This window comes from Amborella trichopoda, chromosome 3 (assembly GCF_054954075.1).
Source record: "Amborella trichopoda isolate Santa Cruz 75 chromosome 3, AtrichopodaSantaCruz75HAP2 v2.0, whole genome shotgun sequence".
In the NCBI taxonomy this organism is placed as follows: Eukaryota; Viridiplantae; Streptophyta; class Magnoliopsida; order Amborellales; family Amborellaceae; genus Amborella; species Amborella trichopoda.
In genome coordinates, this window is record NC_142338.1 from 5,102,217 (window position 1) to 5,163,164 (window position 60,948).

The 60,948-nt window shown below is 34.7% G+C and overlaps 4 protein-coding genes across 8 annotated transcripts in view; 3 read left to right on the top strand and 1 right to left on the bottom strand.

Annotated features, from left to right (window-relative positions):
- The window catches only part of LOC18439914 (transcription factor bHLH48), a 12,089-nt gene extending 7,464 nt beyond the window's left edge, over positions 1-4,625 (top strand). For 2 of the 4 annotated variants that reach the window (XM_011627160.3, XM_006850069.4), the window contains exons 5-7: positions 1,908-1,982; positions 3,261-3,456; positions 4,339-4,625. In XM_011627160.3, coding sequence (XP_011625462.1) covers positions 1,908-1,982; positions 3,261-3,456; positions 4,339-4,382 — 315 coding nt within the window. In that variant the 3' untranslated portion in view covers positions 4,383-4,625. The remainder of the gene's footprint in view (positions 1-1,907; positions 1,983-3,260; positions 3,457-4,338) is intronic. The other 2 variants (XM_011627161.3, XM_088863016.1) reach the window with 1 other exon arrangement.
- Positions 4,626-31,024: 26,399 nt separating this feature from the next.
- Positions 31,025-41,831, top strand: LOC18439916 (Pectin lyase-like superfamily protein). Of its 2 annotated transcripts, none has more exons than XM_006850071.4 (3): positions 31,025-31,912; positions 40,156-40,487; positions 40,812-41,831. In XM_006850071.4, exons 1-3 carry the CDS (start codon positions 31,305-31,307, stop codon positions 41,294-41,296), a joined length of 1,425 nt encoding a protein of 474 aa, XP_006850134.1. In that variant the 5' UTR covers positions 31,025-31,304; the 3' UTR covers positions 41,297-41,831. The 2 variants fall into 2 exon arrangements, with proteins under 2 accessions (XP_006850134.1, XP_088719143.1); XM_088863017.1 differs by having other exon boundaries at positions 31,085-31,912; positions 40,293-40,487.
- Positions 41,832-43,799: 1,968 nt separating this feature from the next.
- On the bottom strand, positions 43,800-45,010 carry LOC18439917 (ATP synthase subunit delta, chloroplastic). The gene has a single exon (XM_006850072.4). The coding sequence runs from the start codon at positions 44,816-44,818 to the stop codon at positions 44,063-44,065; it is 756 nt and encodes a 251-aa protein (XP_006850135.1). The 5' UTR covers positions 44,819-45,010; the 3' UTR covers positions 43,800-44,062.
- Positions 45,011-55,325: 10,315 nt separating this feature from the next.
- Positions 55,326-58,383, top strand: LOC105421084 (Pentatricopeptide repeat (PPR) superfamily protein). Its single transcript, XM_011627162.3, has one exon. It carries the CDS (start codon positions 55,357-55,359, stop codon positions 57,268-57,270), a length of 1,914 nt encoding a protein of 637 aa, XP_011625464.2. The 5' UTR covers positions 55,326-55,356; the 3' UTR covers positions 57,271-58,383.
- Positions 58,384-60,948: the final 2,565 nt, after the last annotated feature.

Sequence of the window (60,948 nt, forward strand, 5' to 3'; positions counted from 1 at the left end):
TCAATAATTAAATTTCTCGAATTCTTGTGATACACTTTCATTTATTGAATTTCACATCCAATTGTTAAAAATGAATGTGACATTCTTGTACAAAAATAAATAACGCCGTAGTATACAATGCTTTAGATGTTGGATTAGATGGCTTGAGGTACAACACAAAGTTCGATAAATTTTTTTTTTGAAATTTGAGTTTAATCAATAACTCACTTACAACCACCTAATTTAAAAACCCCCATTAGAGATTTTTTTTCATTATTTTTAAAATACCCAAATTGTCGAGGGCATAAGTAATTTAATTCACTTGCATACTTGTTCCATAATCCAAACGTGGAACATGTTATTTTTTTTAAATTAAACTTATTTTGAGTTTGAAACACTGGAGTAAGTGGGGCATTTTTGTAATTTAGCCTCACTTTAGCCATGCAAGTCAAAAGATGCAAATACTTGTGCTTGGGCTAGCCTTGTTCAACATTGACCTAAAATAGAACCGACGTCGACCCAGAATAATAGAAGTTTAGAGGGTAATTTAATTCGAGTGGAAGGCTCTAAAAAGACATGGATGGAATGAGTGAGAAGAGATATGTTGACTTATGATCAAACTAAAGGCAAGGGGCATCAATAGAGCAGAATAGCGAAACATGATTCATATAGCTAATATCAATTACTTGGGATAAAGGTTGATGATGATGATCATATACCTAGTAAGGGGAATTTCAAGGAGTCAATCTACACTAAGATCTATTTAAAAACTGAATTTGATCTTAAAAGTCCCACAGGAATCTTGGCTTGTCCTTTTTAAAGACAAGGAATTTTGAGCTCAAAATCAATACATTTTTGACATTTATGGGATACAAATAGAAATCGTTTTAAGAACGTCTTTAGGTCACAAAACCTCCGGTAGCTTGGTGTTTATGTTGAGGGACACCATTTCAATGATGGAAAGTTGAAGTTACTTTGCGTTAGATTTTTTAATGGGTAAGCTTTCAATATTCTTTAAGGAAAAGTATATAATGAGAACATTTACTTTTGGTATAAGGTAGTCACAATTTATCTTGACTATTGGATGTGAAATTGAATGGTTGCATTTATTCTATTTGACCAACCACAAACTTCAAAATAAATTTTCTCTAACTTTGTGATAAGCCCAAGCTATTAGATTTGAAATCAGATAGTTATAAATAATTGTGATCTCTTTGTATCAAAAGTAAATAGTTTCATTGTATACATTTCCTTTTCAATAAAATAAAATGACCAAAATACCTTTGAAACTTTCAAGGGTATTTTGGTCATTCTATTTTATCAAGAATATTGTTTTTATACTTTTTGCAAGTGCAAGTTTAAGAGATGAATCGATGCCAACTTGGTGTTAAAATATTTTTTAGGAAATTTTTTAAAATAAAATAGTATAATAGCATGACTTTGTAATTAGATTCATCTAACCGCTCATTCAGATCTGACGGCTAGATAAAGAGAAGTATATAACTACCATACATTAAAGGAGGGGATTGTATACGAAAAGTATAAAAACAATATTCCCGATAAAATAGAATAACCAAAATGCCCTTGAAAGTTTTGAAGGGTATTTTGGTCATTTTATTTTATTGAAAATATTTTTTTATTTTTTTTAGGTGCATCCTATTGAGATGATGGCACATATCAAATTTCATATTCATATAATTTGTAGAATAAAAATTAAAAATAAAATACTTCGAAGCATCATATCTAAATCAAATTGTCGATGGCTTATTTGATCTAAATTGGACGGACGGCTAGATGATGGGGATGTATAGTAACTTCTATACAATAGGGGAAGTATAGAAACCTTGCCCTATTTTTTTTTATATATATGTTATTAGATTTTGCTTCAGCCTTTGTTCTTATTCCATTTCAATTATCAACAATTGCAGTTTTTGTCAATGAGGCTCGCTGCTGTTCACCCAAGGGTGGTAGACTTTAACTTCGACAGCTTCCTCTCCTCCGAGGTACAAATGATTCTACCAAGTTTCTTTTTCCCATTTTGCCCAGGCTCTCCAATACTCGAAGACTATGGTAAAAAAACAAAAGATACTTAAACGTTAATTATCTTTTCATGAAATGTTATGTTTGACTGAATTGGAAAAGATATCCAAGAACAATAGTACAATACGAATGTTTCGGAAATTAGCAAAGAAAGAAGAAAAGAGAAGTTTATCAAAATACCTATAAGAGAAGAACTATTCAACATATTTCTTATTTGCTACAATTCCAATTCAAGATCATATGTTTTTAATTAGTATTTTGAAATTATGTCAAATGGTACAATGCTAAACTGCTGATCTTTTACGAGTGTTTTGAAAAATTTTCCGAAAAAAGTTGCTTATGATACACTCACGCACACAACCACGAGGAGGTACTCTTAAATCCTATAAATCCATCTTAACTTTATATTTCATGATAAGTTCTGGTGTAGACAATAATTCCTCTGATATCCTAGTAAAATAAATTCATGTCTTTTCGTTATTGTTGCAATGAAAAACTTCATGAAATAACATGTATGAAATCTACAAGCAAAATTAGCCATTTGAAAATCTCAACAATTTGAAAAAAGTTGATAATGGGTAAGGGCTATTGAGTAAATAATGATTTTTTATCTTTTAAGTTTCTATATATATATATATATATATATATATATATATATATATTCGAAATTATCAACTTTATAATTTCATTTTTTACTCATATTTACTAATGATAATAAAAAATTGTTTTGTTGTTTTGATAAAACAAAGTCCCATTAATTATCTCATAAATTTCTATTAGAAAAAGCCAAACTCTATAACACCCTGATAAAATTCCCCACAAATAACATCCTGATCGCGATAATCATGACTATAGTAAAAGGCTCCTTTTTGTAGAAACATTTATCAAGATACCTGTAAGAGATGAATTATTTAACACTTAGCCATGTAGTTTGATTTAATTTTTAAATACTCATCAAAATACAATTGATCATGAGTTGAAATAATTACAAATGTGTAAAATACTAAGTAATAAATATTTTATAAGTCGTTTAATAGATTCCCCCTTCTTTTTTATTGAAGTTAACTCATATTTTGAAGACATCCTCAACCTTCCATAACAAACTATTGAAATATTTGGCGTGTATTGAATAATAGAAAAAACAAAGTGGGCTTTCAATTCCTTTTAAGATTCCCCTTATTTTGCCATTTCACTCGTAAGGGGCTGTTTGGATTACTCTTAGTAAGGATTGGTCCTTTAAGCCTTTTCAGCCATTTTCTTTGGGTTTAACGGCGAGTAACGGCGTCATGGCGGCGAGGGCGGAAGAACCAGCGTGGTCTCCTGTCCAAGTTAACGGAGTTCAACGGCCATGGCCAACTGCCACGTGTGCAAATCAGTACGAAGGGACCCACTCTTTCTCCGTTCCCCAAAACCCTCCTCCGTCTTTGGCAAATTCAGGTAAGCCACTGCTCTCGATGAATGAAATGCCCAGATGTATGTAGCTTAAGGTCTATTCCAAACATTTAAACCATCGATTCTTCTTTTGGTTATTTTGTGATTCCAATGACTTGCGGGTGGACCATAATTATCAAAACCGGACTACATTGGCAATCGGACCAGGTGGACTGACGATGGTGTCTTTGGTACGAAGTAGAAATCGAATTTGGTAAAAAACTTGTCAAACTTAGTATCTGACTGTTTTGGCGAGTCTGACTTCTCAGACTAGTTTGACCAACCAAATAAAATCGACAATTTTTTTTTAATAGATTACATTTTTTAACTGCATTCATAATTTTTAATGTTTTAAAACTTTTTTGAAACTAGTTGAGCCAGCCAATGAAACGGTTTTAACTGGATTAGATCATTCACCAGTTTCGATGATCGATCCAATCCTAATAACTCTAGGTTGAAACTATGGCCAAGACATTTGGGGGTTCATCGGCCAGGTGCCTAGGGATGATTAAAACAACTACATACTTATTTTCGAAATGCAAAATGCTATAACTATGAAGTTCTAGAATTGCCAATCCCAATTGGAGTCAATGACAACCAATTCGGCTCCTTACTAGAAAAGGGCATCGGTCCGATTTTAGTGTTCGAATCACCTACTCCTCCCTCAATTTACAATTTTATTTTTAAAATTTTTAATTATATTAAAACAAAAATATTTTAATATTCTTCATATCAGCTATCAGCTATGAGAATCACCAATCTAGATCGGTCAATTAGTTAGTTGTTTTACCAGGTGAATCGGGGGGGTTTTAAATACTGACTAAAACTAAAGTTTTTCCTTATAAATGTTGACTTTCCTTTTCTTTTTCCATGTTTTCTGATTTTCAGGCACCCCTTCATTGCGACCCAACCAGTTGAAAATGGAGCTCTGAAGGCTGGCGCACCGAGCTCCAATAATGTATATACATATGTATTATGGAGACATAGGTGCAGTATTAGATGATTAGTCTAATTATTCTAGGGTCTCAGTACGCAGAGTTTTAGAGAGAAAAACCCAGCTTTTATTTTGGGAGAGAAGTTACCAATCTCTAACACTGTCTAATTTATTCTCGTGGCTACTAAATATTCTTATATTTGACTGGTTTTTAATGGAATTTGTCAGGATTTCGGATTTATTAATGTGTGCAGGAGAAGTGAAGTAAAACCGTGACTATGGAATCTTAAACGGATAAATGTGAGGGAATGGTTGAGGCAAACTTTACCAAAGCAAAATTACTTTTTTATTAATTTATTATTATTATTATTATTATTATTTAAAAAAATATCATTAAAAAGATACAGGGATTTATAATCTCACTAGAAGTATGATTTTTGATAGAATAGAGTGACGAATCATGATTTGTATAGCTAACTTCAAATAATTAAAAATAATGGTTATGACCTTGATTTAAAAAATATAAAAAAATAAAATAAATCCAAAGATTGATAATTGTCTATATCAATCAAGTACATATTAAAAAAAAATTGATAATTTTCTATATTGCCCTTGTTCGATAATTTTCATCCTTTGGCATGGACAAGACACTGGGCCAAATGGCGAGATTACCCTGATTTGTTCAGCATTAGGAAGATAGAACGCATTCTTTGAGTAACTAAACCCAAAAAAAATGGGGGGTAACTTTATCATGTCGTGAGAGTCATGTGGCTCAAGCGAAATTACTTTTGCGCTGGAGTTGTACGCTTTTAGAAACGCGGAACAATATCCCTTTCATTAAAATACATGCCCAATTTTTCTAATACTGAATTTTGTGGGACAAGATAATCTTTTTGTTTAATCTAGTTGCCCCGAGTAAAATGACCATTTTAGCATTAATTGTAGAAATGAAATAATGAAAAAAAAAAATTGAAAATAGGAAAAAGTTGGGGTTACCCTACTAGTTTATATGAACATATGAGTTCAACGGTCCAGATTGAATTTAGGCCGATCTGACGATCACAAATGTCCGGTAGTGTTTGAATTTTTTTTTTTTCTACAAATCTAAATCATTTGAAATTTTATCAAAATAGATGAATCGTTGAAAAATATCAAAAAAATATTTTATATGAAATAAATTGATCAAAATACCCTCGAAAAGTTTTGAAGGGTATTTTGGTCATTTTACTTTTTACAAATAATTTTTTTATAGTTTTGTTAGGTGCGCCTTGATGAGAAAAACACATATCTAAAATTTGAAGTGATTTGTATTTATAGAAAAAAAAAAAACTTCAAGCACTATCGGACTTTTATGATGGTTAGATCGGCTCATATTCAATCTAAATCGTTGGATTCGTATCTTTCTATAAACTAATGAGGTAATCCCACCTTTTTTTTTAAAAAAAAAAAATAACGCCATTACCTTACCATTCCAAATTACAAAAATGGCCTCCGTATCCTTGTTACTAAAGGGTGGGTGATAACCTCATCGTGATAAAGTTATCATAAAGTTATCATGATCATGCGGATCATATTGTGTTGTCCCGATTATATGTAGTGGCAGACAACGAAGTCACTGCGCAATCCAGCAATCAGAGCCGCCGCCATTAAATATATATATCTCTCTCTCTACTTGGAAGAAGATAAAAAGGCAACTTGTTTGCACGATACACAACTCCCAAGTTCCAACCAAGATATAGTCAGGCTGCGCCACCTTTGTTTGCGCCTCAAACCATCGCATATGGATTACAATGTTCTCCTGCATGAGCAAACTATGCACTTACTCTATCAGGTAAGTATTAGTTAAGAGTGTTTTCTGTCTGGAATTTTGAAATCCACTTTAAAGAATCACGATGAGTATTTTCATTGTAAGTAAATATAATTCTAGTTTTAAGACACCTTGATCTGGTTAATTTTAGAAAGTTAATTTTTTTAGGCACACAGGAAATGTGTACGGTTTTTCTCTTTTCTCCTTTTCTTTATTGGGATCGTCTGCTGAAACGAGGAGGTGACAACTCCAAACCAAATGGAGTCTTAATCATAAAAGTCCTAGATAGGGTTTGACTCATGGTTAGTAGGATCAAACAGGTCATTAAACCAATGAAGAGTTTGGTCTAGTTAAAATTGGTCCAATCGCTAGTCGAACTAGTTGAATTGAATTTTAAGAAAAAAAAAAAAAATTTGATATAATAGTTTAAAAATATTTTAAAAATTACAAACCCTATTTAGATGGTCAAAACTGATAAAAACTAGCTAGGTTTGACCAGCCAAAATCAATTAAATAATAGTTTGACAATTTTTCGACCAAATCCAATTTTTTTTTAAAAAAAACAAAATTTGATATAATAGTTTAAAAACATTTTAAAAAATTACAAACCCTATTCAGATGGTCAAAACTGATAAAAACTAACTAGGTTTGACCAGCCGAAACCAATTAAATATTAATTTGACCATTTTTTGACCAAAGCCAATTTTTAACTTGAACCATATTTGCTAAAGAACCAGTCCAATGTTGATTGATAACTGTAGTTTTACCACGAGGGAGCACATAATTGTGGGAGCATATAATCATTTGACTATAATATACTAATATGGGTTATCCTACATCATTACTTAGCAACTACATAAACATCACCGCCGCGCATTCTTTCAATTAACGCATCACCGGTGTATAAAAAGCTCCCCTACTCATGTCATTCTCACCATACCCCGGCTGCAATCTCTTTCTCTCTCTCTCAAATGGGTGGACCACAACCAAGTTTCTTCATCATGGCCATGGCCATAGCCACAATTACAACCCTAAACTTTCATCTCTCTAAAGGATATGAGACAAACAACCAAATGATCCAGCAATTCCTGGAGGTCCAAAACCAGGCAAGAAAAGAGGTAGATATCCCACCCTTAAAATGGGATCCAAAGCTGGCCACTTATGCTAGGGCTTACTCCAACCAAAGGAGAGGAGATTGTAACCTGGTCCACTCTAGTGGTCCCTTTGGTGAAAACATATTCTGGGGTCAGGGTAATAAATGGAGTGTGAGAGATGCTGTGGCCCAATGGGTTCAAGAGGGGGTCAATTATCACCATGAGAGTAACTTGTGCTCCAGCCAAGACTGCACCCACTACACCCAAATAGTGTGGAGGACCACCAAAAATGTTGGGTGTGCAAAAGTCATATGCAACAGTGGGGACACCTTCATCACATGCGAGTATTACCCTCATGGAAATTACGTGGGTGCTAGGCCGTACTAAACATGTGCGGCCTCCTTTGCTTTGTTTCTTTTATGCTTTATTTGTGGTCCTTGTTGTTTTCCTTTTCCTTCTTTTTTTATGTTGTAATTGATTGATCGTGTATTCTATTCTTTTAATTTGTAAAACGTTGATTTGATTTTCCTATTTAATAAAACTTTGTTTATTTCTGTAGTGTCTAAGGTCTATATGGTCATCATTGTCATCATAGTCAAAGGTTTTTTTTTCAGTTAATAGGGATCGGCTACATGAATCCTGGTCTTGTATTCTGTTTTAATAAGATCTTTCAACTTTAGTGACGCAATAAGTCCCTATATCTTTTTTCCTTACTTCCAATCATGTCTTTTTGGGCCTACTTTTTGTCCTATTTGAGTCTCTAAACTCCTTATGATACTATTCTTTTTACTACAGAGGCTATTTAATTTCAAGATCATATAGATGAACGAGGCACATCACTTTGGAATAGGCTTAAATTGAATGGTGGTCTAGAATGCCTGATCAAATTATAGAGATGGCCTTTGTTATCATTTAATAAAAATTAATGGTCTGTTGTCCCCATAATTAAATTGTAGATAGTGGTCCAATTGATAAAGATGGCCTCTGGTCCCATAATAAAATTATACGTCTGGTCTTGCAGCCAAAACACCACAGAAGGTGATCTGTTAGACCCTTAAACTGTGAAATCCTTTTTATTAAAATATAAGATAACTACAAAGAAGAAAATGTTCTGTGCTCCGAATATGCTCTAAATCCATTAGCTCTCCGAGATTGACGTAGGATGGTCCAGTTTACGGATGATTGGCTTAAATTTGTTAAGAACTGATAATCACATTTTTTTCATTTGAGATTTGAAATTGATCACAAGTTGATGTTATCTTAGGTCATAAAAATCATACGAACTATGGGCGGCAGGACTCATAGGATTTGGTTATGTGGGACCACCATATGGCTCTCCTAGATTGATTCAACCCAAATGTCCAAAAAGGCCATCAGCTAGCCCACTTGGCTCTGGTAAGACTGAATAGAATAGATATCCAAGATCCATGTTAGCTTTTTTTTTCCCTACTTGACTTAGAAAAATTTTGTTGTTGTTCTCCAACACCTTACCAGCCATTTCGATCTTCATTGACGTTTTGGTATAGCTCCCAATAGGTTGGGCCTGGTCAGGCCAGCCCGGCCCTAATCTCTAAGGGGCCATCCCTGACTTGGCTGAAGAGGCCTTGGCTTTAGCCGATCTCTAGCCCCGTCAGGGCTAGGACAGGCTGGGCTGGGGGCAAATTTAATCCAAGAAGAAGAAAGAATAAGAAAAAAAGGTTTCGGACGGGCTGGCTCCGTAGTGGCCCTACCCCATGCGCTGCCTTTAGGCTATGGTGGCTCGGGCATAGCTTGGCCCTCGCTCCACATCTTGTGTGCACAGACTCTTGTTTCTTAGGGCGGGGGACGGGTCGTCGAGCCCATTGCACCCCCACATTTTTGGGAATGCAGTAGAAGGAAAGAAATGTAATAATATCTTGCTTTTGGCCTCAAAGTCGTGCATAAGGAGGACCTCAAGCGACTTATTTTTCTTGAGACGCAAGAGGACAGCAACTTCTTTCTCCACAACTTTGAAAAGTGGCCTAGCCGAAGAAAATAATGGGGAAAATACTTTAACTCGAACAATGTCGATGGAAATGGAATAAATTCTGACTAACCAAGCCAAATCTAGGGCATGCAACTCATCTCTATTAGAGTTTATCAAAAACAATAATTCAAACCTCCAAAACTAAAGAAGCACCCCTTTAAATATGTATTTATAGTCATCAAGGCCAGTGGAATCGAAGATTTAACCATTGGGGATTGAAATAAGTCCATTTCTCAGATAAAATCCAATCTTGGATTTTTTTTTTTTTTGGGCCCCAATTTTCTCTATGTATGTGCCTAAAAATAAACAAAGATACCAAAGGATTTTTCAAAGGTGAGATCTAAGCATTGAAAATTCAAAAACTAATTTTTGTTGAGATTAGGTGGATCCCAAAATTTTAGTGGGAAAAAATCCTCTTGAGTAGCTTTTTGATCTGGGGAGTAAGTGTACAATGTGGTCCCAAGGTATTGTAGTAATGTGCTATTGAAATAAAAAGAGCTACCAAATTTTTTTTTTAAAATAAAAAGTACAGTACAGAAATATGCCTCTATTACTCTCCATAGGATGCTTGGGAACTCCTAGTTTGTGGAACTTTGAGGCCTCAAATATTGAGATCCCACCTAAGATCGTGTACAAACTAAATGCAAAATAGATACATACAATCACAAAGTGAGTGTAAGAAATTCGGTGAAATAAAAAGTACACCATAATAACACAAATGTTTATGTGACTCACGCTGTAAGGATACATCTGCAGTAGCCTAGGCAAATAAAAATTTATTATTTTAATAAGGAAAAAGTTTATAGAGAGCCGAGGTTCTAAACAATCAAATTTGAGCCTACCTCAAAAATTTTACTAGAAGAGATTGTTTCGATGCCCAAATATCTTCAAATTGATCATCTCAACATCACGATTTATGGACATGAGAAAAAAATAGATTTCAAGTGTAGGAAATAGTGTATTTTGTAACACATTTTTGGACCGTCAATTTTCAAAATTTTCAAGTTTTCATAGATCTGTCGATCTATACTATTTTTGAAGCTTTAAACTTTATAAATAAATATGAAAATATATTTTTTAAGGGTATCATAAAGATTTTTAGTATCGAAACCACATTTCTCGACACCATGCTCTAATTTGATTGTTTAAAGGCTAGGCTCTATACAAACCACACCCTTTTAATAAAGATTACAGTTTTACATTGCAAAAGATGTACCTACCCTTAAACTTTGGCAACAATATAGCTGTTACCTTCTAAACTCGCTCTCTCAACCGAGCAATAATATAATTGTTACCTTCTGAACTCTCTCTCAATCGAATAATATCATCGATTGACCTCATCTTTTCCAAGGCCACATCGTTACCAAAATAGAACATTTAAAGCAAAAGGGTAATCCTTAAAAGGATGACTATTATATTTTCCTTTATTTCCTTATATAAAGATTACTGAGGTTTCTTTCTTGCGTCCAAAGACAACCCCTTTCTCCTTTCACCTAATGACTATAGTAACCCTACAAGTTTTAGAAACATAGAGACATAGTAAATCCTATAATAAGCACTACATTTTATTCACCTCCACCGGACTCAAAGAACCCGTATTATAAAAAGTCCATTCCATCTCTGGCAGAATTCATATCACTAAGTGCCAGTTTGGATGTATCCAAAATTAGAATGTTTTTGGATTGCAATTCAAAAATCTTGTGAAAGTGACTTTGAACTGTTTGGACAACCACCAGATCTTGGTAGATTTTTAGATTGAAAGGAAAAAATGCCGTGTCAAGGCAAAATTTACCGTAACAAAATTTCAAGTTAGACTCGAATTTTTTCAAATAAAAATGCGGTGTTCTTTCACACCGTGCAAACGATCTCGGTGAGGCGAGGGATTTGTGAGTGAGTTTACCAATCCATAGTGGGGGCTTAAATAAAATATTGCTGTAACACTCAAAAACTTCATAAGAATAAAAAAAAAGCTTTGTATTTTTTTCAATTGGTATTTGACAAACTTGCAATACTTTGTAAGTATGCATGGAAATAAGCAGAAAAAAAAATCTGACCACAGTTAAGCGTTAAAAAGAGAAACAGAGAAAGACATAATATATAAAAACAAGGAGAAACATCTCATGAAAAGATATAAAGAAAGACATCCAATTTACAATGATACTAAATTAAATTATTTGAAAATAGAAACCGTATAATAAGGTTCTAAAAAAAGATTTGACCAATATAAGAACTAACTTTACGTTTTCTTTTTCTTTTAGCAACATTATATTATTAACCTATGTTATTTTAATTTTCAGTGAATTATTAATTTTATTTGTTAGTATTTTGAATTATATTATTTTCTAGCCTATTGTAAATTTAATTTTAATATTACTCTTAAATATATTACGTATAAATAAATATTATTATGGAAAATTAGAAAATAAAAAATACAAAAAATGAGGGAAGATACTAAAAGAAGTATTTACGGGTCATAAACAAACGAGGTTGCACCTACCATTTAATCCCTCATCTTCTCCATAAGAGAAAGAGTATAGTTCTTATACTATTATAAGAGGACAGATCACACAGATACATGATTGTGTAAAATGTACTACCCAACAACATTTTCACAAGGAAAAGAGCCCGGATCTAATTGGTTAGTGTTTGACGATTTGCAATGCTACCCCTTAGGTTCAATTTCTATCAAGTGTAGGGGCCCTCTCTCTACTGACTCACCCAAAAAAATACATTTAGGAGAAGAGCCAATTCCTACCTCTCCCCACTGACTCGCCCAAAAAAATATATTTAGGAGAAGACCCGATTCTTACCAAAGGTAAAAGGCCCTTTAAAAAAATATATTTAAGAAAAGAGCCGATTCTTACCAAGAGTAGGGGGCCCTCTCCTCAGTGACTCTCACCCCTTTACCCTTCTCCCGACTGGCTCCCCTCAAAAAAAAAATTTAGGATAAGAGCCAATTCTTACCAAGGGTTAGGGGCCCCCTCTCCGGCCTGACTTCCCCTCAAAAAAATATATTTAGGAGAAGAGCCAATTCTTACCAAAGGTAGGGGCCCTCTCCTCACTGACTTCACCCCTTTACCTCTCTCCCGACTGACTCACCCAAAAAAATATATTCCGACTGACTCACCCAAAAAAATATATTTAGGAGAAGAGCCAATTCTTACTAAGGGTAGGGGCCCTCTCCTCACTAACCCAGCCAAAAACATATATAAAAAATATATTAAGGAGAAAAGCCTCCCCATTGACTCACCCAAAAAAATATATGTAAAACTATATTTAGGAGAGAGCCAGGGCTTAATTGTATTGTTTAGTTACCCATTGACACACACAAAAAAATAGAGCCGGGGCTTAATTGTATTGTTTAGTTACCCACTGGCTCACACAAAAGAATATCATTGTTAGAAAAAACAAGATTTTCCTTTCCACCAAAAAAAAACAAGATTTTAACCTCATGCCCTCAAGATAACATTTCAAGTATTTCTGTTTGGTATATCAGCATCATTGTAAAGAGATAGTAGACTGCCCATTTATGGGATTAGAAACTCCATCTCAAGATCTTGAGTGATTATTATATGTTCAAACTTTAAAGATTTATGGGAAAATAGTCATTATGACCTCCCATTTACCTAAAGTAAATGGTCTTTTTATATACATTTCCCTATATAATACATGTATACTCTTTGTGACAGAAAATATTAATATTGAGAATGGTCGATTTTCACCATTTATTTGCTCTTTGCACCATATTTTTTACTTTACACCCAAAACAAAGTTTAGCAGTCTACAAGGCATATGAACTAGTCACTTTTTGCATGTTTTTAACTCAACTTAAAAATACATGCCTTCAATATGACAAGAATTTTGAATAACATATTTCTAATGGGATAATACTTCATTATTTTTCTCTTTTTTTACCAGAATTTTGAATAACATGCTTCTAATGTGACAATCGTTAACTATTTATGTCTGTTTTATGCAATAAAAGCATTTCAAGGACCTCTTTACATAACTTTCAACCATATTTTCGTATGACTTCCGAACATCTCCATCAGATATTAAAAAATAATCTCTACGCTGTATTCAAAAATAACAAAAGTTTGTTGGGCATTGGAGGAGATTGAAGAGGTACATTAATTTAAGTTATTTCTATTTAAGTCAGTTGTAAACTAAGAGGTACAATAATTTAATAAAAATAAACCTATATCCTAATATTCAGATAAATATTTTATTTAAATAAAAATTAAAATAAAATACAAAATCTCAGCCAGGGTACTTCTTCACCCTTCTAGTATGCGTTACTGTTGGTTTTTTATCCCCATGTCCTCTATTTTCGTTTTTGGTTGCATTATATATTTTTTTCTCTTTCATTTTTTTTCTTTTTCTTTCTTTTTACTTATTTTTCTTTCTTTTCTTCATTCTTTAATTGCACTTTCTTTATTTATATCTATTTCTTTTTCTCATTTCTTTAGTCACATTATCTCTAATTACTGTTTTTTACACTGTTTCAGTTTTCTATTTCTCTCAAATAAATAAACAGTTTTTATTAAAAAGTTAAGAAAATGGATGAAAAGTATATTCCTAAACAGGGCAACAAAAAACGATAAAGACTCAATACTACTAATGGATGTAGCATGTAGCACTCCCAATAAAAACCCACTTATAAAAATATCAACAATGTTTCAATTTATTTTATTCAATTTATATTCCTTGTCTCTCTTTTTACCACTTGATCTTCAGCATCAGGCCATTGCGAACTAGGCACAAACAATAAATCTAAAGGTTTCGAGCTAAAGCGACAATAAATCTAAACGTTTGCCAGACAACAAATCTAAACATTTCTCTTTTAGTCATGAGTAATTAATCTAAAAGTTTCTCTTTAGATCATGCTCTTTTAGTCATGAGTAATTAATCTAAAAGTTCCTCTTTAGATCATGGGTAGTTATGTTTTTCATTTTCTGAGTACAAGCTTGACTTTTTATAACTACAACTCCGTAACCAAATATCACATTAGCTGCCCTTCTACACCATATAAGTATAAAGACATTCAATATATTTGTATTCTTGTCATGCTATTGGATGTATGTTTAACTCCTCTGAAGAGTCAAAATTAGTAGAGAATCCCTTCTATCGTAAGGCAAGAAACTGGTTCATGGATAATAAAGAATCCCTAAGGTAAGAAGCTGGTTCATGGATAATAAAGAATCCCTAAGGTAAGAAGCTGGTTCATGTGCGAGAAAGATTCATTAAATTACTAGCGAATGCCTTCTCCTTTAAGACACGAACCTGGTTCACCAGAAAAATTCATTTTATTTTATGTGTCTCTTATGAGGGCGAATCAAGAAAATTGAGAAAGCCTCTTTTTTTGTTCTCAATATTTGATTTTAATTTTTCTTATTTCCCATCTGGATAAAGGTTCAAGTTTCCTCATATACTTACCCAAAAAAAAAAAAATCCTCATATGACTAAGATATTCTTCTTGGATCTATCATGTGTTGTGTCTTTATTGATTCAACCATGTTTTTTTCAAATGTATATATTGATTCAATTATGTAATTAGATATTTATAATAAAAGTGCCACGAAAAACTCAGCTACTCAGGGTATTACAAATTTTTTTTCAAAAAAATAGCATACAAATATTTCTTTTTACTAGTGCAAGGGAAAAGGGAGCATGAAGCTCCTTGTGAGAAATGTCATGGGAGCCAAGTGTTCTTTGTCCAAGAGGAAGAGAGAGTGGTTGCCTGATTTTGAGGAGAGCCTTGATCAAGAGCTACCTAATACTAGGCTTTTATAATTTAGATGACTTATTCTCTATTTTCTGGAATCTGGAATTAGCAGCAATAGAAAGAGAGATAGTTGTCATTAATATGGAGAGTTGGACAATTCTAAGAAATAGAAAGATAAAATGGAGAAGAAAATAAGAATTAGTAGAATACAGCTCGAAAAAAAGCAACACATGTCAATAAAATAAAGGGGGACCTTCTCAAGTTTATGTATAATTAGAAATGAAAATAAATTTTTAATTCATCACAAAGAATTTGTTTGGATATGGTGATATCCAAAATCACCAACATAAGGAAATCACATTTTATATGAGATTGATATTGATATTAATAAGTTTTCTACAGAAAATAAAAAAACAAAAGAAGGACTCTTGGGGTATATCTCTTGGTTTTGAGATATATGTAACATCTATAGGAAATTTCCTATTTAGTATGGAGTCCTAACATTGTATAGATGAGATGAAAGATGAAATTCCTATTTAGTATGGAGTCCTAACATTATATATATGAGATAATGATGAAAGACTATGTGTATCCTATTTGGGTCACCATATGGGAAAGGTGACTATCGGCCTCATCTGTATCAGATATAAGACCTCTATATCAAAGGTAAGGTCTCCCTTTAAAGAGAAGCGAGCTTTTTATAGATAGAGAGAAACACACCAATGTGCCTCATGTAGATTGAGAGGTTGGTTTATTGTAGAGAAGCGGTTCCCATGAATATTTTGAGTAGTTTCCCTTTTAGAGAGAGAAAGTTTATGTTGCTTTTAAAGGTCTCTTCCTAGCTATGGAATAGAGATGAGTTTCTTCATGGACAGTAGTTTAGTTGTGAAATAGAGATGAGAGATCAGTGGTGGTGCCAGTTGGGAGAGCAAGTCTAAAAGGGTTTGTTCAATTGGGTTTGTCGAAAGTTAAAAAGGCAACTCTATGTCTTATGATGCAAGTTTCATTGGTACAACGGAGGTTTATGTAACATTGATGTCCTCAACATTTATGTATTTTTTTCTTTATTTTTTAAATGATGCTTTGTTAGGTCCCATCTAAATCCCCACCCAATAAAACTCTTTTTTATTTTTTATTTTATTTCATTCATTTCTTAATATTTTTCTCGAACACTAATCCACGAGCCGACATCGGTGGTGAACAATCCGCCCGCCGATTTGGGTTTGAAACACTGATAAAGAGCATGAGCATGGTAAAGGCTATATTCATACGTACAACATGACCGTATGTATTCTGCATGGGAAAGGCCATAATGATATGTACAACATGACCATATGTATTCTTACTCATATCTAGTATGTGTATATATGTATGTGAGAGAGACCACAGTGACAAAAATATTCTCTTCAATTCCAAATTTAGCCTAAGACGTTTGCTGCTATACTAAAAAAACAAAAAAAAATCAAATTTAATGTAGCTAAAAAAGCCCACATAAATTTAGTGAAGCTGTGGTACTCTATGGGCGAACCTTTTCAATGCATTGCATTGCATGTGATAAATCACCCAAAATCCTTGAAAAAAAAAGTGCTTGCTAACCAAATTCTATGTTTGCCTATTTTATTTTTGAGATTGTATACAATGAGATCATTTACTTTTTGTATATGGAGGTTACAATTATTTAAAACAATCTGATACGAAATTTGATAGTTTGGACGTGTCATAAATTGGATAAACTTTCTTTTAAAGTTTGAGTCGCCTAATTTCATATCCTTGTATCAAAGGTAACTTGTCTCATTATATACTTTTTTTTTATTTTTTATTTTATTTTTTTGAAATATTAACCAGATTTCAATGAGAACGAAAAGTACATCGAAACGATAAGGACGAAAAGTACATTGAAACGATGGATGACATGGACCCAGAGAAAAGAAAAGGAAAAAGACCGAAATACAAAGAGAGTTATAGCAGCAGCCTTAGCTAAAGCATCAGTATTAGAGTTCCTAGGCTAAAGCATCAGTATTAGAGTTCCTATCCCTATTAACATGTGAGAAAATCTCTCCCCTTAATATGATATCTATTTCTCCATGGGTGTATTTGAACTCTATCTTCTCTATTACTGCATGCTAATGGCCAGTTTGGATGTCAAATAAAAACACTTTTACACCAAAAAAAAATCACACTCTTCATCTTTATTTAAGAAACATTACTATCTTTTTTTATTATTATGCTGACTGTTTGGATGGATTTAACATACTAAAAGCAAAGTCGCATTCTACCCTTCTAAAATTCTCTTGCCAATCTAGAAGATTTTCTTGTATCTCTTGTAAACAATTTGCTTCCATACAATAAACAAACCTGCAACCCGAGCTTCTCCTTATTCATGAAGAGAAGGGGTTTCTCATAGGTATGGTATGAGAAAAAAAGTTCGTCTTTTGTAGAGAGAGAAAAGGCCTTGGCCTTACAAAAACGCCCCCTAATGCTGTTATGGATGGGCCTGAGCTTTTTTGCAACCTGAGCTTCTCTTTATTCATAAAGAGAAAGGGCTTCCCATGTGTGGTATGAGAGAAAAGACTTGCCTTTTGCAAAGCGAAAAAGGGCCTTGGCTTTACAAAAACGTTGTCTAGGACTGCGGGGCTTTAGCTTATTTGGGTTTTTACAACCCGTATGCATGAGTGTGGTATGAGAAAAAATGTTCGCCTTTTGTAGAGAGTGAAAGGGCCTTGGTTTTACAAAAACACCGCCTAGGGCAGCGGGGTGCTTCTTTGGTTTTTAACAACCCGAACCCATGGGTGTGGTATGAGAGAAAATATTCACCTTTTGTAGAGAGAGAAAGGGCATTGGCTTTACAAAGACGACGCCTAGGGCTGCCCGCTACCATAAATGGGCTTGAGCTTCTCTGTTTTTTTCAACCCAAGCTTCTCCTTATTCATGAAGAGAAGGGGCTTCTCATGAGTGTGGTAAAAGAGAAAATGTTTGCCTTTTGTAGAGAGAATGTTCCCATGAGTGTGGTAAAAGACGATGCCTAGGGCTACCATGGATGGGGCTTGAGCTTGTCCGCTTTTTTAGAGAGAAAATAAAAATGCTCTGTTTATTCAAAGAGAGAAGATTTGGGGTTTATGAGGTTTCACAAAGTTGTTGGTTCATGGAAAGATTTGCACGAGGTGAAAAAGTTGTACTTTCATCAAAAAAATTAAGTCTTGACTTGAATTTTTTTTTACGAGCACTTTTGCCTTGACACTGTAGTATTTTTTATTAAAAAATATTACAATATTGAGTACATCCAAACTGACACTAAAGTATCAATATTAGAGTTCCTATGCCTATTAACATGTGAGGAAATCTCTCTCCCTGAACTCTTATTTCTCCATGGGTGTATCTATCTTCTCTATGACTCCATGAATGGTAGACGGTCCTTGCACCATTTAATAATATTATCATAATCACCCTCAATGATAAATTTTTTATGTTATTGCTCAAGCATTAAAACACAAAATTTAAGTGCCATGAGCTCAGTCTCATTCTCCTCACATGCTAGCAACCTTGAGTGATCCAAATGGTTTGGCCTCTATTAACTGTCAACAAAACATTATACCTTGCAAACTATTCCATTGTTTCTCACACTACCATCAGTTTGACCCAATATGATTTTGGGGGTGCCATACCGCGCTGCCTTTCGGACGTTATGTTTCTTAAAGTATAGTAAGTATCGCACATTGGTGTGAAATTGGGCTTGAAATTGTTCTTTGGGTATGTCCATAAACTCTCAAGTCATTTGCACCCTGAGGATATCATAACATAGCCTGTGACTAAATCTCTAGCTCCATTTTGAAAAGTCATGTTTTTTCTCTCTTCTCGATAGCTGCAAAGCTACTGCAGCAAATACAATATTTTATCATTTTATATTTTGTTGAAAATAGACAAGGAAGCTTTGGATATTTACAGGCACGATTTGATGTTCATACATGTAAAATTTAAAATAGGAAGAGATTTTCATTTCAAAAAATCTTTAGCCTCGGTGGGCTGTTATTCACTATTTCTCTCTCTGCATTTTTCTCTATGAGCTCGATCGCTTATCTTATTTTCTCTCTCTACATTTTTCTCATCACACCATTTTTCTCTCTGCCCAATATCTCACATTTTCCCTCTGTAGTCCCATGCCTTTTACCCATTACATTTCACCACCATTTATAACGCTTTTTAATTTTTCCTACTTCCAATGGGACTAGGTGGACCCTCAACCTCATCATAATCCTAAAACTATTGCCATGGACCTTCATCGTTATCTCTTATCCTAACGGAAACACCTATAATAGGACTCCCCTACCTCCACAATCTAAGCCTAGATCCTAATCCCATGCTTAAAGGACTCTTAATAAACATAAAGATGCTCATCTTTTAACACCCCCATTCATTGCCATGTCTGAGCAACGTCTTTCATGCCTAACGCTTGCTTGAATTTCAGTATCTTCTCTCCACTCAGCATTTTGGTGAAGATATCTGCCGCCTATTCATTAGTTGGAATTAGTGGTTTAAAAAACGGTTCGGTGATTCATATCGGGTACCTCAAAAATTCATCCGGATTGTTGAATTGACGATTTGGATTGGGAATCAGTCGAATCGATAGGATTAAATCTTAAAAAAAAATCTTAAAAAATTATTAAAATTTAATATAAATGTTGTTTTTTAATAATCCAATAAGAAATAGAGGTACTCCATTAATAATTTTTATTTTTTTGCATGAATATACGAATATTGATATGTTTTTTCCTTGTATGAACTACTGTTTACCATTTAATTTACATTACACAAAAGCATAAACATAAAATTATCATGGATTAAGTATATCATCATACGTGGACTACAATAAAACATACAATTCGTAACATATGACCTAAAAATAAAATGACAGACGACGTCGTTCTTCATCTTGGTCACGCTTGTGTCATTGATTGAATTCGCGTGACAATTCATTAACTTGTTCTAAAAACGAATCATCCAAATTAGTGGGCACCTGACTATACCCAAATCCCTGAGTGTTAGTGTTTAGTTGTGCTCTTAATCCAAAATCCCCGAAACTTGTCCATCCTTCATGCTCAGCTACACTGTCGTGCTTGTCCCTATCCTCTTGCTGTTAAGACTCGATATGTAAATAATTTGGCTAGGATTGGGTGGCATCAGAATCATCATCTCTCTCATTTTCCCTTAGACCCCCTTCCCATTCTCTCTCATTAGGTACAATATCAGGACATCTCCGACGAATTGTGGATATGTTGGCGGGCTGCTTCTTCTTTGATGATGCTCATCACCTTCTTCAAAATCTTCCTCACCGATAGCCTCAAGGAACGCTCTCTTATGCGATATTGACTCATCTTCCTCTACTACACATTGTTCTATTGTGTCTGTGATAAATATTGTGTCCAAGTCTATCGGCCCATAGTCTTTAAGCTTCATTCTTATTTATCGCTCTCGGATGTTTAAGTTGTAATGAACGTAGACCAGTTTATGAAGCCTATCTGAAGCGAGTCGATTCATCTTAGTAGTGTGCAACCATTGGAACGTACTCCAATTTTGCTCACACCCAGTAGCAGAACATGTCTGGGAGAGCACCCTGATTGCTATCCCCTTTGGGTGAGGTGCATAACTACCATATATCTCCCACCATTCAGCTGGATTAAAATGTAAAAAGCATTGTAAGGGCAAGAACAATTCATAAGATTAAATATATAAATGAACAAAATATTAGTTAGGGGTTAACCTGGATCCATCTTAGTTCGAGAATTCCCGATAAGTCTAATTCTGAAGGATCCTATAGCATCTATATACATTGCAAGCTAAAATAAAATATTTCGTTTTAGTGCATTATTCCTCGTAAATAAAACAACTCAATGAATTTCTTACCCAAATATTAAATATTACCTCTTGTGTTTCTGCTACCTGCTTTTGATGTCTTCTCTCCAGCCTGGCAATAATGTATCTAACCACTTCCATAATCTTGTGGGGATGTTCAGGTGTCAAATAGAAAAATTTTAGATTGAAGTAGTAACCTAGAAAATACATAGAAAGATAAAGGTCATTTAAAATTTCATAAAAATTAAATTAGAATTAAACATTCTAATGATTTAAATATATATGTATCTGCATAATAAATTGAACGGCCAAATTTGGTGTTCCATCTTCTTTTTATAATTTTGATCACTTTACTAACAAAACTACATTTCTCCCCAATAGTTGATTTGGCCCTCTCGATACTTTCGTAAAGGATGTCCATGATAGCTTTATTGTCAACATCTATCATTCTTAACACCATGACCAAATGGGCAGTGGCCTCTACGATACTAGAACATCGAGACCAGAACCTCCTACTTGATTCTATGCCGTCCACTTTTAGCCCGGTACCGGACTTCGAGAGGCTGTCATTTAACCACTCTTCACTGGTAAACAATCGCTTTAATGCACCTTTAGATTCTCGAATGGAGTCCATAGCCAAGCAATTTGTCGCAAAACGGGTTGACAGGCCTGATTATCTCTTTTTTCTTACACTCTTCTCTGAACAAAAATAAGACTTTAGAGTGGTTATATATAAATCTTGACACCAACATCGCTTCTTGTAAAGTCTCCTTCACAATTTTGATATCACCAATCTCCTCTAACATAAGATCGATGTTATGTGCAGCACACGGGGTCCATGCTAAATGCTTCCTCTTATCCATCAACTTGCTGCCCGCAGAAACACATGCACGCACATTGTCCGTAATAAACTGGACTACATGCTTATCTCCCACCTCCTCCTCTATCTGATCATGTAGTCATACCAAGAAGTTTGCATCCTTCTTTATCACTAATACATATTTGCTAGATATAAAGGCTAGACCTTTTGGGGAATAGGCCAAGAAGTTAAGAAACTCTTTTTTGCTAACTTTATTCAACCAACCGTCAGTCATGAGAGTAATGCCTGTTCTTGGCCAACTCTGTTTATATTCTTCAATCCACTTTTTAACTTCCTCCACCTCTTTATCCAAGATTGGCTCGCTGAGTTCATATGCAGTCGGGGGCTTTACCCTAGGCTTGGCTCTCTAGATTGTGTTGAATATAGGTGGGAAATATGCGCTATTGGTTGCATCAAAGGGGACCATTTTATCATAAAACCATTTACCAATATATCTGTCTAACATGTTCCTCGTACCTTTCACCATGCCTTTAAGAGTCAACTATTGTGACTTAGGCTTTGAGAGAAATTGGTCTATACGACCATGACCTACAATACTGGCACTCCTAGATAAGCTAAGAACAATTTCTTCAACGTCTGTTTCCCCTTGATAGATATTACCACCAATTTCTTCAACATCTGTGCCCGCCATGCATGTTCGAGCTGGGCCCCCCATGCATGTCTAAGATGGGCCCCACCATGCATGTCTAAGCTAGGCCCACCATGCATGCTCATGTCATAACCACCAGGCATTCTAAACCCGATTTCCCTCTGGTATGTTTCTTGTAAACTCATTCTTGTGGCCATCTCCAAGTCATTATTATATTGCTCTTCTAGATCATTTCCGCTCAATGGCGTATATAAACCAACTATCTCCTCATCCATCATCTGCTTTGTAATTTTTTTACCTTTGGTAACCTTGAGAAATATCGTCATCTACTTTCTTACATTACTAGGGATACTATTACACGCAAAAACATATCTATTAACCCTTGCCAAATGTTGCTTGAACCTATGTACCCCACTACTTATCACTTTTTGGCAGTAATTACAAATAATTTTATCTTTTTTGTTGGGAGTAAGCCTGACCCCATATTGCCATGCAGGGTCTTCCCTAGATCTTGTATGGTTCAATTGTTTTAATATGTAAATGGTTAAAAATTAACCTGATAACTCAACAGGAAAAATAAGCACCATATGTAGTGATAATATGTAGGGATAGTTTATGAAGTTATCTTTGTTGTTAATGCAAAATACTTCTACTGGCAAAAATATTTTAGTTCCTATTAGTAAATATAATTTATTTATGTAACATTATAGATAAAAATAGTCTATATCAATCATTACAATAATATAGTCATCTATAATGCCACTACACGTACATTTGGCACAAGAAATATTTAACAATAATATAATCACAATTTTCAGAAAATCACGATTTTCAAAAAAATTGATCACCATAAAAAAATTCAAAAAACACAGCCACAACTCCTTTGCATCTGAAATCAAGCAATAAAAATTGCTTAATCCGTCAAATTACACCTAAAATTAATTGAATTACAGTATTACCTTAAAAAACCCTCTAAAATAATTCGTAATAGTACTTTAATTCATCTCATATTTGTAGTTTGGCAGGAAAAAAAAACCCCCAATTGTTCTTCACAAAACCGTGACTCAAAATCGAAAATCATTATCAATCATATACATACATTTTATGCATTAAAATTAAAAAATACAATTTTGCATTAACATTTTTAACAACGTGTATTTTTTTGCATCAATAATTTATCAACATGCAATTTTTTGCATTAAAAATTTAACAATAAAAATTAAAATACAGTTTAATTCGCCATGATAATCAAAACCTGGTCACGATTTTCATAATTTTTCAAAAAATCACGATTTCTCGAATAAATCGATCATCCATTATTTTTTTAAAAAAAACACAGTTCTTCACAGACCCACCTAACATCAATCATTCCAACTCTAAAATCGGCCTCAAATCAAATAAATTACATCAAATTGAATACATGATATGATAACAACACTATAAAGAATCAATGCCCTATAATATTAACATATTATTATCAAAATATTGAATAAAATCGATTGTATGGGGGAAAAAAAAAAAAAAAAACGCAGTTCTTCACAGACCCACTTGACATCAGTCATTCCATTTCAAAAATTCGCCTTAAATCGAATAAATTACATCAAATTGAATATATGTTATGATAAACAACACTATAAGGAATCAAAGCCCTATAATATTAATACATTTTTTGTAAAAAATTGAATGGCGAAAAAAAAAAAAAATGCAGTTCTTCACAGACCCACCTGACATCAGTCATTCCAACTCAAAAATCCGCCTCAAATCGAATAAATTACATCAAATTGAATATATGTTATGATAAACAACACTATAAGGAATCAAAGCCCTATAATATTAATACATTTTTTGTAAAAACTTGAATGGCGAAAAAAAAAAAAAATGCAGTTCTTCACAGACCCACCTGACTTCAGTCATTCCAACTCAAAAATCCGCCTCAAATCGAATAAATTACATCAAATTGAATATATTTTATGATAAACAACACTATAAGGAATCAAAATCCTATAATATTAACACATTATTTGTAAAAAATTCACTAAAATCGAATGAATGGCAAAAAAAAAAAAAAAAAGCGCAGTTCTTCACAAATCCACTTGACATCAGTCATTCACGAAAATCCACCTCAAATCGAATAAATTTCATAAAATTGAATATATTTTATGATAAAAAACATTATAAGGAATCAACATCATATAATATTAACACATTATTTGCAAACAATTATCTAAAATGGATTGAATGGCGGAAAAAAAAAAAAAAACCCAGTTCTTACCTGTTTTTCTCCACCCGTGGTTTTAAATCCAAATCTGAAATGTAATGGACCAAAATACTCACAAATTATGAATAAAAATTTCTAAATAACACTCTTAAGATCAATAACCCTCAGATTTTACAAAAAATAATACCCATTTTTGTGAGAAATCAGAGAAATGGCAAACACTGACGCCTTGTTCTTCACAGATCTACCGATTTGTGATCAAAATTGTTGATTTAAACTACAATTTATCCACTGAAAAGGCTGAAAATCTTAAAGAAAAAGCTGAAAGATTCGATTACAAAGCTGAAAAAGCAAAAAAATTATCAAAAAATGTCAAAAATTGATGATTCCCGTGATGAATACTGTTCATTCGTGTTTCACTGTTGTGAATCGGCTAAGAATTGCTCGGTTCTCTCTTGACACGGGCGGTTCCCTATGTATTGCTAGAACCGGCACGCCCTAGCCAGTTCCCTAGTCGAACAGGCGAGTCCGGTTCGACTCGTCGAGTTTTGAAACACTGGTTGGAATATATATGCAGTTAACCTCCCGGTTAACACCTCCTCACGATCATAGTGATTGTGCACTCGATGTGCTTCGTGTATGCATCAATGGCTGGATTTGAGACTACCATGATTGAAGTGATGTTTTCACTGTGAACTGAAACATTGTAGTCGCTGGCTTTTCCATACTCGTTAAGTAATTGTGTCCAAAGCGGGATCATTTAACACATAAAATCTTTGCAACTCGGCTAAACGCCTTTTCAAAGTCTTTCTCATAAGCTTGAGGAAACACTTTAGCCGCCAATAATGCCTTATAACACTCATTTCGCATCTGGATTTACTTTTTATTCTCTAAAACTATTTATAACCAATTGTGCTCTTGCTTCCTAGAAATGGAACCAAATCCCATATTTGATTCTTGGAAAGTGCGGTCTTTTGTTCCATGGCATGCTGCCACTTTTGATTACTTGCTGCTTCTTCTAAGCTTTTCGGCTCATGTTCATCAATGACCTACATCATATATGCATAATATATATATCGTAGACGTAATAGTCATTGAACCACTGGATACCTATGCCTTTCTGGATATGGCTTGACCTGCTCAAATCATGAAACTTGAGAGACTAATTTCCTTATCTCTTGATGGTGAGGGAGTAGCCGGCTTCCAAGAGGACTTTGGATCCCCATTGGGGGATGAAGATTCATCTTCTTCTTCAATTTCACGGTCTCTTTCACCAAAACTTACATGAAATCCTTGATCTACCCATTGTCTTCCATTGGGCACTTTTAGTGTGATACTTCCCTTGCCTTCAACTTCTGAGTAGTATCCCCTTTCAGGACTCTTGGCATGTTAGACAAAGGTTCTTTGGTGGTGAAGGGATTGCCTCTTGGAGTCATATGATTTGAACATGCTGAATCTATGTATCACTGTTATTTGCTCTCATGCCCATCATTAATACAAAGTGCTTCTTCAAGTCTATCCTCGTATGCTTCTTTCTCCTCTTCCCTTTTTCCTTTGGCAACATAATTGTCTTGATTATGCCTATAATATTTGGAATCATGTCTGACTTTCCAACAAGTATAGCACTAGCTTTTTTTTTTTTTATTGAAAGGTTTTACGAGACTCACCTTGCTCATTATTGTGAGGTTGTGGTCAAGACTCTTTATTATTTTGGGGCTTTTTTGAACCACGATATCTTCCTCTATCATAAGAACTCCTATAAGAATTAGTAAACTAGACATCACTTCGTTCTTTCCCTTTCTTTAAATAATTGTTTAACTCCAATTTTCTCACGTCAAGTAGTGCTTCCTTATGAAACAATAGGCTTATAGCCTCTTCTATGAGTGGCTTGGATTTTTGAATCATCACTCTCATTGCATCAAACTCGGTCCTTAGGTTTTCAAAGATGATGCCAACTTGAGTGTCATTCTCCATCTTAGCGCCAATTTTTTTCAATTGATTACAAAGATCTTTCACTTTTCAAGAAAAGTTTGCAATGATGCCATTACTTTGCTTATATGCCTGTAATTCAACTTCCATGAATGCCTTCTTTGTACCGCTTGCCTGTTCATGCACAGCAGCTGACCGATCCCAGACTTCTTTTGCTATTTCTACAATCTTCACATGGGAAAACATATCAAGTCCACATGAGATCTGAATTACATGTCGAGCCTTTATGTTTCTTCCATGACACAAGTCTATAGTAAGCAGTTGGTCTAGGTTCAATGTCATTGACTACATCCCATAGATCTTGCCCTATCAAATAGCTTCTCAGCCGCACTTTTCAATCTTTCATATTTCTTTGCGGTTAAAACTTTGGGATCAATGACACTTGATGTAAACATAGCAATATTTCTTTTTCCTTTTTTTTTTTGTTTGGTGAAATCCTGGACATACCGGTGCACAAAACAATGCCTAGACCTGACTACTAGCCAAATAATCTATAAATACGGTGAGAATGGTGGTTGAGTATTATGCCAACTTGAAAGCTTGTTCCATTGCTTTGATACATGATGGAGGAAATAATCTATAAATACGGTGAGAATGGTGGTTGAATATTTAGCCAACTTGAAAGCTTGTTCCATTGCTTTGATCCAGGATGGAGGAAAGCCATGTGAAGAAAAGATTTTGATAATCTTTAGGGAGAACGTATGGGTAATAAGTTTAGATATGTAGACATCTCATTTTTAAAACTGACAAATTTTGTGATATTTTTTAACCATTAGAACCACAATATCACAGTAAACCCCTAGACCGTAGACCACCATAGTCCATACTGCCGGCTCTGTGATCCCGAATCTTGTAGAATACCCTGTTTTAGTAAAAAATCATTAAAAATAGCAAAACATCTGGTTTTGACCCAATTTTTTGCAGGCATCATCATAAGAGCCTGTAGATCCCCCAAAACTAGAATTTTGTGATTTTGGGCAGATTTGGTCTAGACGACACTCCTAGTGTCGCTCAGTCCAGACTGACCCAAATCCTACATAATACCCTATTTAAGTAAAAAAATATTAAAAATAGCAAAACATCTCGTTTTGACCTAAATTTAGGCAGGCAGCATCACAAGAGCCCTACATCCCCCTCCCAAGAACTAGAATTTACGATTTTGAGCAGATATGGTCTGGCCGACGCTTCTAGGGTCGTCCAGCCTAGACTGACCCAAATCCTACAAAATACCATGTTTTACTAAAAAAAAATCATTAAAAATAGCAAAACATCTTGTTTTGACCCAAATTTTGGTAGATAACATCACAAGAGTCCGTAGATCCCCTCAGAACTAGAATCTGTCAATTTTGAGCAGATTTGGTCTGGGCAACGCTTCCAATGTCGTCCAAACCCGACTGCCCCAAATTGGTAGTTTCCACATGCCAACACCTCCCGGATCATTTTTTTCCAGGTTCAATACCTTGACCATTTGGTCTGGGCGACACTAGGAGTGTCGCCCAAGTCTTGGACCACCAAAACGGCAGTCCGGGCCAGGAAATCTTTTGGTTATGGTATGTTATCTATTCCAGACGATTTTCAGCTTATAAAATGGTCATTTCAGGATCATTTTATATTAGAGACTCGTTAGACCTGATTAGTTATTATGCCTAGAAAAGCTTAGAGATTATGTAACCTGAGAAAAACCTAGACCTAGAAAAACCCTAGTTTTATGCTACTTGCAGCCCTTAGATCAAGAAATCTATCCAACCAAACCAAGGCCTGGTCAAAACCTAAAGAGAGACAAAGAGGACGCATGGCATAAACTCAGCCGGTCCTAATACGGGCGAGGCCTCGAAGCCTCGAGACTCCCGGGCCAACTGGCCTGATCTGGTAGATTTTTACTCTTTCTTGTATTTATTTTTATTTTTGTTTATTTTATTAGAATTAAATTAGTTTTATTGCTTTTTACATAGTATTTCATATATTAGATCAATGTTGGCTCTGTTACTTATCTAAAAGAAGATCTCTCTTCTAAGTAGATCTGACTTTAGATCAAAACTCGAGTGTCCCACTCTCTATCACACTTTTGAAAATCAATTTGTGGTACGGATCTGAGGGATTTTCTTGTATAGATCTCTCCTATTTGCATCGTAAACAAGACACCACGCACCAGTGCACGACTAATCGGGCGAGTCTGAGCTAGCTCTTCACTCTTGCGAGCCCGAGTATTCTCGAGTTGGGTGTCCAACTTAGAGATCTTAAAAAGAAAATAAAAAAATTTATAAAATAAATCTAAATTTTAAAAAATAAATCTATTTGAAAAATATTTTTTTCCTGCGTTCTATCGTTTTGGAAAAGATTGGAAAGTATTTTGGTCGTGAATACTTCTTATTAAATGTTTTCCATCATTTTTAGATTATTTCAAAAATTACCCCGATCACAAATTGATTTTTTAAAATCTATTTTTTTTGCTAATTTGTTAATCTCATTTAGGTGTGTTTTGTTGAATCTTACTTTAAACTCGCATTTTCTAATTTTTTTGGATTTTTATTTTCTTAACACTTTTTTTTTGCCTAGCCAGTACGTGCCTGACTTGAACTGGTTATCCAAACCAGTTTCAAGTTACCTGAACTCAACCCATGGGCTGGGTTCTGCTAGTTCGTCAATAGAACATTGACATGGACATGGACATGTAAGCATATTTATCAAAACTAGACCAAACTTGGTTAAACTACCGACCAGTGCCTTGGCCAATCTGGTCCAGAGTAAAAAAAGAGGTTGGTATCTGGTCAAAACTAGTGTTTGACTTATTTTGGGCGAGCCGGTTGGCTGGATCAACTAGTTCGACTATTTTAAATAAAGTGGGCAACTTTTTTTTAATATATATTTTTCAACGATTATTTATATTTTTTAATACTTTTAAAGTATAGTCTAAAGAGTTCGATCTGTAGCGGAACCGATTTTGACTGGAATAGACCCCTCATAGGTTCAGTGGCCGATCCAATCCTAATAATACTACTTTAGAAAGCCCATGAGTTGTAGCCATGATATGTTGCTTTTTTATTCGAATTGATTTAATTTAAATCAAGACTTTATGTTTGTTTTCTCAACTCTTTTTTTTATTTGGATTGTATATTACGAGGCCGTTCATTTTTTGTACAAGAAGTCACAACTTTTCTTAACTATTGGATGTGAAATCTAACTTATTAAAATGTATCACAACATTCGAAAAATTTTGTTTTGGATTCTATTGACCATTGGATGTGAAATTGGGTGGTTGCATTTATTTCATTGATCAAGCCCAAAGTTCAAAAAAAAAATTCTCGAACTTTGTGATACACCCAACCTATTAGATTTCACATCAGATGGTTGTAAGTAATTGTGACCTCCCTGTACCAAAAGTAAATGATCTTATTTTATTTGCTCTGTACTTAGTAATCATATATTTTTTTACTGCATTTATGAGATTCTATATAGCAATGGGTCGGGTGGCCTTGTCAGGTATGGTAAACTAGGCCCTAATCTAGGGTCGAGCCATAAAATGTGGCCTAAGGGGAGGCCAGGGCCAAGCAACCACATCTTATGAGTGGGGCTGAGTTAGGTCTGAGACATGTCTAGCCTAGCTCAATCCTTTTTCTCTTTGTATCTTTATTTTTTATTATTTTATTTTTTTTGGCCATGCCAAGCCTAGATAGGGTTAGGTCTTTTAATTTCTTTTATTTTATTTAACCATACCTAGCCTTGATAGGGTTAGGGTCTGGCATAGGCCAAGGCCCCTTTGGCCCAACCACCCTAGGCTTGGGCTGGGCCTATGGGGATTAGGGCCATGACTGGCCCGGTCCAGGCCAGATCATTGCCAACCCCATTAGTACATTGTTATCTTTTACCCATGATGTTTAAATTATGGTTGCGGTTTGTATAAAGATGAGGCTCAAAACAATAAAATTAAAACCCCACTTTTAAATAGTGTAAAGAAATATGGTTTCAATACTAGAAATCTTGGTGATAGCCTTAAAATATATTTTCATCTTTAATTATAAAATTTGAAAGCTTAAAGAATAATGTAACCCAAACAGATCTATGAAAACTTAAAAGTCTTGAAAATTGACAATCCAAAACTGTGTTACAAGATGCACTATTTTCAAAACTTGAAATCCTCTTTTTACTAATGTCCATCCATCTTGATGTCGAGATAATCAATTTGAGGATATTTGAGCATCAAAATAATCTTTTTTAGTGAAATTTTTGAGGTGGGCTCTAATTTGGTTGTTTAGAGACTCGGCTCTATTAATTACACTCCTTTTTAAAGGGTGTTTCAAATCTAAATCGGTCCAAATTAGAAATCAATAACACAATAAAGAATTTCAAAACTAGTTCGGTCTATGCCTATTCCAGAATCCGATTGGTTTAAGTTTGAACCATTGTTTTGTTTTAAACCTTCCTTGGTCCCTTGTACAAGAGGTAACAATCAACCAATCAAGTGAAATAGGGCCTGACAAATAAAAAAAAATTTGAACTTTTTCCACAGAAGCCATAAACTAACATATCAATCTCTGTCTTTAAAAACTAAACCTCCGCAAGCAAACGGATAAGCTCACGAGTCATAATATAAAAAAATGAATCTCTCTCTACCTCTCACTCTACAGCAGATCACCACATACGGATAAACATAAGAATCCCTCACTTTCTCTCTCCTCATTCTTTATTAGACAAATCCCTCTTTCTCTCTCCTCACGCTTGGAAGACAGGACAAGGCCACTGAATACAGACGAATCCGGTATTCCCAAATGTATGCAGAAAATGGACGAGGAGCCATGGCCCATCTCCTCCTCCTCGCTGTCTTCCTTCCCCTCTGCACCCAATCACAGCCCGTCATGTCATTCCCTCCCCTCCAGCTCCGCCGATCTATTCCCTATCATCTCACCTGCAACGTCCTCGACTACGGGGCGATCGGTGATGGCCTCCATCTCGAGACGACGGCGATCCAGGCAGCGATCGATGGCTGTGCTTCAATCGGGGATGGCCGCCTTATCTTCCCCGCCGGCCAATATCTAACCGGAACCGTTTTCTTAAAATCTGGCGTTACTTTGGTTGTGGAGAAAGGGGCCGTTATCCTGGGGAGTCGACTCCAGAAGGATTATCCTGCGGAATCGAAACAGTGGTACGTTATTTTGGCGGAAGGGGCGGAAAGGGTGGGAATAACGGGCGGCGGCGTTATTGATGGTCAGGCGTTAAAGTTCGTAGAGAGATTTGAAGAGAGGAAAAACGTGATGGTTAGTTGGAATATAACGGGCGATTGTTTGGGGGATGAGTGCAGGCCAAGATTGGTCGGGTTCATTGGGTGCAGAGATGTGCACGTGTGGGATGTCAAGTTCAGCGAGCCCGCCTATTGGTGGTAAGTCAATCTCCCTACTTTCTCTCTCTACAATTTTGAACGAAGATTGCTCTCTCTCTCTCTCTCTCTCAATTGTTCTCTCTCCACACTCTCTCTCCTCTCTGCCTCTGCCCCTGTATGCAATGATGAATAATGCCTATGGCTATAGAGAACATATACTTAGAAGTGTTCTCGCCGTTTGATGAATGGATGGGCGGTGATGGTCTCTCTCCTCTCTGCCTCTGCCCCTGTATGCAATGATGAATAATGCCTATGGCTATAGAGAACATATACTTAGAAGTGTTCTCGCCGTTTGATGAATGGATGGGCGGTGATGGTCAGAGAATGGGGCCATTTGGAATACGAATGTACAATGAATATAGGAAAATTTGCATAAGGGGGCCATAAAATAAATGTAAAATTAGGACATGGTTAATATTTTTTACCGATTTTGCTGTGTTGAAGTCTTACTATTTTATTTTATTTTTTTATTTTACTTTTTGCAGTTTTGCCTCAGGTTCATATTAGCAATGTTAAAACTATTTTTTAACATATTTATTTTTATTTTTTTATGATAAATGGGGTAGCACAATAACCAAAATTGAAGAGTCCCATATCGAGGCCAATTTGACATTAGTAATGTTAAATGGGCCCTATATATTAATTTGGCCGAAGTATGCGGCAATTTGATGTTAATGATATTGAAGTGCCTTATATTTTTTTAAGAAAAATTAACACACAAAGTGATTCAACGTCAAGCAACATCAAACTGTCCCACACCGGGCCTTAGGGGCTTTCCGATTTTTGGGGTATCCTACAGCCCTAACGGTAACAAGAGTATATAAAAAAAACAAAATATAGATGGTTAAATGTTGCTAAGGGCCAAACTAGAATACGAAAACCAACAATAAATAAATAAATATATATATATATATATATATATATATATATATATATATATATATATATATATATATATATATATATATATATATATATATAAATAAAAAACTACATAATTGAAAAAAGAAAAAAATTTATATAAGATTGCAACCTTATAATGTATTATAACTACAGATGCACGTCCAAAATCCATCGGAAAAAGTAGTTTTAATGTTGAAAGACCCTTTGATTAATCATCTCATACATTGAGATGTATGACCATGAAAAATAAAAAGATTTTAAGTGTTACAAATAGTGCATTTTGCAACTTATTATCTACACCATTCATTTTCAATATTTTCATATGTTTATAGATCTACTTGATTTTAACTATTTTTTAAATTTAAAATTTTCTAATTAGATATAAAAATAGATTTTGAGATAATAATAAAAACATTTTACATAAATTATATACCATCATAAAATTTGAAGGTACATCTTACCCCTCTACATCTACGGATGCATCCGTATGCCAACTGCACCCTTCAAAAAAAATACAAATTGGTTTGTTTTTGGATACAAATTGGTTTGTTTTTGGATCCGTACATGTCGGTTTCCTGTATTTATTTGAAGTAAATTTTCCCTCAACATATCCGTCCATCCATTAATTGGATGGTGAGTAAACATCACCATAAATTTGTTGAGTTCATAGTAATTGATCACACTTCATTTCCCCGTAAATGGTTAGGAAAACCGTTTGCGGTTGCCATGCACCTTTCTAGACCGCTGCTTAAATCTTTTTGGAATATGTTGTCTCATATCACCTAAAAATTATGTGGATACAAAATTATGAATGTTAAATAAATGAATTTTAAGCCCAAAAAATACTATATCTTGTAGCACTTGTCAATTTACATTGTGAGTTTCACAAATTTATCATCCATTTTTGCAACTTTAAAAGGTGGAACACCATTTTCTTGAGCATTTTTAATTTTTAGGGTGATGTTTGCATAAGGTTGCAATATTAAACAAATCAAAGTAAGGTGCACATCATCAAACTTTGTCATAAGATGTAATTTTAGTATCGAAAATATTTCAGATAATACTAAACATCTAATTTCAAACTTTGTCATAAGATGCAATTTTGGTGTCAAAAATATTTCGGATAGTGCCGAGCATCTAATTTCATCTCTAATTATAAATTTTAAAACCCAAAAATGGTTCAAATTAAGAAGATATATAAATACATGAAACATTGACAATGGTCGTCCAGATAATGTATTGCAAGATGTACTATTTTTTAGACTTGAAATGTTATCCATATATCTCGATGTCAAGTTCATCAATCCGATGGTTTTCTGATGCCAAAATCAGTGCTTGAAAACATGAACCGAGACAAGTCAGGTAACCAGCCCTGAGGACTAAGAAGGGTTAAAAATTAAATAATAATAATAATAATCTGAAAATAAAAAAATGAAAGGTAATGTTAATGCATATTAAACAAATTGCATCCAAATGAGATTATATATATATATATATATATATATATATATATATATATATATATATATATATATATATATATATATATATATATATATATATATATAACTATTTATGCTACCAAAATACTTCCCAATCTTTTCCAAAGCAATAGAAAATATTAAAAAACATATTAAAATTTTTATTTATTTATTATTTTTCTTTTTTGTATTCTAAACCGCCAACGGATGGTTTTAGGTAACCTAGCCAAGTTCGGGTCGACCTGACCGGTTTTACAAATATTGATCAAAATAACCTTTTTTGTCAAAGGGTGCAAATTTAGGGAAAGTATACAAAGAGACTATTTACTTTTAATATAAAGAGATCATAAACAGTTTTGTCCATCAGATTTTAAATCCGATGGTTGTTATTGTATCAATTAGATTCCAAGTTCAAAAAAGAATTTATCGAACTTTATCACACACCCCAAGCCATACAATTTCACTTTTAATGATAAATACCAATTGTGACCACCTTGTATAAAAAATAAATGGTTTGATGAACTTAATTATACAATTAAATCTTATATAAACTCTTTCTATGGCAAAGTCTCAGCCCTACACGATACCATTCTTATCCCATTCTTATCCTCGTCCTGACGCTAGCATTGCTTCTTCTTGTTGTAGTCAGATGAAAACTTTAGATTAGGGTTGATTTTTATTGTGATCCCTCGGCCTTACGGTACCATTGCGTATCCTAGTTAGATGTCGAAAACACTTTGGATTAGGTTTGACGTTGCCGTTTAATTTGACTAACTGTTACCCATGATATATATATGCGGCATTCAGAGGCCGGTTACTCGGCCCAATGCGAGTTAGTCCAGCGGATTTGCCCGAGTCTTACACAGCACCTAAACTCTTGAAAAATAAAAAAAAATTAGAAAATATATTAAAATAAAGTAAAAACGATAAAGGTCAAGTAAAATTAAAAATAACATATAGTCCAAATTAATTTAAAAAATTATATAAAATATGGATTTTAAAAAATTAATATATAGTTGGGAACATTTTAAAAAAAACTCAAAAAATAAATAAATATAAGGCATATGAACAAAAAGTTCACCAATATTTGCCAGCAATATCCTATTATATAAAATTTTGCTAATAATATCCTATGATATATAAAACTTTATACATCAATCCCCTATTTTTATATATTTTTAGGATTTTTTTATTTTCATTTTTCTTTTTTGGCGTTAGTGAGAATGGTGGCCGAGACTTTTAACCGGTACTTAGGAGGTATTACCACCGTAACCTAGCCCATTCTCAAGTTTTTGCTCCCACCCCTCTCAATATGTGTTTCGAAACTCGACTTGAACATGGTACTCGGCCTTTGGCCAAGCCAATTAACTCGGGCGAGTAAGAGTGAACTTGTCAAAGTCCTGTGTGCATGGCAAAAAGAGCCCTAGAAAAAAGGTATTAAAAAGTATTAAAAATGAAATAAGGTACCAAATGTAAAATAAACCTAGAAGCAACCTTAAAATTTTCAAATAATTTTAAAAACGTAAAGAAAAATCGATCTTAAAAAACTGATTTATAGACTATGAGATATTTAAAATGTTAAAAAAGGAATATAAAAATAAGAATTACAGTATAAAAAAAAAACAATCATTTCCAAAAAATCCAAATCATATAAAAATATTTATAGACCATTCCATATTTTATATAATTTTTTTAGATTAAAAAAAAATTATATACCTAAGTTGTACATGTAACTCGAGACTACCCGAGTCAAGGAATATATATATATATATATATATATATATATATATATCTCGCAAGTAGCTGAATTTAGCCCACTTACTGATAGCTACATTAAATGCCCCACAGGCAATCTAATGGCCATGAATGTATTTTGCATTTGAATCCTAATTTTTTCTAAAATTCAAATCATTTAAAATATACAACGTCAACTATTGAAAAATGGACAAATATAATAAACATATTAAAAAATAATTCACAAAAAATAACTTGACCAAAATACCTCTAAAATTTTTTAGATGTATTTTGGTTAATTTATTTTTTATAAATTATTTTTAAAATATTTTTATTAAGTGCGTCTCAATGAGAATAGTGAAAACTCCAAATTTCATGTGATTTAGATTTATAGAAAAAGGCTTTAAATTTAAAAATGAATTGCAGTCGTGAATGTCAATTTATTTTTTATAAATTATTTTTTAAATATTTTTATTAGGTATATCTTAATGAGAATAGTAGAAACTCCAAATTTCATGTAATTTGGATTTGTAGTAAAAATATTTAAATTTAAAAATGAAATACATATGTGAATGTCAAATCGGCCCAAATTCATTTTGGGTTGTTAGGCTTACAAAATTCCATCATATATATATATAGTGTAAGCCCAACGACAAGATTGAATTTGGGCCGATCTGATGGTTACGATTTTATTTCGTATTTGAATTTTAATCTTTTTTATATAAATCTAAATCACTTAAAATTCAGAGCGTCAACTCTTCTCATCAAGGCCTACCTAATAATAATATTAAAAAATTATTTATAAGACATAAATTAACCAAAATACCTCTATATAACTTTTAGGGATATTTTGATTAATTTATTTTTTATAAATTATTTTTTAATATTTTATCAGGTTAACCTATTTTTCAAAAGTGGACACTCAAATTTCAAGCAAAAGTCAATAATGACTATTTGATTCGCCTAGATTCAATATGAGCAGTTGGGCATTTACTGTAGCTGTCAGCTAGTTGATGATCTCATACAAATATATATAAAGTGTGTTTTGTATAAGGTTGCAACTTTAAACGAATCAAATTAAGGTGCGCCTTCAATGTTTGTTATGAGATGCAATTTTATTATCGAAAATTCTTAGAATAGTGTTAAAATCGATTTTACCTCTAATTATAAAATTTTAAAATCCAAACAAAAATTGTTTAAAATCAAGCAGATCTATAAACTCATTAAAATGTTGAAAATGGATAGTCCAGATAATATGTTGCAAGATATACTATTTTTGGGACTTGAAATCTCTTTTTTTCTCCATATCTATATATCTTGATATCAAGATGAATAATTAAATGTTTTTCCAACATCAAAACAATCTTTTCCGAAGAATTTTAGAGGTGCACCTCAATTAATTTTGAGGTGTCAACCTTATATAAACTTTTCCACATATATATAATTGCATTTTAGAGTTTCTGGATACGAGTTAATAAATCTTGTAGTGATGTCCTAAGTTGGTAATTGCATTTGGAGTTATTGCAGACAAATTAAGGAATCTTGTTGGACAAATTACTGAACAGTTGGTAATTGTATTTGGAGTTAGTTTGGGAGACATGTTGGGAATCGTATTGGACAAAATAATGAAAGGTAAGATTGATTACTACAAAGGTCAGACAAATTGATTACTACCCTCTTCATTGCAGAGAGAGATACAAAGGTCAGACAAGTTGATTACTACACTCTTGATTGCACAGAAAAAGAGTGTGTGTGTTTCAGCGAAAGATAGAGAGAGTGTGTGTGTTTCAGCGAAAGATAAAGAGAGAAAAAGAATACATTTTTTTTAAACAAGGTTCAAAAAGAAGGCTCAGACCAAGAACTCGGTTGGGTCCTGAGTCCGAGTCGACCCTACAGGCTCTGCCTACTCTGTTAGAGACTCAGCCGAGTTTTTCAAAGTTCTAGTACTAGAACATAGAAATCAGCCGAGTTTGGCCTTTTCCTGCTTGGATTCAGCACCTTGCCAAGTCTGAGTGGAATCACCTATGTTTTGGGACACTCTTAAGGTACATAGATTTGCAACCAGCTCCAATACCTATCGTAATTGTTCAAGTTACCCAATGCTCACTATGTGGTTGATTACCATAATTACTTCACCCTACATTACAAAAGATTGTGGTCCGGTATATTTTGAAGAGGTGATGGATGAAGTTTTCAAAACTATTGCAAGAAATAGAACAATACCAAGATTAATGGCAAAAGGATATAAGCCACAGCTTGGTTTGTGTTTCTCCCATTGCTCTGATACAAAATGCTTGAGTGGTTATTGTTGTAGTTGCTCAAACAGATGAATACTTTACCAATGGATGTGAAATTGGTGTTCCTTGCATCTTAATGGTTCTACTGTAAAGGTAATTTGCATGGAGCAATTTACATCTAGATGAACCATGTATTTATGAGCAAGCCTTGAATGGATTGAAACCGGTAAGAGCATAGAATTTGTTCTAGTCCCTACTCACGATGAGCATGTTGGATGTCTAGTTTAGCATGCCCCTTATTCAAAATCTAATGCGCAGGGTGATTTTTTAATAGTTAACATGTAGAAAATATAATATTTACAAGGGAATTCCTTGATACATTTGATGAATCTGAGAAAACAGTAATCCATCATTTCAACCAGTTTAATGTTTTATTTTCTTGTTCAATGATGTGGGACAAAGCCAAAGAGGGAAAATATATCATTGTAAGAGAATTTATCCTCGAAATCTAATACAAATTTTTAAATTTGACAGTAGAGATTCATAAGCATGTGCTCCTATAAAGAATGCTGGCAGTGAATAGGCCTAACTATTTGAGATTGAAGAATGGGGAAGGTGGTAGTACAGATTTGTTTCAGGATTCCATTTAGATTAATAGAACTGCAATAGAAGTAATCAAGAAGAGCTCACAGTTAAAAGAATTAACCTTTTTAAAGTTTTCTCAAGATTTGGCCATTTCTATTGAAAACCAGGCCATGAGGTTGCGTTCATTACCCTTATTTGAGGTCATGAGATTGGATCATCCAAATCTAGGATATGCAATATTGGCATCATTATAAGCCTTGGAGATGCTCGAGATAGTATGATTTGTTAACTGTAAGTTGGATTTGTCGGTTATCTGAACATGGTTGTTGCATCGAGGGTAACTAGGAGAGGGCAAACTTTGAGAACTCCAGTATTTCTGACAAAATTGAAAAGATGTTGAGTGGACTGGGGGTTTCTGCTATCTGAGATGACTTTTTTTTAATGAAAGAGCAATAAATAGAGTTGCTTTTGTATGGATTCCACCAAGATGATGGATCAACCCATTTGCGAAATTACTCTGTATTTGCATGTATAAGAATGGTTATAGGTCACAATTGTGTGATATTTGCAAATCCTATCTGACCCCTGCATGACCTATCCAACCCCTATGCAACAGTCAACAAAGCGTCCAAAGGTAACAGGTAGACAGGAATAAAAAAACGAGAAGACATGCATAAAAGAATTTTCATTGAAGGCTCAAGTATTGGGATACGATTGTGGTGTTATTTTCTTGAGACTGATGAAACCCTTCACTCTATTATCCAATGAACAGCAAGATCATCTTATGCTTAACATTTTCCAATGAACAGCAAGACCATCTTATGTTAACAATGTTAAGCAGAACCTTCTGAAGATTATTTGGGGCCAATCCAACTTGAGTTCAGTAATGAAAGGTCACTTCAAATGCTACATATCCTGTTACATTTTCCCCCAAGCTTCTAGAAGATTCTATATCTGCTCAAGGGAATGCACAATGGAACTAATAAACCTTTATGCAATCCAATGTCACAATTCATGTCTGATCATATTAATTCCTTTTATTTTTATTTTTATTTTTTATTTTTGTCATTCATGAGGTAAGTTCTTAAAGTAGTCTGATTATCTTACCAACAGATCCAAAAAAACATTCTTTTGTAAGCAACACTTGAGCATTTCATTGCACTATCCATTTTTGTTCCCTAATTACTTATGGAACGTTTGTATTTCCAGTAAAGCATATGGATATTTTACCATTTGAAAATGGTTTACATTAGCATTCGTATAAATCAAGTCTTCATGCATTTTAAAGTTTCGATATTTGCAGTTTGCACATTGTCCGATGCTGTGACACATCAATCCATGATATATCGATACATGGGGACTTTAACATCCCAAATAATGATGGCATAGATATTGAGGATTCCAATAATACCTTGATCACAAGATGCCATATTGATACAGGTGATGATGCAATCTGTCCAAAGACATATTATGGTCCTCTATATAATCTGACAGCCTCAGATTGTTGGATACGAACAAAATCTTCAGCAGTGAAGTTAGGGAGTGCTAGTTGGTTAGAGTTTAGGAATCTTACATTTGACAATTTAACCATCGTTGACTCGCACAGAGGACTTGGACTACAAATCCGTGATGGTGGTACGTACATCTTTCTTTCTTTAATGGTAACTGAACTTTCCTGCCTTTCTCAAATCTAAGTGCCTCTGTATTTATTTGGTTAGGTCTCTCCTTGCTGCTTGCTATAACTAGTCCATGATGCAAACATAATAGACTGACTTTTGAAGTCTCCTGATTAATGTCAATTTGTAAATTCAAAGCTGGTATGACAGTATGATTAAAAGTTTAAAACACAAAAACAGTATTAGAGGACAATTAGACCTTGAGTAGCTCACTTCCTACAATTGCCCCTGCAGTTTTATTGTTCATGTTGCTTTTACTGAAATAATAGGAATTTTTTAACAGGAAAGGTGAGTGATGTTACCTTCTCTAACATCAAGATAAGCACTCGGTATTACGACCCCTCATGGTGGGGGAGAGCAGAACCAATTTATGTGACCACCTGCCCTAGAGACTCAAAATCAAAGGCTGGACTTATATCAAATTTGCAATTCATTAATATCACAGCAATCTCAGAGAATGGGATCTTCTTATCAGGCTCAACTGATAGCTTATTAAGTAACATTCGATTCACAAATGTGAACTTAACTTACCGAAGATGGACCAAGTACAGAGATGGGTTAGTTGATTATAGGCCAGGGTGCAGAGGACTTGTCAATAGATCAATGGCAGGCATTATTATGGAGCACATCTCTGACCTGGACATGGTTAATATAAATATGAGATGGCATGGGAATGGCTTAAAAGGGTGGGATAAGCCCATGGATTTTACACCTTCAACCATAAATAGCATACACTTTGCTGGTTTTCAGTCCGAAATGTGTCATTAGAGTGAAGAATCAGTTATGGAGACTGTTGGTTTCTCCTTTTTTGGTGATTCTTTGTGGATTGGGAAGCTTGAAGAATGCGATCGGTTTCTCGAGGACCGACTGGTTTCAAGAATTTGAATAACTAGCAATCCATTTGGAACAATCATTATTTCAGTGGACTTCCATTGCTCTTGCATGGCTGGCAACTCTCTCTCTCTCTCTCTCTCTCTCTCTCTCTCTCTCATGCATGTGCGTATATGCAGCAGCGATGAGAGGAAGGAGTAACTTATTTTTTGTTTCAAAAGGCTGGTAATTGTGTTTGATCATCAGCAGTTTCCTTGTTTTTTTTTTTTTTTTAGTCCAGTTAATTATTGTATAGCTTGCTTGGAAATTGGTGGCATTTCGTCTGTCTTCCGTGCTGATTTTTTTACTCTGTGAATGGGGGATTTGCCACTTTTTCTGTCAATTATGTCTGGACCTGTTTTGTTTCTCATTGTTACATGGGAGAAAAAAGAACTATTTTGCATTTTATAGAGGCTCATTAGTGCCTTCATCATCTTTTTTCTCTTAGCCACCAAGTTGTTGCCTCCATTTGAATGGCGCTTTTTCAGTTATAAGATCACAAGCTTTCAGATTACCAGGATCAATTATTCTAATACCATAAAGCCTCTCTCAATCACACCTTGTTTTCACCCTGTGTGTGAATGAGAGAGAGAATCCTAAAAGTATTATCCCATGAAAATAGAGATGCAGGGACCTTGAAATCCCCATCTGCTGTCACATTTAACACTCAGGAAACAAGATTTAAGGAGAGAAAAAGAGGGCAAAAAGTTTTATGAATAGGCGGGTATTTTGAGCCGATTGCCAGGGGTCCAACGCTAGATGCCGGGTCTCCTATCCAACTTGGGTGATTCCTAAAGTAGGTCATATCAATATATCTCCTATCCCCTATCCGAATTGGGTGATTCTTAAATCCCCTATCCGAATTGGGTGATTCCTAAAAAGTAGGTCATATCAATATACATGTACAAAAGAAAACCTAAATCACCTACCTACGGTCCTGACCTGATTCCACTTTCAACAATTTTTAATGTAATACGCATAAACAAGTATGCAAATGAAACATACATGCAACATTTCCCTTCTTAAGAGATGTTGTTTATATAAGGTGACAACTTAAGAGATGCGGTTTATATTAGGTAAGAGATGTTGTTTATATAAGGTGACAACTTAAGAGATGCGGTTTATATTAGGTTACAACTTTATTAGTACAAGGTAGTCTGATGTATGCTAGAATGTTGGGCGGTCAATATATCAATAGGAAGAGTGTAGCTAAGATGAAGATGATAAGATGGGTGAGTGGCAAAATAAGAAAAGGATAGAATTAAAAATGAATAACTTGAACATTGTTCGCAAAATCGCCTGATCTAACCGTTAATCGCCTGGTTAGATCGAAACCGATCACTGGCTGGTTCCGGTTTTGGGCGGTTAGGGTGATCAACCTGTATTTAAAAAAAATTTCAAAAATATATATATAAATTCTTAAAAATAAGGAATTTGATTTGTAGTACATTTTTAAATATTCATTATATTATGGTAAAGATTAAAAATTGTTTTGGTCATTAATACTCACTCTTATATTTTCCCATCTTTTTTAAAAAAAATTAAAAATAGCCTTTGAAAAATATAAAATGGTTTAAAATTTATTTTTTTCATTAATTTTCAATTTCATTTGAATGTGTTTTGTTTTAATCATTTTTTATATGTTTTTCATATTTTAGTAGATTTTTTTTGTATTTTTTTCAATACTTTTTTTTACTGCCCGGAACTTGTCTGGTTAAAGCGGTTGAATCGGCCAATTTACCGATTAGGCCGGTTAAACCGCTTTCAAGTCTATGTCCAGTTAACCGTTCCTGTTTGATTTTGCTAACACTGAACTTGAGATAACTTAGATATGGCCTCAATAGACAATAAGATAAGAGAAAACAAACGTAAGTGGGTTGGGGATATACAACACGGACCCAATATAACACCTATAAGGAGACGTGAGTTGGTTCAAATAGAAGGCTAAAAAAAAGCACGAGTAGACCCTAAAAACATGGTTGAAAATAATGAAAAAAAAAAACTACAAAGATTTATAGATTCACTAAAGGTATCACCTCCCTTGATAGAGCATAAAGATATATCAATATTCTTGTAGTCAGCCCCAAATAAATGAAAAAAAACTGTTATGTTGATGATAATCATTATGATAACGAAGACATTGATGTTTTACACTGGGGATTTTAATTTGAGGCTATAAACATCTATTAAAATAGTATTAAAAAAGTAGCATGTATTTTGAAATGATATCAAATCTCAAAGTAAGGTTCTTTACAGGGAGAGGGTTTTGAAATGATATCAAATCTCAAAGTAAGGTTCTTTATAGCGAGAGGGGCGCATTCAACCCTGATTTTCACAGGAGAGGTACAGGCCAGTTTTCCGATAATATATAAAGGGATATTATTTTCTTGAATGGGGAAACTGTAAAAACCATTCAATTTATTACTCCATACACTCAACCAGAAAACCTCTTGATCCACAGAGAGAGATGTTTGATTAAGAGAGCAACCTTCAATAATCCGAGAGGTAGAAGGGGGCTTACATTCACAGAGAGAGAGAGAGAGACAGAAATCCTGAAAACCTCAAAAGCCCACCCTTTACCCATAGCCAGTCTTCATGAGATCCCTACCCATTTTTCTTTTTAAACGCAACCAAGCCATTGAAAAAAGCCCATCTTTTCTCTCTCTAGGCCGCGAAAGAACCCACCATCTCCTCCAAGTCAAGCTGCCCTGCTATCTCCTGCAACTGCTTCTTCACACTCATATCAATCAACTTTGAACCAGAGCTCCCATACCTAATGGTGAACCCAGCCAAAAGCTCAGGCTCTATCACCGTCTTTATCCTGACATTCTTTGCGCCAGTGAGCCTCTGGACCTGGCTCGCTATCTGAGCAAGCTGTTGGCCTTCGAGCTTCACGACCGATCCAACAATGGCCAGCTCTGTATCAGTAAGCTTGTTATACACCACTTCAAACTCCTTCACTATGTCTCTGATGAGCTCTGATCTCTTTGCATCGACAAGAATGTTGAGAAGATTTGCTGTTGACCTCTGCAACTTCGCCGATTCAGTGATCTGGTCGAGAACCTCTCGTTTGTTTTCAATGGAGACGACAGGGTTCGTGAAAAATTCAAAGATTTGATCGTCCTTGAAGATGGATTCGATCTTCTCCAAGTCTGAGCTCGTCGTTTCTAGGGTTCCACTGTGTTTCGCGACGTCTGCTAAAGCAGTGGCATAGCTTGCGGCCGCACTATCCATCATCACAGCGCCAGAAACCCTGCGATTTCTGGCAACTTTTCCGGCAAGTTTTGGTCGTAATTTTATTGAAACTCCGGTGAAAGACGAGCGGAGGTTCTGAATTAAGTTTGGCTTTGGAGACTGAGACAGAGGAGAAGATATGATCTGAAGGCGAAGAGCCATGGGAGATCGGTTAAGAGCTTGCATTTTGAAATGGATATGGAAATTAAGCTATTTTTCCTTTTTCTTTATTTTTCTGGGATGGGTTTTTGGGGTTTGGACAGAGGGAAACTTGCAGAGAAAAGAGTACAGAGTTTGTGCCCGTTTTGTACGTATTGGACGGCGGGATGTGGCGAGGAGTAAGGATCGGACGGTGGTGGATTCGCACTTTATCTTAATGCACTCCTCGACCTAGAGAAAGGGGCCTTTGATGTGTTGGCCAACCATACGAATACACGTGTCTTTTAAAGTGATAGGCTTCTTTGATTATGGATGCACTTGGCTCTCAGCCGTAAGATTGGAGGGTTCCGATTTCTCTACAGGAAAATTTGATTGGACTTGCGCCGTCCATCAGCAAGATTAAAGCTGTGGACCGATGCCTGTGTTTTTTCTTTGGAATCTTGGGGTTTTGCTCTTTTTGATGGAAAGTATTAGAATGGTTAGTATTTGCCTCAGTGTTCTTGTAATAATTTTAAAATTTTTTTTTTAAAATAAAAAATAAAAAAAAACTTTTAATAAGTGATGGTTTATATAAGCATATGATGGTCTTTAGGGACCATCACTATTTTCAAAATCTGTTGGTTAAATTTCTTTTGTTTGGTCGTGCTTGCCGCGTCAAGTGGGACGTGGGCTTTAAGCATACAAGGGGTATTGTAAGGGTTACACCTCGTTTATGATGTATCACTTAATAAAATATTATAATAAGGTGTCATAAGAGGTTAAATACGATAGGCAAGGACTTCCACTTTAGAAAAATGTTAAATTTTTTTTTTTTCTAGTCGAAACATAGTGAGTTTCTCTCCCTAATCGAATTTTTATTGGAAGCTTCCTCTCTAATATTTTAGGTAAGTGACATCATCTTTTTGAAAAATAGTCTGTTTTTAATAAATAGTGATATTTTCGTCCAGAATTTTTATTTTATAAGTTTTGTGTGTAAGGGACTTCATTGTCTTAAAAAATAATCCATTCTTTTTAAAAATGAAATGAAATAATTATTTCTACTTACTATCATGAATTTTAGGCACGATAAATTTTATGCGCAAGTGATCTCATTATTTTGAAAAATAATCTTTTTAATAAAATTATTAGAAATAAATATGATATTTTTGCTGTTAATAAAATTGTAAGATTTCTTTCTACTGTTTTTGAATATTTAGACATTGTAAATTTCATGTGCAAATGATTGCCTTATTAATTAAAAATTGGTATTTTTGCAATTGATTATAGCATTGTTGTGAAATGCTTATTTGTGAATTGATATCCCATAAATTGTGATAATTCCGTATTCTTGAATTTCTATAAGAGTTTTTCTATACATATTAAATTGGCAATTATGCTAGAATGTCTTTACGAACTGCTACCTTTCTAAATTTGAGCCCAAAATATTTGATTGGTTATTTTAGAAATGTTATTGAAAGTGACTGTTATTAATGGTTTCAGTGAAATTCATATTAATGATTTCAGTGATATGTTGAGTACATGATATTGTTGCTTTCGGATGTTTAAAGAGATTTAGAAATATTTTAAGTGTGTCAGTGGACTCATCCGGTTCGCCGGTGAGGTATAAGTGGACCTATCCGGGACGCTGGTAGGGATTAAGTGGACTCATCAGGTAAGCCGGTGAGGTATAAGTGGACCTGCAGGGATTAAGTGGACCTATCTGGGACGTCGATAGGGATTAAGTGGACCCATCAGGACGCTGATGGGTTATATAGGTGACCTACTTGGGATGCCAGTAGGGTATTTTGTGAAATCCTTTGAATTATGCATTGCCGTTAAAGTGTTATGTGTATTTCAATTATTTGGATTATACTTAATTATGCATTTATTGAAAGTGAAACTGTTGATACATTTCTGTTAATAGATCTCCTTTTTGGAAATATTGATATCTTTCAACCATGATTATTTTTAGGATTATGATGATCACTTATTGAGTAGCCAAACTCATCAAACTATGGTAAACATTTTTCAGGATAATTGCGGTTTCATTTTGAGTACTCGTCAAGGCCAACTTTGAAAGATGTTGTAGTTGTGTTTAAGCTTTCTTTTGCTACTTTGTAAGAATTCGTCAGTGTAAATTTGTCATATCAAGAGATGTATATATGTTTTGACTGTCACATCTCAAGAATATCAGTATTGTAAATTCTTGAGGTGTGACAGTTCTGGCGCGGTATTTGATTCCATTCTCATCAAAAGACACGGGCTCAAATCTTTAATAAGTTACCATTTTAATATTGATAATGAAGTTGGGGTTGTAGAGTTTGGAGGCCATTTAAGTCTTCATTCTCACCTAATGCATTAAAAAACCATTAACGATTTAAAAAAATAGGTAGGTTATTGAAAAGATTAACTAAAAGAGTCTTAAAGCTTAAAAAATATTTTTTGACTTTTGGGACACACCGCAATCCATCAAATTTGACTCTAAGAATAATTGTGACCACCTTAGAATAAAATAAATTGTCACATAATATACGATTTTTTAAAAAAGTACCGATCAAACTTGGAATGGGGGGATTGGGATATCGGGTGAAAAAAAAAAAAAATCACTTGAATCTCCCAGATTTCTAGTTTTTTTTTTTATTGGGAAATCTATATAGACGTATGATATGAATACTTGGGAAAATCTATCAAGATACAATTTACCAACGCTATCAATGTTTAACATTTTCATCATGTATGTTTCTCTTTTTGAAATGTGAAAAGATTTCATGCTCCCTTAAGAGCATAATGTCCATTTCCTCCTTTGGTAAAACTCAAGTTGGCGATATTTTTTGGATCCCAAATTTTGGAGATGTAATCTCTAAAACCCAGTGACCAACTTCAAAAAATAAAAAAATAATGTGTAATCTCTATGTACCTTAAAATAAATAACATCTCAAGATTTAACAAGAACTATCTAATTTTTAGAGGAAAAGATCTTGATATTCAAGAAAACGAATCCAAATTCTTAGTGATACTTAGATGAATCCCAAAATTTTAGATCTAAAAATTCCTCCCGATTAACTATTTTGCAGGGAGTTGTACAGTTTGCTCCCATGGAAGCACACTAATAAAAAGAAATAGTAAGATGTTAAATAATTCATCCTTCGGTATTTTTTAATACATTTTTTAAAGAAAAAAATACAAATAGGCCATTTACTTTTAGTATAATAAGGTTGTACGTGTATAATTGACTAGACTCAAAGTTTAGAAACAAGTTTCTCAAAACTTTATGACATGTTCTAGGCCATCAAATTTGACATCTAATGACTAAGAGTGTGACATCTTATAAAAATGATAAATGACCTCATAGTCTACAATACCTTCTTTTAATTATCCGTCCATTGTAGTGGGCCTTACACGAAAGCCATACGTACACAGGGGAATCGGAATAAGGCCCCTGCCAAAGAGCCACATACGTTAATTATGATATTTCATGTGTTGAATGAAAGACGCACTTATTTAACTGCACACAAGAAATAGACATCAAGTAGAACCAGTGAATTGACCCTTAACATGCATTCATAATCATTGCATTAATGGGTGTAGGTTATAGTCAGAGATGATTTACTCAGGATACAAGTGGTTGGGCAAATGGAAATTTGAACTCACTGGGTAGTTCACAAATGTCAACTAATGTATGCATATGATTCATGGAATCGCTAGTAAGGTTGTACTTAGAAAATATTGGTCTCTCAGTAATCAAAAGCCTAGGTATGGCCTAACCAAATTAATGAAAACTGAATCTAAAGTTTTTGCCAACCCTAATTAGTTGGAAAAAAGTTTTGACGATGATGATAAAACCAAAATTTACGAGCGTCAATCATTTTAGCTGACCCCAATTCGCGACTGCCTATTTGCTATAGAAAAGTACCCTCTGCCTATTCTTTGGGTTTCCTACAGTTGGTTAGCACACCTCCCCATCCATACCAAAAACTGAGGGTTGGGCTGTCTCACTCCTCGGTTCAAAGTCTATCGAAACTTCTGACCAACCGGGTTGCATAAATCCCATTTGTTATTGATTCGGAATATACAAATATCAGGTTCTTCAATTAGAAATTTATTTTGAAAACCTCCATAGAACTGCCATCTTGGAAATGAGAGATTTCAAAAAATTAGTATGAAATGATCCGAGTGTTAATCCAATGAAAATAATAATAAATAAATAAAATTAAAAACGATAAATAACTTACTCGGATCTGTCTTTAAATCACACGAGGGACCTAAGGCTCCATACCAAATCCTATGAACCAATCATACGAGGGATCTAAAGTTCTATACCAAATCCTATAGACCAAGCCATAAGGTGACAGACTACCTTGAGAGTCTTCTTGGTGAATCTTTTCCACCTCTTTTCTATCCTTCTTTATCTTTCTACTTGAGGGGTTAACCTGTATTTATAGAGAACCATCTTTTTGCAACTCTCACATTCATGGTCTATAGGAGTTGTCAATTAGGATTAACAAGTTATCACCAAACACCACTGAGTTTTCCCTCCAGTGATACTAGGTTTTTTCCTCCAGTGATACATCCTATTAAAGCTAAAAAGTAAATCCATGTATATGGCATTATCTCATGTTAACCACATGAGATTTCATATATACTTCAATATGATTTTTGTACCATTATTGAAAAAAATGAAATTTCTGAGATAAAACAAGCTACATTTCCAACACCGAGTCCATAACGCAGCGTACGCAAAAGAGCATAAAGAAATGCAGAGAGTGAGAATGAGAGAACTGGTTTGCAGCCCCTTCCTTTGGTTTTTACTTTTGATCTTCACTTGATCCACTTATTTTGGTAGAGGAACAAACTCCCCTAAACTCCCAATTAAAAAGGGTAACAACAAGGACAAGAATAAGATCAAGTATTTTAGAAAACTAAAGGGATGAGTAAGATATATAAGTACCATCAGGCGAAATATGAACATAAATATCTTTATACCATCTCCTCATTCCATTTGAATGTGATGCCGAGAAAAACACACAATAATACTAATACTAATAATAATAATAATAATAATAATAATAATAATAATAATTTATTATTATTATTAGGATTATTGAGTTTTTTTTTAAAATTTGGAGGTGCGCAGGGATAGGTGGGCACTGAGTTTGTGTGTGAGTTAATTTATAGATTGGGTTAGTTAGTTTAAGAATGTAATTAAGATAAGGTTAAATTTGGTTAGTTTAGGAGTATAAATAGGTTAAATTTATGGATTGGGTTAGTTAGTTTAGGAATATAATTAGGATAAGGTTAAATTTGGTTAGTGTAGGAGTATAAATAGGATAAGATTAAAACATGAGGGTCTATCTTTTCAACAATGGGTAAAACGTGGGTGGCACGTGAATTTAAGCAAGAGAAATAGGGATGAGAGAAAATAGGTTAAGGGAGATAAAATAAAAAGGTTAGTCAGGACGTTTCCCTTCATTGTAAAGTTTGTGTATGCGTTAATTTATGGATTGGGTTAGTTTAGGAATTAGGATAAGGTTTAAATAGGATAAGATTAAAACGTGGGATTTATCTTTTCAACCATGGGTAAAATGTGAGGGGGGTGTAAATTTAAGCGAGAGAAGATAGGGATGAGAGAAAATAGGTTAATGGAGATAAAATAGAAAAGTCAATCGTTTATCTTTTTTTTAGTCTATTTAAAGGGATCTATTTATTAGTATATTTAAAGGGATATTTCCCTTCATTGTGAAGGTAGTGAATGAGTTAATAAAATTTTGTCCCGTATGATCGTTGGGGTAAAATTTTGAGCTAATCCTACTTCGGCTAAGGATGATCAAGCTAATCCTACTTCGGCTATGGATGATCATTGGGGTGAAACGTTGGAGTGAAATTTTAACTAGAGTTTACAATGCCATCAAAAGTGAATCAAGCTAATCCTAAGCAAATCAAGCTAATCCTACTCCGGTTATGGATGATCGTTCGGAGTGAAATTTTAACTAAAGCGCTAGATGATTTTCGAACTGAAGTACCTGAGATGAATCTCCTCGAACTGAACTGAGATGAATCAGGTGATGAATCAGAAGATCCAACGGAGGCTGCAACGGTTGGAGAATAACCTTCCTCGTGATTCATCGAATTAAGTACCATAGAGAACTGAAGTACCTGAGATGAATCAGGAGATTAATCAGAAGATACAACGGAGGCTACCGCGGTTGGAGAATAACCTTCCTCGTGATTCATCAAACTAAGTACCTGAGATGAATCAGAAGATCCAACAGAGGCTGCAGTGGTTGGAGAATAATCTTCCTCGCGAAGAAGGTGCTTATAGCCACATCCTTCTTGCACTAGTAATTCCACAATAAACCGAGAATGTTGATTTAAAAAATGTTCATCAATTGAATATGGTGCTTCTTTGGAGTTGGATCCATTCCTAGTTAAGAATAATCAACCTAAGCTAGTAGTCGATAATTACTCTTGGAACACATTTGCAGGCAAAAAGTCTTACATCAGTCTTAAAGAAATTGAAAGAAAAATACCGAGGCTCATGGTGGACTTCGATAAGCTCGAGGCCGAGCTTCTCCCAACCCCATGGTGGGACTTCGATAAGCTCGAGGCCGAGCTTCTCCCAACCCCATGGTGGGACTTCGATAAGCTCGAGGCCGAGCTTCTCCCAACCCCAGGAGAATGATGCAACGAAAAAAAAAAAGAATATTAATTTTTATTATTATTAGGATTCTTGAGTTTATCTTTTAAATTAGGAGGAGGAGGTTGAGTTTCTCCCAACCCCAGGAGAATGATGCAGTGAAAATAAATAAATAAATAATAATTTTTATTATTATTAGGAATATTGAGTTTATCTTTTAAATTAGGAGGTAAGAAGGGATAGGTGGGCATTGAGTTTGCGCTTGAGTTAATTTATGGATTGGGTTAATTAGTTTAGGAATGTAATTAGGAGAAGGGGCATTGAGTTTGCACTTGAGTTAATTTATGGATTGGGTTAATTAGTTTAGGAATACAACTAGGATAAGGTTCAATCTGGTTAGTTTAGGAGTTTGCACTTGAGTTAATTTATGGATTGGGTTAATTAGTTTAGGAATATAATTAGGATAAGGTTAAATTTGGTTAGTTTAGGAGTATAAATATGGTAAGGTTAAAACATGGGGGTTTATCTTTCAACAAGGAGTAAAACAACGTGGGTGGTACGTGAATTTAAGCTAGAGAAGATAGGGATGAGAGTGAATTTAAGTGATAAAATAGGTTAAGGGAGATAAAATAGGATAGGGATGAGAGTGAGTTTAAGCGATAAAATAGGTTAAGGGTGATAAAATAGGAAATTCAGTTAAATAGGAAATTCATTTCTTAAAATAGGTTAAGGGTGATAAAATAGAAAATTTAGTTAAATAGGAAATTCAGTTGTTTATCTTCTTTTGTTAGTGTGTTAAATAGGAAATTCAGTTGTTTATCTTTTTTCTTTTTTTTAAGGGAGATAAAATAGGAAATTCAGTTGTTTATCTTCTTTTCTTTTTTTAAGGGAGATAAAATAGGAAATTCAGTTAATTAGGAAATTCAGTTGTTTATCTTCTTTTGTTAGTCTCTTAAATAGGAAGTTTAGTTGTTGATCTTCTTTTCTTTTTTTAGTCTATTTAAAGGGATGGATGTTTCCTTTCATGTGAATGAGTTAATAAAATTTGATCTATATGAAAAGATTATTTTGAGATAGAGATTATTTTGAGATAGATTCTCTAGCAGACCTTGGTGTTTACTTTTCTCCCCGCATCATAATGTTATAAGATGGACATAGAAACATCGAACCACATGCTCAAATGCATGACTAGAGAACCTCTAAAGACTTTTCCAGGGCTAATTCTCCGTACCTGAATCAAAACCAATATTCCAAAATCCATCATAAGCTGGAGGAGCATAGGAATACCGATACCTCAACCCCACATCTCTGTGCTCACATCGTTCATTATCACCATAACCATTTAGAAGAGCATCAAAGAACTTCTTACACTGGTTGTGAATTTCTGAGTCTCATCCTAATCTGAAATGTCAAAATCAATGTCACTCAGTTGCAACTGCAATCTATTCAATCATATGAACCATTACTGATGTCAAGAAAATCATCATGTGGATCACCTTCTTCCTTTAATTCTTGGCAGGCCCAAGAATCTCTCCAAGGGTTGTTTGCGCACTTCACACTGGAATGGGTTCAATCTTTGAAGTGGAGGGGTGCTTTTGAGCTTTGAAGTCAGAGTTTTCTGAGAAAAAACACTGATATCCAGGCACGGTGTTTGCGCACTACACACCAGAATGGGTCCGACCTTGAAATTAAGGGGGGCTTTGGAGTCTTGAAATCTGAGTTTTCTGAGGCAACAACTGATATCTTCTAAAATCCAGGCACCAATCATGTATTCATTAAATGAGACTTTCAACAAAAGACAATCTGTGAATATTTTACTTTGTTCTGAATTAACAAAACAGTTTGGCCATTTACAAAAATTTTCAATTCTTTTTCAGTAAATGTGCGGATCATTGGTAAAAGAAGAGGTTTGAATCAACAGATGTTATAGTTTCGCCTCCTCCCCACCCGCTTTCCTACTCCCTTGCTCTTGGTTGCGTGACTGACTAACTCTTACTTAATGGATACTGGGAGTTGACTCCTATTGAAACGGTCGCCCCTGATCTCTTGCCCTCCCCTTGATCTCTTTCTCCCCTCAACCTCAACTCAACTCGACAATAGCATAAGCTTCACTCCTTGTTCAGCTTGACTCTCCCTTGCCCCTTGCTTGAATCTCGAATTGCCCCCTCACTTATGACACTCGTTGGCATAGAGGTAAGCAAATCCATATCAAAGAGAACCAGCAAATTAAATTGCAGTTTATATCTATAGCACGTGATGAACCAACTGTTCATCAAGAACGTTCAAATGCATCTCTCTCTCTCTCTCTCTCTGATGTTTCATATGAAAAGAAACTAACAGAAACTGAATCAGATTAATATTTTTGATAAGTAACCAAATTAGCTTTTAAGTTTTCATGTTTCTGAGGATGTATAGATGATTCATCTCTTCCTCCATTTTGTTCGAGGGCCTGGCCTCTTGTCCAATGAAAAGACTGAGTTTGCAACGAAAAAACGGTTAAGTTGATATAGCCTGAGTTTCTGAAGTACACATTCCTTCTCTCCTCTCATTTATCAGCTTGCTATCATCCAATAGCTCTTTAGTCTTTGCTGCAACCATCTAGATACAAATCAATGATCATTCGGTCATAATCTTTTGATCTGATGTCCTTTGTTAACTTTCGGTGCATTTCTTTTAATTGTTTGACTTCCACTTCTTTCAATTTAAGCTTTTCTCGAACCTCTCCACCATTTTCTTGCTTTTCCACTTCTTTCAATTTAGGCTTTTCTCGTACCTCTCCACCATTTTCTTGCTTTTCCAACCTAAATATGAGTGATTTCTCAGTTTTTATCCATTTCTTCCTCTCCATATGACAAAGTTTCACCCAACAGCTCCTCTCTTGCTTAATTTGTTCTTGGGCCTCCTTATCTCTTTACCAAGCCCCTCTTTATGTTCAAGGTCAGCCATGCCTTGTGCTTAATCAGGTGACTCAATCAGGTGACTTCCTCTGTTTTTAGTTGCTGTTTCTGAAGCTCTTCAACCTCTCCACTGTCTCTAGCTTCTCCAATCTTGCCAAAAGTCCACTTTCCTCCTATTCATGAGCCTTTAGCAATTCTTCTTTTTCAGCATCAAGTTTCACTAACAGCTTTGCTTTCTCCTAATGAATTAATTTTGGGCATGTTGTTTTTCATTGCAAAAATCTTCAATTGATATTCACCCAAAAATAAAAAGATATTCAATTGACGGCAGTAAATAGAGTTCTTTATCTCTTCACTCATCTTATGGTAGTAAAGAGCGTTCTTTATCTCTTCACTCATCTTATGAATGTCTGGTGTTTCTAATGTAAATCCATGAAGGCAGTCAAGCATTGATCTCCTTCTAAGAGAAAACTAGGGCAATTTCACATTATGCAAATCTTACTTCATTCAATCTATTATTGGGAGGACCAACTGAGGATATTTTCGTGATTTCGTTAGGGGTTCCAATTTACGAAATGCCCCTCATTATTCCTCCTCAATCTTGTATAAGGTTAATAAATTCTTTATATTTTTTAAAGATGAAAACCCTCACTTGGGTAAAAACCCTATCAAGGTGTAATTTTAGGATGCCATACTTCTGAGAGATAATCCCCTCAATTTAATAACCAACCTCAAATAAAGAAATAAAAATTAAAATCATTTGCCCCAAAAAAAGATATTCTCATATGGAACAAAGAATTTTCTATTCTTGATGGTTGAATCTAAATGTTTAAAATCTCAAAACCTAATGTTTCTTTTGGAAAATATTCATCGAAGATGCAATTTTAGATGGAAAAAATGCACCATGAAAGTACTCTAGAAGGTTGGTTAAACGAGAGTGTAAGTGCACATTGTAATCCCGAGGGAGTACGATATACTCGTTTTATCATATATCTTCGGCCTGTTAAGTAAGTTAAACAGCCAACACTGAGGCTCCATGGCCAAAGGTGGGCACAATGGTTATCCACATAAGAAGGGGTGTCTTAGGAATATTACATAATACAAGGGCATTGAGGTATACACTCAATTTGACCACCACCTCCTTCAAACCCAACTTCCCTCCAAATTCAAATTCAAATACGGTGAACGGTAACTTGGATGAAGCATTGCTTGAGATGAGCATTGGAGGATTCACTGTAAAATTCCATTTCTACGACTCGGTTTTAACAGAGTGCGTGAATAACAAAGCTCTTAATCATGGCAAAAGAGTCCATACCCATATGATAAAAACCTGTTATAGACCCTCTGTTTATCTTGGAACCAGGCTTCTCATCTTTTACACCAAGTGTGATTGTTTGGGAGACGCTCGGTTACTATTTGAACGAATGCCTGAGAGAAATGTGGTTTCTTGGACTGCAATGATTTCCGCTTATTCTCGGAGAGGCCATAGCTCTGAAGCTTTATCTCTCTTTGTAAAGATGTTGGGTGCTGATTTTCAACCAAATGAATTCACTTTTGCCACTGTTCTTACTTGTTGTAATGGCAATTTTGGTTTTGATCATGGAAAGCAAATTCATTCCTTGTTGGTTAAAACCCATTTCAAATCCCATATATTTGTTAGCAGCTCGCTTCTGGATATGTATGCAAAAGCTGGTAAAATCCACGATGCACGTCAAGTTTTTGATGGAATGAAAGATAGGGACATTGTTTCTTGCACAGCAATTATTGCAGGGTATGCTCAGTTGGGGCTCGATGAAGAAGCTTTGAAGCTGTTTCGGCAGTTACAAAAAGAAGGGATGAGACCGAATTATGTAACTTTTACCACTGTTTTAATGGCACTCTCTGGGCTTGCTGCCTTGGAGTATGGCGAGCAGGTTCATGGACAGGTAATTAGAACTGAGCTAGGTTTTTATCTGGTGATGCATAATTCTCTTATTGATATGTACTCAAAATGTGGAAGCCTCGAATATGCACGTCGGGTTTTCGATAGAATGCCTGAAAAATCTGTAATTAGCTGGAATGCCATGCTTGTGGGGTATGGCAAGCATGGGTTGGGAAAGGAAGTAGTTAAGCTTTTTGAAAAGATGAGACAGGGGGAAATTATGCCTGATAGTGTCACCTATTTGGCTGTTTTATCTGGTTGTAGCCATGGAGGAATGGTTTCAGAAGGTTTGGATTACTTTGACTCAATGGTTAAGAGTAGAGAGATTGAACCAGACATCGAGCACTACGGATGTGTAGTTGATCTTTTGGGTCGTGGAGGAAGCCCAGAAAAAGCTTTTGATTTCATTCAGCAAATGCCTTTCAAACCCACTTCAGCTTTGTGGGGTTCACTTCTTGGGGCTTGTCGGGTCCATTCCAATGTGGAAATAGGGGAAATTGCAGCTCGAAAACTATTTGAGATTGAGCCTCAAAATGCCGGAAATTATGTTATTCTCTCAAACATTTATGCAGCTTCAGGTAGATGGGAAGACATGATAACAGTGAGGAAATCCATGAAGGAAAATACTGTTAAAAAGGAGCCCGGAAAAAGCTTTATAAAGATTAACAGGACTCTTCATACATTTTATGCATGGGATAAGTGCCATCCAAATAAAGATGAAATATATGAGATGTTGGGAAAGCTATATGTGAAGATTAAAGAAGTTGGGTATGTGCCTGATTTAAGCTGTGTGCTTCATGATGTTGATGATGAACAAAAGGAGCGTTTGCTTATGGGCCATAGTGAGAAATTGGCCATTACCTTTGGCTTGATCAGAACTCCTCACGGAATGCCTATTCAGATAGTAAAGAATCTTCGTATTTGTGCTGATTGCCACAATACCATGAAGTATATAACTAAGGTTTATGGTCGAGAAATTTCTCTCAGAGATAGTAATCGGTTCCATCGGGTTGTGGATGGAGTTTGCTCTTGTGGGGATTATTGGTAAGCCCATTATATATTGTGGATGGCATCTGCTTTACTGGAGTCTTACTTGAATGGGAAAGTTTTCCATTATACAATGGACTTTGGATAACCATAGTTCATTAGAGGCATAAACTTCCATATGAAGTGAAGGATGATAATGGAGAAAGAGTGTGCTCCACTATTGGTCATGTCTGCTCTAGTGCACTCTCCTTTATCTCCATCACCATCCATCATTTTATTGGACAGTGATCATTACCGAGGACTATTTTCCATGGTTTTCCATAGTGCTCTAAATTATAGTATCTTTCCCATAAGAGTTTCTCAAAAGAACTGTGCATGCTTCATGGATCAGTGACTGGATAGTTATATTTATATCGACCCAGCTTGGGGGCATCAAAATGGAGTCTTGCGGGAACAACAGAAATTTCATATGAGAGTCCATAATTTCTTGTGATTTGAAGGAGATGGGTATCTGTTGTTACCATACAATACACAGGAAATTTTATCATTTTATGTCAAGTGCAACATAAAGACACCAAACATAGACATCTATAAAAAACTGCAAAACAGATCATTCCACTGCTTCTACGTACCCTCGCTTAAAATATGGGACTAAGCAGGTGCCAAAATGGAATGACATGAAGGATGTCGTCTGTTTGTTTTGATTCTATTATTTGAGGCAATGGAAGAACAGAACAGTTGAGATATTTCGCTGAGAACTTCAGAGATCAAGAGATGGTAATGAAGAGGAATTGGGAAGATATTTGGATGCAAGGAAACTATTTTACACGAATTTCAGGAAATGTGAGGATTATGCATAGGCATAAAACATTGCTATGTCATGGATGATTTGTCTATGGCAGGGACACATTATGGATATCTTCTCATAGGGGCATTTGAATTGTCTATTTTTTGTTTACATTTTAACTCTGTTTTGTGAATATTTATTCTCTCAAAAGAAAAGCTTTCCTGTAGGTTCAAAATTCAGCCATGAACTGCTCACAAGGGAAGCCTTTTTTAGTTTTAAAGGAAGTTTTAGTGTGATATCTGTATTTTAGATGAGGGCGAATTTTAGTGAAGTATGTTTTATTGTAACTTTTCATGGATGAAATGAAAACCAGGATTAATATTAAAATATATGGAGCTCTTGTTGTTACAGAAAAATTAATTTGCATCTTAGAAGTTATTGAAATCGAATTCAGATGTAGAGGAAAAAGGTATTCTTGTCTAGAGAAGTAGTTGGTTACTCATACATTCACCTAGTATTTTTTATTGAGGTTGCCTTGGCCGTCTGTGCTCGGAGTGTATGATATATCTCTGATACCTAGTAGGGAGGTAAATATCTACAAAGCAGACAATACTGTGTTGAAAGAATAGTGTGAGGATTATTGTCCTAGAACAGGCTGCTTCCTCTCTAGGAAAGTATTTTAGGGATCCAAAATTTTGTATCTCAGTTACTTTCTGTAAGCATCTTTATTTTGGCAGTCACTGGGGTATCACATCGACTTATCAGTAAGATAAGTAATACAGCGACTACCATCTTTGTTGGGCTATAGCATAGGTAGTACTTTAATAGGCGTTTGAAAAGCCCAGCCTGTGATATAAATTAAATAGGCCGACATTCTCAGCCATGTTTTTGATATTCCCAACAAAATAAGAGTGGAAATATCAATAATGCGACAGGTGAGAATTGCCACTCAACCTTTGGGGTGGGAATTTAGAAAACTGAGGGTTAGATATCGTGGTTCCTGACTCAACAGTACTTTCAAAACCATCTTGTGATGTTTGCCTCAATCCATATGCTCTCATCCTATTTTGATGTTGCAATACTCATGCAGCCCCCATTCATTGTTATGCTCATCATTGTTTACAGGCTTAAAAACAAATGCATTAGAACAAAAGAATTTTATTTGAAATGAGTATGTGAGCACAGTCTAGATTCATGGATATTAGGATTTTAGTAGATAGTAAGTTATTGCTAGCTGAATTGCGCTAGTGATTAATCACATAGTTCTTTGAGCAGCTTTGCAGCCCAGAATTCATGTGGAACCTGGGATGATAACATTTGACACTTGGCTCATCGACTTTATTTTGTTGCGAGATATTTGGACAAGATTTTTGTTCACTATTTTTCTGCAAAAATATACTTTTGATAATCATTAGACAAGTATTCTCTCCCCAAATAAAGATAAAATAGTTTTATTTTCTTATAAAAGGTTTTTTTTCTTTTCTTCTGTCCTTATCAAAAAGATTTTTTATTGCATAATAGAATGTCTCACGAGAATTTAACTAGAAAATTCTCTGGTGTTTGAGGTCAACCTAGAAAGGAAACACCAAAAACTTTATCGATAATATATCTGATAGAAATATGGTTTGGATTTTGGAAGAGAATAGATTGTTTGACAGGTTAACCGTGAATGACTTAGCAAGATAAAGCTAATGGAGCTAACTTGAGACCATTATTCCTGACTTAGTGAAACAATGGTAATGCAGCTATCTTGAGACTAGGGTAGATCCATCAATTGTGTCAATAGATCTAATTTCATGGATTGCTTTGTGAATAATATGAGAAGATATCACTCTGATTCATATGGGTCAGTGGCCCTAATGCCAACAACTATGCGAACGTCTTATAGGAAGAGCTATAAGACCATTCCCTTTTGGAAAGAAGGTCACAAACACCTAAGCCATTAGATGTAAAATCAGGCAACTGAGGTGTGTCATTTTTTGCGCGCACATATACACACGCACACAAAGAAGGACAAATTCTCAAACTTCAAGCGATGGTACAACCCCAACTGTCTAATTTCACGTTGAAGATTAGCGGTGATTGTAACCTTTCATTGTACAAGATTAACCTTTCACTATACACGATAAACAATCTTATCATATACCTTTCCACTAGGTGAAAACTTTCTAAAAGGGCCAGTTAGCATGTATAAATTGGAATATTACTAAATGAACAAATCAAACATGATCCTCATGTTGATACTTACTACTTGGCCCAAAATCAATATATTAAAATCAATGGATGTCAAATCTACCCATTTTATTTCTTATAGGTGAGAAAAAGTGCTTTTAGTCCAGCCAAGCGTTTACTATATTTTTTTGAAGGCGTTAGGTGGTGTAAGTGGGAATGGAAACCTAAATGTGGTAACTAGGGTGTGTGGGTGCTACCACTAAGACTTCAACCCTTTCCCAAAAGGGTTTATATATTACATGTTTAGATTGTGATTATCATTTAACACTTTAGTCAACATTTGATGAGTCCAAGTTAGGCATTGAAAAAAAATTAATCCCAAATAAGTGTTGTTCTTGTTTTATCTTAACGGCCTCATATTCCAATCTATAAAACATAGATGCAAATGTTCAAAGTATCTATCGATGAACCAGGAATTGGTCCAATTTAAGGACTCACTTGGTTTTGTTAGAGAACAGCGCTGTCGGGAAATCTTACAATTTAGATTGGGCTAACCCCCTTGTTCCAACCTAATATACTTTTCAATATTTTTATTTTCAATTTACTTTAGAATATAAATAATATTTTAATATTCTCCAGATGGATGGGAAAGTCACCAATCTGGATTGACCCAATAACCGACCTGTTCATCCAGCCAATCTGGGTTTTCAAAATAGAACCATGACCAAATGTTAGCAAAAAGGATTGTTCCATTGTAAAAAAAACCTCTAAAATTGGATC

Excerpts from the sequence above, each read along its gene's own strand:
- LOC18439916 (XM_006850071.4), top strand. The coding sequence starts at position 31,305 with ATGTATGCAGAAAATGGACGAGGAGCCATGGCCCATCTCCTCCTCCTC. Across the intron at positions 31,913-40,155 it reads AGCGAGCCCGCCTATTGGTG|TTTGCACATTGTCCGATGCT; the intron begins GTAAGTCAATCT and ends CGATATTTGCAG. Across the intron at positions 40,488-40,811 it reads ACTACAAATCCGTGATGGTG|GAAAGGTGAGTGATGTTACC; the intron begins GTACGTACATCT and ends ATTTTTTAACAG.
- LOC18439917 (XM_006850072.4), bottom strand. The coding sequence starts at position 44,818 with ATGCAAGCTCTTAACCGATCTCCCATGGCTCTTCGCCTTCAGATCATA.
- LOC105421084 (XM_011627162.3), top strand. The coding sequence starts at position 55,357 with ATGGTTATCCACATAAGAAGGGGTGTCTTAGGAATATTACATAATACA.